The sequence below is a fragment of the Neolamprologus multifasciatus genome, chromosome 10, assembly GCF_963576455.1.
Source record: "Neolamprologus multifasciatus chromosome 10, fNeoMul1.2, whole genome shotgun sequence".
NCBI lineage: Eukaryota > Metazoa > Chordata > Actinopteri > Cichliformes > Cichlidae > Neolamprologus > Neolamprologus multifasciatus.
In genome coordinates this window covers 17,801,050-17,868,361 of record NC_140448.1, presented here as the reverse complement: position 1 = coordinate 17,868,361, position 67,312 = coordinate 17,801,050, and the positions used below count along the sequence as shown (strand labels likewise).

The window sequence follows — 67,312 nt, the reverse complement described above, 5'->3', positions numbered from 1 at the left end:
GAAAGGAGCCAAAAGATTCACTCTACTTATTAAATTCAAATATACTGGTCAACAGAAAATCAGTGTTGCAAACAGAAACAGATGTCTGCAAAATCTATTTTTCGATGGCTTTCCTTATTTATTTATTTTTTTGTTATAAAATGATGTCACATAGCAGCCAATCTGAAAGATGTTATCATACAACAGAAGTCTAGACTTCCTGGCCTTAATGAGTGAATGAAATATTAAACCACATCTATACAGTGCCCTTATGTGAACCAAAATTTCAGGAGCGGGACCACGTCTCCAAACATGCTCCTTCCGGTTCTTATCTATATATGTTCCCCCAGTTCTACAAGGTCTTCATTCTGGTTTACGTACCCCACCCACCTTCCCCTTTCCAATTCTTTAACTTCTTCACTTCAATTTAGTACATGGGAATCTGCTAGGCCTGGGAGCCGCCACCAGTCCCTTTGGAGGCCTTCCCCAAACCGCAGCTTAATTCATGTCATTCATTATCTACTAAAATGCTGTCAAACCTAAAATGAGGACGTGGGCCCAGCTAGCATGAACTAAAATCTAATTGAGATGCTTTGGCATGACCTTAAATCTGCAAAAAAAGACTTTTGACATTACTGTGTGGGTGTTATGCCAGTCACATCTATACATCTATCCACATCTATACTAAACAGTCAAAAACATTTGGTGATGTATGTTCTATAAGAAGAAACCTTTTGACAAAATAATCATGAGAGTTTTCAGATCTTTAGTCGTGCTAAATTTCAGTGTTTAGCCAATCAAGCGGCAATTATTTTAATCGCTTGTTTTTAAATGAAATTAATTTAGTATTCTCACTCTTTGGTCAAATGTCTTGAAAAACATGTCTCTTTGTATGTTTTGTCCTCTTATAAGCTAATGTAAACTGAGATATTGTTAAAAGGCAAATATGCAAGTGATTGTAGCTTTAACACAGCTTATAGGCTTGAGAAAAGAAGCTGATGGAGTGCATAATAGGAGATTTACACTAATGCAGCTTGAAATCCCCTACATCAGAGATAACAGAGTTTTCATAATAATCCTACATATAATTCAGCTATGCATCTTGAATAGTAAAATCTAGAGATAGTCTTCTTTGTTACCCAAAGAAAGACGTATCAAAAGAGCCAAATTTGTCTTATTTGTAACTAATCATCAAATACCTCAGGTCCCCATTGTTGCATCTGTGTTTACATTTCCAAATGGGAAATTCTTTGAATTTGTTTGCTTCTTCTTCTGCATTTGTAAGATAAGTTGTGTGTACATCACTCTCAATAGGAGCTGAGAGAGACATGCAAGCCCATGTCCAAAACGAATCACACGAGCTAGGTAAATATTTTTGAGGTAGGGGGTGAAAAGGAGCACAAGAAAGACAAACACAATCAGCATGAAAAGGTCTGCAGATGTCTGCCGGCTGTTGCAGTATCAGATAGCGGATTTCTTCTTTTCACTGTGCAGTGCCATTTGAGCCCATTTCCACAGGCTGCGATCTTATCAGATGTTTTCCTACATAATGCAATCAAAAATGGACAGACCACAAACAAAAAGCTGTGGCGTGCAAATTCGATGATATCTCTAACAGTCTGACAGAGCCACTACCAGCTGAGACGCCTGACTCATCTCTCCAAATTACAACCATGCAGCTTTACAGTTGTAGGCAGAGGTTTACATACACTCACATGTAGATCAACCACTCTTCTTGGAAGAATAAAGTGGTTGGTTTCCTGGCATGGACCTGGCTATTAAGCATAATCCACAAATTTTCAATACAGTTGATGTCAAGGCTTTGGGAAAACCATTCCATAAGTTTAATGCTAGACTGATTTATTCATTCCAAAACTAGTTTTGATTAACATGTTTGTGATCATTTCCTGTTTGAACACTCAACTCTGTACCTGTTTTAACTGTCTAGCTATTCATTTGAGATTAATTTGAAGAGATTGTAATCCTCCTCCTTCATTGTTCCATCTACTTTGAGCAATGTAGTAGTACCACTGACAGCAAAACAGACCCATGATGCTACCACCACCACCGTGCTTGACAGCTGGTACTGTGTTTTTAGGTTTGAAATCGTCACCTTTACGCTTCTAAACATACATCTTGGCATTAGGGCAGATAGCTTAATCTTTGTCCTGCTGGACCATAAAACTTGTCTCCGGAAGGAATTGGCTTTTCCACGTTCACCGCTGCAAATGTCTGTGAGCTTGAAGGTGTTGATTTTGGAGCAAAAGCTATTTTTTTCATCTGTACCCTCTCAGGCCATGGCGATGTAAAACTCTCTTCACTGTGGACAGTGACGCTGGTGTTCCAGCAGTTTCCAGTTTATGACAGACTTGAACCCTGGTAGTTCCTGGGTTGTTTTTTAACATCTGTATAAATTTCCTCTTATCTGAGGGTTGCTGTTTGATCTAATGATCTTGGAATCTGCAGTTGTTAAGAAATGCCTCTAAGAGACTTTTTAAGAGATCTGTCTCTTTCTCCTGTCAGGTTTACTGTTTTCCCCCTCATAAAATCCAGCAATTGGTATGATCACAAGCCAGACAGCAGGCTAATGCAACTGCCCAAGCATACAAAGAGCACAATAGACTGGGACAATGCTCAAAATCATAGTAGCAGGAGTATTTCAACTGTTTTATATATTCCATAAATTATCATAAAAAGAGTATGTAATAGTCCAAAACCATTGGAGCACTGTGGTGATTTGAATTACAGTGTGGGAAAGCAGAAGCACCAAAAACAAAAATCACATGCAGGCCCACGAGTGAACTTGACGCTTCATTCTCAGCTTCAGTCTCTGGGGTTATTTTTTTCAGACATTACGTAGCCTCCCCTGAACCGTAGCAAATGCTCTAATTTGAGTTTGCAGTGTTTACCCTTCCAAAAGCAGGGCCGATGCCCAAAAAAATCCCATTAATCCAGCTAATGTCAGCCTATCCCAACAGACACCAGATGAGAGGCGGGGCACTTTCTGGACAGATAGGCATTCCATTACAGAGTCAGTACTGAAATATTTTTGAGTTGGTTTGAAGTTTGTGATCATTATGGATGTGAATAATCCAATCAACCCCGCCTACCCACTTATTCATCAGCCTTCAGTTTTAACCTGCTGATGCTGGCCCCTTTGGAGAGCCTGATGTTCAAACTGTCACATCCTGACACGAGCCCTCACTCTGAAACGCCGAACCTCTCCAGTGTCTCTGTCTGCCTTTAAGCTGGTTTGTTCCTTCAGTCTTCAATGCTCCATCTATCATTCTCTCTCTCTACAGCAGAGGAAATTTGATACATGATGCAGATGATGGTAATTTGGCTGGGCTCATGTAAAAATAAAATTTCCATCACTCTCTCAAGGTTATTATCAACTAATATGAAAATCGCTGACAGTAAATCATAGTCTCGATCAAGACTGAATGTTAAGTACGATGATGATGCATTGGAACCAGTTCTGTTGGGCCAAAAATAGAAACATTCATTAGTTATTGCTTGTTTTGCAGGCTACCATCTCAGCATCCAAATCATTGTTAGATGTAGAGAGAGAGCGAGCGCTTGTGGGCTGAATAAGAATCACGAGCTGTGGATAGAGGAGAGGCTAAATTTGGCACATGTGCATTAGAGGTGTTCACACTACAGGACAAGGTGAAGGTGAGCTTAGCCAGCAGACCCACCGGCATATCGCTCTCCAAACAGCCTGTTCACCTTGCCGAACCTCACACACTTATGAGTAAGCAGCTCGACACATACAAGTTAGGTTTTGATTGACACTTCAATCTGCAGGCTGTATGACTCTGGGGATGTCAGTGTTGGTCTGTAAATGAACTGCTTTGGGTCCTGCTTAAGATCACCATTATTAAAACTGTTATCATAATATCATTGCTCCAAGCACAGCCTCACAGAGCTGCACACATGGATGAAGACTCTTGTCACTGCTTCTTATTTTCAACATTTCTGGAAGTAAAATGTACCTTCTGGCTGCTTCTGAGTTCCCAAACAGGTGATAATCTAATATTTACACCTGTAAAGTATTATTTAGTACAATTTGGGTTTCGCTGCCATCGCATTATCCTAATAAGAGGAGCTGCTGTTGACGAACTTCATGATTGAAGGCTTTTTTCCCGTCCCCCGACTGCTGTCTGCTCTCTTGTTATGATGTTCCCAGATATGAAAGCTGAATATTGCTGACATTATTCATCCACCTCCAGGGAACAATAAGGCGTGCGACATACTTCGAACCTCAAAAAGCAAATAAAAAATATTGAGGAGAAAGTCGCCCTTGGGGAAATTTATTTATTTACTTAGTTTATATTCTGTGGTGTCAGCATATTCCTCTGCCACCTGGGGCTCTAAATATGTTAAGTGAAAAATATAGGGCCATCAACTCTTTTTTTTTTTCCTCCCCCTGATTTTTTTTTTTATAACTGCCATAAAAGTATATTCATCTGACAAGCCAAGAAGGTTTATTTCTCTTTTGCGTGTGTTTGATGAAACTGAAGTTTGGCAGAGTCAGCTTGATGTTCTGAAACTTTCTCACATAAAACTGTAATCTATCTTGTCATAGGGGTAAAAAGCTAAGAATAGGTCCCCTCTCTCTTCTCGCCAGATAAAAGTAATGACCTCTCCTTTTCAATTTGCCTCACTATAATAAATGTAAAATAATCTCCCCCTCCCCCTTGTCAGCCTCCTTTTTTTTCTTTCTTGTGAATGTCCCGCTCTGTTCCCGGCTGTAATGGCATGAGTATTTTCAGCACTGTGGAGGAGCATGAATGGATGATGAAGCCATTTACCTCAGTGACTGCTCATGCTCCTCATTCATCAGTCTACCCTTCTTGTAATGTAAAGCGATCTGTTATTGCACATGATAGGGAAATTTCCTTTCCATTTTTCTCCCTTCACAAGATGAGAATGGGGTCAGAGAAGGTAGAAATTTGGTGTCATGTTCAAGGGCACCCAACTTCAGAGGGAAAAATATAACTGGTCACTAAGCTGTAATTATTCCTAAATTATCCCCCCCCCCCCCCCCTAAAAACAAAAAAACAAAAACAAAACAGATTTCATTGCTTGACTGATTAAATACCAAGGAAACAGTGTTGTCCAGTAAAATGCTTTGATTCAGAGAGAAAGCACAAAGTGTACTCAAAATATCAAGAAACTTTAAGCAGCTGGACACAGTGGTTATTGCAACTTAATCAACATTGGGCAAGTCGACTTCTGAGGGGACACAAGCCCTTAAATCAGTGTCTTGATGATAGGGTGGAAAGAGTATGCCACGATATATAGCAATGTGGAAAACCTTTGAGTCACCCACTGAAGGCAAAACAAATTTTTTTGCAATTCTAAGCCAAGCCTGAAACTTAATATTTGATATGACAACCTTTATTCTTCAACATAGCCTGAACTTTCTTAGGCATTGTTTCTTGTACTTTTTTAAGTAGTCTTTAGGAATAGTTTTTCAGGCTTCCTTGACAGAGCCTCCACTGTGAGCCTTCACAGATGTAGATGCTCACTGTTGTACCGCTCTCATGACCTCCTCTATACATATTGAGAACAATTTGAACCAAAACATCAAATCTAGATTCATCACTCTTTTTATGGTTGAATGCTTCATGGGTAAGTGTGGCTTAAAAATGAGAGATGACTCAAGAGTTTTTACTGTTCATCTTTCTTTAAAATGAAACTTGAGTGAAAAGTCCTCTGCAGAATATTAGGTGGCATAAAATATAAATAAATAATGTCTCCCTGAATGTACAGTATTTGAATAAATGTCCTTTTGTGTATATTAACTTTTGCTGAACACCACACCCTCATCATCCAGGAGACCTCACGTCTCACTACCTATACGAACATTAATTATTGAATAAATGAGAGGCCAGAGCGCTGGCGGTGATCCTGCTGTCCAGAGTGCACAGCAGCACAGCAGCTATTTGCCCCTGGAAAGTTCGTGGACAGAAGTGATGAGCAGCACTGCTGATGGATTGAGGGTACTGTGAGTGTGACTGAACAGTCCTGCCAAGCATAAATATTGTCTCTGACTTTGCCCCTTGAGGACAGCCCAATGACAGGAATTGTTTTATCGAGAGATGTTGAAAGAGCGATGCCAACCCACACTCACTACATAAACCTGCACTCTAAATGACAGCTCTAGTAGCTCTTTATTAGCACATTTTACCACATTTGGAAAACCCAGTGTAAGTATGTAAAGATGAAGTAATGAACACATGTCGCTCGATTGACCAATAACCTTTGAGAAGTCTAGACACTTGAACGCTTAACTTTAACCAAACCCTAACCTTGTTAATCCTGACCTCAAGGATTAAAGATAAACTCGTTTAACATTTAATACTTATCACAGTGTTGGATAATCTCAGAGGAACAGCCACATGGCTACAAGTTGCACTATTGTATCTGAAATAGGAGGAGAAAAAAATGAATAAACGTAGAACACAGAAGAATAAAAACACAAAGCTCAGCATTGTTCTGAAACAGGATCAACAAGCACTTTGACTGATTAACCCCATCTAACAAGACTGGCAGCACCCTGGTGTCATGCCCTGACTGGGGCAGCTCATTCACTTTCCAAGGTGTCCTGATACACTTCGCCCCTCAGGAGGAGTGTCTGAATTGCTTCGAGGGCCTCAGTATCATCGTTCAACAGCCAGAAGGACAAACAGCGGTCACCTGAACATCAGATATCAAGCGTTTTGTAATTCAATCTAAACAGAGGCAATGCAAGCAAAGTATCCATATCATTTGTTTGTTATGTGATCTTGGGAAACTCACTGTTCATTATGGACCAGGAAGATGTGTAAACTAATCCTAAACCCAACCAGGTGCTGACGAAGTTATTATTCTGTAATAATTTTTGAATGATTTTGGGTTGAACATATAAAAGAGCATTATGAAAGTTACAGATGATTTATTACTTCATATAACACCAGATAACCTGCTGCTATTTTTGTTTTTTTGCATTCAGGGCCACAGACATTGTGTAATGCCATAATAACCCCAGAGGGCTCTTGGGTGTCTCTAATGCACTTTGCAATTTAATCTTAATATGTTCTTGAGAGGTCAAGTATCTGCATCAGTTGTTACTTGATCGTTGAGAAATCAGTGTTCGTGAGCTTGAAAGAGTCTGATCGTAGGCACTCCCTGTTTAATTTCCAGATCATATTGCCTTCACACTACAAATATTGAAGTGCAGAGTTAATGTGATACCTCACATGAAAGTAAATACTTTCAGAGAGCACAGTGATGTGAATAATGTGGATCCCTGAGCTTTATTAAGATTCTTTACATGCAAACTTGAAATGGAATAATTCACCTTTCACTCTAAATATCTGCTGAGATAGTAATTTTGTAAATTAAATATAATGTCTTCTGAAAAAAATAGTGCCCTATGGCAGCTGGGATAGGCTCTAACCACCTCGTGACCCTGAATTGGATTAGCAGAAGAGAATGGATTCAAATATTGCATGATGTAATTCAAGTAAAAAACAAATAAATAAAACAAATTACAAGTGTCATTACCTTCACATTTATCTAACTTTTAATATTAACCTTACATTGTTTTTCATTTTTTCTCACTATTAGTGTGTTTACCTTCCCAAGATGAATGTTTTTATGCTCCTTTCATGAACCCCTTTCATTTCTGCTGCTTTTATGTTGCCCTGTATTATTCTAAGCGTAAAGTAATACTGTTCTCATATAAATGACCCTACATACTTTATTTAATGTATTTGTAAAGTCCCATAAATCAACAAGGAGACCCTGTCTGTATGTATTATACATATCTAATATGAACTTAGTGTTCATTGGACACGCAGTGTTATCACCACCCACAGCTCACTCCTCAGCCCAAGTGACTAACTTTGTTTGGCCGATTGTGCCTGTCTGGCTACAGCTCGCTCCATTACAAGTCTAAATGACTAATTAATGGTCCTGGGACAGGTGACACCAGCTCCTCAAGATCCATTTACACCCCATCGCCTCAGGGTTCTACTGGATGCCGCTGCACTTCTTTGCTTCTCCCTTCCATCCATCTTCTCCTCCTCCCCCCTAAGCCCTCTGCCATCTCTTATTCATCCAGAGGTGGAGTACTGTTTAAGGAGCAGGTCTGCGGAGAGACTGATGGACAGATTAAGAAGCAGGTGGAACACAGAAAGAGAGGTGCAGACTCCATGTGAGATGGGAGGGAGAGCGAGATAGAAAGAAAAAAAGCGAGGTGGGTGATATGTGACTATCTTCACAGGAGGGGAGATAGATTAACCCTGAACTCCACCTGCCTCCGGGCGCAGCAGAGTTTTGTGTTGGGTCAGACAGATAGTATAAAACCCTGTGTGTGGGTTTAAATTGCATTATTCACAGTTGCTACAAAGTCCTTCAACTTCTTGCCCCAGCTGCTTTTTAAAGTGATGGACAATATCAAGCGTCCACGCTACAGGGCAAGGACAAAGATTAAATAAGATTTTAAATGGAACTGCCATCACCCAGGAGCATTGTAGTTGTACCACAGTACATAATCTGGCACCCGCATCTGTGGGCCGCAGCAGTGCAAAGCAGTAAATGCTCATAGTCAGTAATGATCTGTACAGCAGTGTGCAAACCTCCCTGTGCTCCTCACTTTCATAGCTAACAGAGTTAGGCCTATAAGATAAAGGCTGTATATACTGGTTTGTCATTTTCATGCTAACTTACTAATGAACATCCATCAAAGAGAGAAGGAATAAGAAGAGAAGCTGCACACTGTGAAAGAGAAAAGAGAAAAGCCATTTAGTGAATAAACACATGTCTTATTAAAGGTTATAATTTAATAAGATCCTAAAAATGCAACATTTAAGTGGGAGAAGTTGGAAAAAGGGATATTTTGGATAAAATTATTTTTGATGCAACAAAAAGAAATCTAAGAGAGAGCAATATGATTGTTGTTTTATTAACAAACACATACTAGACAAGACAATGCCTAGACTTTTGTAAGAAATCAGTCAACACAGACAAGGTGACGATTTGGTTTGGACACTCTATGTGGGCTGATTGTATTTACTCTCACAAAGGCCAGTTTTGAACCAGGAGATTTTAAGCAACATAATAGTTTTATAGTTGCATCTTCTCACAGTATCCTCTCTCTGTGTGTTGCCAGAGAGATGATCAAGGTGCAGGTAATGTCTTTGATGTGATGAGACGCTGTGTTGAGTCATGATAGGAAATCTAAGCACCAAAAAACCAACTGACACCCTCAGACTTAGTGGACTGTTTTTACAGTGCTCACCTGCTTTAGATACAGACACTTGTGTCCTTTACTTGGCTTGTTTGGATAATATGTAATTATGAGTAAGTGCGGCATGTGTCAGTCATGTGCCAGCTGGAGGATGAAGGAAAGATCAGGTTGGCTCTTAACTCAAGGTTAATGAATGACGGATGATGCAGGTGGGATGAAGGAGAAATCCAAAATGAGAAAGTAAATGCAGAAACCGTTTGAAGCGAATAAACAGAGCAATTCAAGATCATAAAAAGTATCCAGCCACCAATGCATGTGATCAAATGTAATTGCAGCATGTGCAATGGTTTGCATAATGCATACACAGGACAGCAGTAAGCTTCTGCTAATTTAGCATGTGTGCCGGGCCTGTCAGAAATAATGACACACCTGAGGATTAGACCAAACCTGGTCACTCACTCTCAAGTTTACAGATACACACACACACACTCTCTCTCTTACTGTAGTCAGGAGATAGGGATGGGCAGCCTTGAGAAAATCAATTACGAGGTTCAGTGTCAAATTAAAGAGCATGGTGAGGGCACCGTATCCCAGCAGCAGCCTGTGAACAGCAGCCACCACTAAATCAGCTCTCAGCTCTGGCAGATAGAGTGGACACCCAGGTGGTGGAGGAAGCAAAGAGGTCTTGAGAGGATAAGAGGAGGATTGAACAGATGTCCTTGTGTGTTTGGAGGAAATACTGTCTGCTATGTTTTAAAAAAACAACCTGACATTAATTTCTGCTTATCAGCAGCAACAGCAGTAAGACCATTTTCCAACATTTGGTATCTCGTTGTGCCCTGTTGTTTCTGTGTCTCGGTTTCTTGTTCTCCCTCTCCCTCTGTCTATATTTACATCCCCACCATAACCAGTTGTGTCCATTTGTTGCTGATGGAGTGCTCTTGAGAATGACAGCGCACTGCAATCAGCTCCAGACTCCTCCCGGTGCTGTGGTCTCTGTGATAAGCACCAGTCTTCCAACTGTCCTTAAATGAATAATTTGTAATTTAGTGAAATCACAAATTGAGAATCTAATTTTCTTGCCAGGTTTGAGGAAAGATCAATACCAATATTATACTGAATTTTATTTACTTAGGGGAAAAAAATCAATCATAATCAATAGATTGTATTTACACTAACACAATTTCTATGCAGATGCTTTTGCTCAGATAATCTAATTTACTTTTAAACTGGAGTTTGTTTGTTTTTTTCTACACTTATTTCCATTTTAGGTAAAATTATATATCAAAGTGCATAGTGTTGTTTTGGGCAAGAGTGTGGTTTCAACTATGCGTCAGTTTGGAGAAAGAGTCAAACCAAGTCCACGAAGAACTGGCTTTCTAAGACTGGTGTGAAAGATTCTAGTCATGTATAGCCCTGCTGTCAGTCTCATCCAGTGGCTTGAGATGAACTGATGAGCAGTGAACACACATCACCGCAGCCACAGTCCAAATGTTAGGATAAGACTACAATCAAAATGAGATTACAGATACATGTTTTGCTGTATAAGAACAGAAACACACACAAAGAAGAAAAAGAAAGCCAAAGTTTGATTTAAACTTTTATGTTGTTGATAGGCCGTCGTTGTAAATTTGTGACGGATGTAATGAACATTAGAAACAGCAGCAGGTGGGAGAGTGAATGCTACTAGAGTTTCTTTCTTTCTCTGCCCTAGTTTGTCATTTTTCTGTTTCTTTTGCTCTCCAGTTCTTTCTTCTTCTTCTTTTTTTCCTGCCCTCACTTTCCTTCTTTGTTTGTGCCCACAGAACTTACTGCAGTGCTCTGCTGTATGGAGGCATCCATGCTACTGACCCCTGGGCAGTCTCTGACTTTCCCCTTTTCCTCATCTTTAGTTAACTAAAGATCTTTAGATCTTTAGTTTCTTAACATTTAAAATTGAATAAACCTCTTTCCTCCTCTGTTCTCTCCTTCCTTTGATGATTTCAACGTAGGCTACTTCCTTTTGAACACAGAACAACACAATATCCCTTAGAGTCAAGTATTGCTCTGTGGAGCTGTCCAGGGTGCTGAAGCTGTAGTTTGTTTATTAACTCTAGAAACACAGAGACTAACCTTTTGACCAACACATAATTATGACTGAAGAATAAATACTCCTGGCACAGTTGCACAGTTTCTGCTTAATATAGAAGCTACATTGAACAATGTACTCTGCCATGGTACCCTAGGACTAATGTTTCCAGATTCCTTACTGCGTAATTAGAGTATAATTCACTTCATCCTCATTAGTCCCAGAAATAAATGTAAACAGCAGTTGTTTCATCCTCTGGTTTCTGGGTAAGTAATGAGACAAAATGACCGATGAGTCCCGCATGTCACTCCAGCATCACAGGCCAATGCCAAACTCTGATTTAGGAGCTGCTTATTTATTCAAGCTTATTGATTTGTTTGCCAACTCTGTACTGTAGACGTGGGGAGCGTGACCAACTCTCCAAAAGTGAGTTTTCTTTTGTGGAAAATTGATTAATTGGAAGGAACTGACCAAGGCCCCATTAAACATTCTGCACTACCCAGGCATAATTACAGCAACTCATTTGCAATGAACGCAAAATGTAATTCAAGCCTATAATGATGTAATAATGGAAACAGCATGAATGGGGAGGGGAAAATAACCAATAGCCTTGGAGATAAATGACTGTACAGCTATCCAGTAATGGTAAACAGTGCCCCATTTAAAATTTGTAGAATGAGCTTCATGGATTCAATGAACAGTTCTGATTATTACTGTTATGAACATTAATATTTTGTTTTTGGTATTGAGGATTTTTCACTGGTGAGCATTTAAGAGAGTATTTCTCCAGGAAGAAAAGCTAACATTAACATTAAAGTCCATCCTTCCAATGATGCCAACCATTTTCAGGGACTCGTGATCTATTCTTCTTCATATTCCCTTTTTAGCAATACAATAAATTCTGAAGGAAGAGGGCTCAGAAGAACATTAAGCTTGCCGTGCATCTCTCTCTCTCTCTTCCCCTCTACCCCCCCCCCCCCCCCCCCCCCCCCCCCCGTGACAGACGTCAAAAATACCACCAAGGGAGCGCGGATCAGAAGCTTTCCACGCAGCCACACTTCACACTTGGCCGTCTTCAGCCGTTCTCATGCGTGCAAATCTCAAACAAAACTCATCTTTACTGCAGAAAAACACGACTCCAAGGTGACAATGAAGAGAGCCGTTTATTTCTATCCCGTCTGCTCCAAATAAAGGCAATACGTCGGACTGACACGACTTTACACGCCTGTGAGAGGATCGGTCACCTTCTTTGCAACACCCATCGGCATATTCCTGCTTTGAGAGGAGGGGTGGAAAGAGGGAGAAGATGTGGATCTTTTACAGTTCGGACGATTCAAAGTGTATCTTTTCTATTTGGAACCAGTGGTGTTTGTATTACGCAGCAGTGTTGTGTTTGTTGTTTTCGCCCGTAAGGATGGACGACGCGTGCCCGTCGTCCTGCATCTGTACCAGGGGCTTGAGGACGGTGACCTGCCGTGACGGGGACTACACCGAGGTACCCAGAGACATGCCAAAGTGGACGTCCACCTTGACACTTACGGGGAGTAACATCTCAACTTTACAGCGTGATGCGTTCATGACCAACGGCACGGAGTTGGAAATGACAACACTCTCTCTGTCCTATAACGGGATACAGGCTATTGAACCTTACGCCTTCCTGGGGCTTTCCCGGTTACATTCGTTGGATCTTAGCCACAATCAGTTGGAGTTTATCTCATCCAGGGCTTTCCATGGATTACCCGAGCTGCGCTCTCTTAACCTGAATTACTCCGTTTCTCCTGCGGCCACCGCGCAGCTCTCAGATGCGCTCAACACACAAAGTTTGCGCAACCTGCACAGACTGGAGTTGGCGGGAAACAAGCTGACGTCTATCCCCCTCGAGAGATTAGATGTCTTTAACCTCCACGAGTTGGTGCTGATTAATAACTCAATAGAGATCATCGGGGAGGAAAATGTAACCAGTTTGTACCAGCAAAGGCGCATACGCGTCTACTTGTCTTTAAATCCGTTTCGGTGCAGCTGTGAACTGGAGGCGTTTTACTACTGGCTGAAGAACTCGTCCCAGTGCCTGGATGCAGGGCGTCTCCTGTGCAGCGAGCCAGAGGCTAAGAGGGGGATTCCCGTGGAAAATCTCCGGGGAGAGGAGGTTGATTGTATGAACGAGAACCTGGAGGCGGTGTCATATGTTTTCCTTGGTATAGTGTTGGCTCTCATCGGGGTGGTGTTCCTGATGGTGCTCTATCTCAACCGGGGAGGCATCAAACGGTGGCTCAACAACATCAGAGAGGCCTGCCGTGACCAGATGGAGGTATATCATTACCGCTATGAGCAGGACTCTGACCCCAGACTGGCCAACGTGGCTGTTTAACCAGTCAAAACATCAATCCAGTGCTACATAGTGTGAGGACAGACGATATTACCAGGAGAACTTATTTATCAAAGACTGTGGCCTTGACCTGTCACAACTACAACTGATGGTTTTTTAAAACTAGTTTCATCACGTTCAGCCCATGAATTCACTCTGGGATATGCACAGAGCCAAAGGCAGTTAAATCTAAGTAACTGTTCGTCCAGCACAACTAAATACTTCAATCTTCTCAGCAGTGTTGTACATATTGTATATAAGTATCTCCTCATAGCAGAAATGCTTTCCATCCGTCGTGTTATCTTACACAGCCCCACTTGTTTAGTATTTACCCTCAGTAACCAAGTCCAAAGCGCACAGTAAAGGTCCATCAAATTTCCAATTTGAAAAGCTGAGTCAGCGTTATTACCCAAAGCTGCGGCCCCTGCTTAATATTTTACATTCAGGAAAACCTGCACAGAGAACAAGACTGCTTAATCTACCAGGGAGTGCATATTGTCAGAAAATTGTCAGAGAAGGAAACTCATTTGGCATTTTTTTAATGGAGTGCCATGTTTGTGGAATATGTTACACACCATCACGAAGACCCTTTTATCTCAGAGAAGAACGTCTGTCATTTGACACCAGATCAGCTTATCAGTAAAACTGTGGAAAAAGTGAAAGAGAGATTGATTTTAACCGTGCATGTGATTCCTGTAGGCATAGAAAACCAACCAAAACATTAATAAAAAGCCAAACAAAAAAAGAAAAATCATGAGTTTGCAGTGTGTCTGTACATTTTATCATCACTGTCAGGGAATGTAGACTTCATGCAGCACTATGTCAGACATTAAATGTATTTTTTTCCTGCTGTGTTTCTGAATGAGTGTGGAAGCTCCTGGTGAAATTTACAGAACGTGTGACTTCACAAACTAAAGTGAGGTGTCACATTGTCATCGGGGTTCAAGGACTAGAGGGAAAGACTGGAGAGATATAGCATAAAAGCGCAGTCGTGTTAATCACATCAGGACTGTGACTAATAACCTGTAAAGACTGATCATGGTAGTCGGTATCTTTACGGCTCACGGCTGATCGACCTTCTTAGCTAAAGGTCTCCATTACAGTCAAGGTCAATTACTAAAGAAAAACAAACTAGAGGGAGGGCCCAGGTGGATCACTGTGTGTATATGAAATGAAAACAAACTATAGCTATGGATTTCTAAACAAGCAGTAGGTTATTTTCCATTGTCAGATCATTAGTGGAAGGTAAGAGAGTGAGTAAATCAATGTACTGGGCATACCAACTAACCAAGGAATCAGTGTAGCAGCTGTTCCTCCCTCATAAATCATAACAAATGTGATTAATACACCTGATTAAAGACAATGAGGCGAGAAAATTAGAATCATCCACACTGCACTGGATGAACAGTTCTAACAAAAGGAGCGAGGTGATGATTAGCACTTTCCGGTGGAGAGAGGGATCAAGCAGTGACAGATCACTGTGATACAGATGGCCCCCTCTCTAGACAAGCTACAGTTATTTATGTCTTCATCTACAGATTAAAATATTACAATATCTGCATGTTTAATTTAAACTTCCAGTTAAGGGATTAGATAATGAATACATGGACAGATTTTTTTAAAGCCATTTTATTATGTCAGCAGGAGGACGCACCTTTACGTAACAAAAGACTGTGACACCGTGCCACTTCGTGACATGCCACTGTACCATACGCTGTCATGTTGCATATGAAGTCTGAGGTGATAAAGCTAATCACCAGGACAGCAGTGTTCAAGGATAAAAGCTTTTGTGTGCTGTATATGCATGTTCCACGTCTGCAGCCATGCCAGCAGCTCTGCGAGGCTGCACTGAAACACATTGGCGCTTTGAGCTCAAAGCTACCAACAGTTCACATGTTCACTGTTATGATGCTGATGTCAAGCGCGTATAATTTACAATATTTACAAACCTTAGTTTAGTGCGTTAGCATTTATCAGAGTTCACAAAAATGAAGATGGTAACCATGTAGATTTGATTGCTTACATATATATCGAGTCATGAAAGGACAAACTGGACTTATGAACATTTTAAGATCTTTGGCATTAGATAAAAAGTTGGAGGATGGTGACCAAGAATGTTTTATTGCTCTCCAGCATTTCAGTCTGTGGGAAAGTGGTGGGGCAGGCCATCCCCGGAGTAACATTACCACTGTGCCTGAAAATGAAGAATCCAGGCTTAATTCAAAGTGAGCACTGTTGACAAGAAACAACCTATAAAAGTCCATAATTTGAAATGTGTGTTGTTATTCTGTCAAAACCAATTTTTTTAGTTGTTCTTAGAGATTCGGGTTAATCTCATAACAATGCGCTAAATAATGAAATGCAAGATTGCTGAAAGCACACTGTTTGAATTTTTCAGGCCTTTGTGGTGTTACTACGAGGTCCAGAATATGAATAATGGATGTGTGGATTTTAAGCCATTGTTTACAAATGCAAATAAATGTGAAAAAGCTAATGAAATGCTAAATCATCCCCAGACTAATGGTTCGGGGGGTTGCCTTTGGGCAAACTAATTCTGTTCTTAGACATTAAAGAACACAAAGCATTTGATAACAACAACAACAATAATGAAGGATGACTGATGAATATAGGGGATAATGTTATAATGAGACAAAACTGAGTTTCTTAACTTATAGTATGTGCTTCTGGTTTCAGTTTAAATGCTGGGCTTGTGTGCCTTTAAAATCCAGAAGTACAAACCCACACAAACTTGACTAGAGCCAGTTGGGATCATATATTTCTGTGATATTCACAGTTATATCCCCCATGATCAGTCCTGCTACTTCATTTAGTCAAAATGTAATCTCCTTTGCAATTAATTTTATTCCAAACTGAAATCAACATAAATCAATGATCTTCCTAATTTCTGTTTAATCCCGACTTTGACTATGTCTCCTTTATCTTTCTTCTGTGTGTTCTCTGCCTCTTTGACCATCACCTTTTTCTATTTTCTGGAGTCCTGGGCCATAAATAAACAGGTGGGAACAACAAACATCTTATTTTGTCTTATTAAAGTATCCAGACTTGCTTCACAGCTCAGCACTCTCAGTTTTCTTTACCTGTCATTTCTCCTCTTTTTGGTTTCTTAATTTTTCTACATTCTGCTTACAATATCAGACCTCCTCTGTACCTTGTACCCCCACCCTTCCCCGCTCTCTGCCTATTCGCTCCCTCCGCTCCTCTTCATTCAGGTAAATGACTTTATCCAGTTGAGTGACTTTGTAAGGATGCAGAGACAGGGTTTAAGCTGAGCCCAGCAAAAGGGAGGGACAGAAGAAGAAAGATAAAGAAAAGGGGAACAGAGAAAGGATTCATTAGAGTTCTACTGTCCAGGCTACAAATGCCCTTGCCTTATGCAAAACGATGACTCATCGCCTTGCTCTATATATGAATGTCTGGGAAAGCCAAACACAACTGCTGTCTAAGAGAGACCAAACAGCTAAAATGTTATCTTTGAATATTATTTAACTCAATCATGAGCACCTAAACCTTTTTAAATGACCTCTGTCTTTCTTTCATAGGAGCATTTGGATGTCTCACTTTGCATATGCATCACTAGATGTGACAAAATCAAGATGCAATGAGTCACAATCAAATAAGATGTTTGCACCCTGTCTCTGTAAAACTGGTTTCCTGGTCTGCTGAGTGTGTATGGAGATGAGTCTGCCAGTTTGTATTCTGTTGATTACTGGTTATTGATTGCTTTTGTTTGAATATAAGAGAAACAGTTTGGCTTTGTAGGATTGTAGAATATGGGAAGGAGCAATGTTGCTGCAGACTGGGGTAGACTGTAAACACAAGTGAGTTGAACTTATTATAATGTCCAGCAGCTAAAGGGGGTTTTCGGTGGTAATGTGTTTAATGAGTGCTGAATGGCAGTTGTCCTCATGTGGAATAATGACTGAACAGAAAAAACTGACATGCTGTTACCTGTTTCTGAGTTTTATACATGCTATCTACTCAAACCCATAGGTAGCGTTTTTTAGTACACCCAGGCTTTGTTCACTTTGTCTTTAGAATGACCGTAATTCCCGGTGGCAGAAATTCCTGCATCCATGATGTGAATCTCCTTTTCAACAACATCCCAAAGGTGCGATATCTGTTGACTGTGGAAGACATTTGAGGATAATGAACGTACTTTCACCCTGAAGACATCATTTTATTTGAGCTTTGTGACATGGCATTGAAATGTGCTCAGTTGAAACTAAGGGACCCAAAGTGTGCAAAGAAAATTTCCCCACACCATTGTTACACCATTGCCACCGACATGAACCACTGACAGATCCATCATGGCGGGATGGAGCCATGCTTTAATGTTGTTCATGTCAAATCTGACCCTGCCATCCAAACGTTTCGACAGAAATTGAGTCTCTTCAGACAAGACAACATTTTTCCAATCTATTGTTAAATTTTTGTGACTCCGTGTGAATTGTAGCTTCCACATTTTATGGCCACAAATGATTAACCTCAAATTGTTTCTTCAATTTGAGAGTCATAACTTTGATTTAGTAGGATTTCAGAAATTTTTATTTTAGTCCCTCTGTTTTGTATTGAACAGCAAGACTTACTGCTTCACTTTTTCAACCATGTCCATACTGCATGAATCAGAGGACAGGATGAGGCAGAAAGGATTTTCCTCCAAACTATGGAAAGGGAGTGAATTTTACTGCTGTCTAGGGGTGAGGTGGAGGAAGGTCAAACATCAGAACAGGAAAGTGAAAACTCTGAGCAGGGACAGTGTGACACACATAATGGTCACACACAAACACACACGCACACACCAGCTAAAACTTTGATTTCTTCTTTTATCCTTTCAATTTATTTAATTGATAATATATATGCTAAAAATGCATTAAACTGTATAACTCTCTCTTTTTCAGGCCATTATCTGTAAACTCTAGAGATGCTTGTGAGAAAAAAAAATCCCAGTAGTAGTAGTTTCTGCTATTCCAGATCAGGCCATCTGCCACCAACCGATCAAAGCCACTTCAACTTTCATCGCACACTACACATTTCTCCCTCGTTCTGATGCTCAGTTTGAGCTTCATGCTTATGCCCACGTTTACATGGCTAAATGTACTGGGTTACTGCCATGTTATTGGGTGATAACATTAAAAGTTTGCAAGAACAAGCAGGTGAATAGTTTTATCTAAAGAAGTGGTTGGTAAGTGTATATCTTAATTCATGTGATGCAATTAAGTTGTATGGAAATACCTGACTGACTGATAGCATGTCACTTCAGTCACTACTTTGGGGGTCAATATCTGCTGCATTTATTTCAGCATTAATGATAATGACATGCACAAGGTTTAGGATTAGAACAACAGCAAAGCACAGATGTGCTGTGACAACAGGTATAATTCAAATGAGGAGATTACTCTATATTCTCGTGCCATACTGGTGCTTGATGAATCTGTTACATTTCATTGTTAGCAGAATTGGTTAAAGATTAGTCATCAGCTTCTAATCAACCTAGTTTGGGATACCTGAACTGTTATTTTATGCTGTTAATTCCACTGTAAGATACATAAACCATATGTGCTTTTTTAGCAAGAAGGTAAAATTCATTAAATTTTGCTCAAAAAATAGAACGAGATTAAAATGTTGCACATTTTATTCTGTTTTTTAAATAAATACAAATCAAACACATTAATTTAGGATGCTTTCTTTCTTTTAGACAAACATCTGCTTAATGCCTTTTAACAGGACTGAGACTGCCATATCTTCTTGATCCTAGTGTGGAAAGCTTTTATTTCACTTGGTATTCAGCGGTAGAAAAGATGCAGCGAAAGGTTTCATTATTCACTCAGAGCAAGTGTGCACTTCTATCTGTCATCTCTTTTAGTTTTTCAAGGTCCACATGAAATGTGACTCCAGATTTTAGAGTAAAATACACTTTTAATATGTATAATTAGCCTTTTAAAAATGGCTATGTTTACTTTAAATGACCACTTTTTAATGGCACATCATTAGTGGCCTTCCCAAATATTTCCTCCCAGTTTTAATTGTTAGAGAGCAGGTTTGGGAATCCTAACAGGTTCTTATGAGATTAATTATGGCAAAGTTTAGACAGCAAAAGGTTTGTTTGTTACAGGCAAGGTCATTAGGCAGCATCATGTAGTAATGTCATCACAAATGGAGCTCATTAGGGAAAATCCCAGGAGTCAGAGAAGCAGAAGCGATTTTTTTGGTCCAGGGTCACTGTGTCCTGTTTGATTTTTTTATGCACTCACAGGGAATTCAGTGCATCTCGTATCCCATTGAATTACTTACTTTGTATATATAAACCTAATGTACAGTAAAATGTGATTAGTATGAGACACAATTAATATGCATACAGTATATCTCAGATAATTATTAAACAATCCAATAATCCCACCTTAAACACACCACAGCTATCTTTTTTAAATTTCCTGAACACACTGCATTATATTTACAAACCATTGGAAACACTTAGGTGAGATAAAAGTCGACTGGTGTTTGATCAAGAGAACAAATTCTTTCTTAACAAGCTGTACAGCTGTCAGATCTTTACACCAGTTAAGACCATACATATTTGATACTTACTTAATATTTAACAATAAATAGTCAGCAATGTGGGCACCACAATGGTTAGCACAGTTGATTTGCAGCAAGAAATCCTTGATTTCTCCTTTTATCCTTCCAAATTTCAGTCCTGGCTTTAAAAAAAAAAAGCAAGCACAGGGAATTTCTGTGTGCTTTTTGAACGTGTCCCCCAGCTTCTCTCTGTGAGCTCTAGCTTCCTACCACAGTCCAAAGACATGCGTGGGTTAAGGTTTATTGGTGATTCTAAATTTGCTGTTGATGGGAACAGTTGTTTGTCTCATAAGCTCTGTGACACACTGGCAACCTGTCCAGGGTCTACCTTGCCTTTTCCCAATGACATCCAGCCCCCCTGCAACCCTGAATTGGATAAGTGAAAAAATGGATTGGATGTATTGAGTGAGCTCAGGAGGAAAGGTTTTGACCTTACTGTAGGGCAAACCTTAATTCCTCAGATTTCACGCTTTAATTTCAATCAACTTCTTTCCAGCGGGGGCACAGGTGGTCACTTCAGAGTCAATAATTTGGTTAACAAGGACCACCAACATCTTTCACATCTCAAAAATCGTGGAAAATGCTCTAGTCACCACTAGAGCTTAAAAATGGGTGGTTCGCATAAAAATTGGGCTTAAAAAATAAAACTCCCAATTCAGATTATATAGAAAATTGATTATATAGAAATCACATAGTTTTCAGTTATGCCATTGATTGCTTAGTAGAATTTTTTTTGTGGATTCGAACTCAAACTGTTTTGAGTTCGAATCCACCAGCTGACTTTTTGTGTGGAGTTTGCACGTTCTCCTTGTCCCTGCATGGGTCCACTCTCCCACAGTCCAGTGACATAATTGTGAGTTAATTAGTGTTTCTAAACTGGCTGTAGGTGTGAATAGTGTGTCACTGCGTGTTGTAGCAGTGATAGACTGCCTTTCACCTTCACATGACCCTCAATAGGACAAATAGTTAAAGGCCTTCTTAGTGAAATTCACTAGTTACGTAAGCTTCACCGTGATGTAAAAAAAATAAAAAATAACAATTTTGTGTAAAGTCCTGACTTCATCAGACAAACAACTTGATGTATTTTTTTAATTCTCCTGCTTAATGTGGTAGAATTCACCATTGTTGCTTTGGTTTAATTTCAGCAAGTCACAATAATATTTATGTTTTTCATCAGTGAGGCACTGAAAAGAACTTCTACTATATAAAAAATTATTCATCCTAATTACTTGGAAGTGAGTGCTGATCGCTCATTAAATTGCATTTCAATTCACACAAGCATCTACAGTAGCTCTGCTAATTAGCTGTCAGTGTACGTGTGTGTGCGCATATGTGTGTGTGTTTCTTATTCAAATGCTTGCGTAAAAGAAAAAAAAAAGCAGTCTCAGCAGTGTGAATATTTCATGCTGTCCTTCACTCAGGAGAAGCTGCTGATCCTCTGACCAGTCATAACGGTGCGTGGTGCGTTAGCGGACAGACTGAGACTGCATCGGCTCTGACAGCCTGTCAATCAAGGTTTTTGATGTATTAAAGCTCTTTGATTTCAGTAGAGGCTCAACCCAACTATCACAACATGAATTTCAGCTACAACCACTGTACATGCATTTACAGTATAATGGATTTGTATGCATTTACATATATATTAAAAAAAAAATTTAAAAATGAAAGTTGTGCAAGTTAAGAGCCAGTTTCATTCAAGTAGCCTTGAGCAAACACTGAATGTTAAATATGGTGTGTTTCAACAATAACAACATACTGGTCATTCAGAATCTTATAATACAGACACAAAAAGCATTTAGGACTGCAACGATCTGTCTCGATCCTTCAGACTCAGCAGTCCCTTTCTTCAGACATTAAACTGTTAATTAGCATCCTCATGTGGCCAGCTGGACAAAATGCACCTGCACAAAGTCAAATGTAATGCTTAAAATATCGTAAAGTTCAAACATTTAAAGATGCGAAGGAGAGATTTAAGGAAGAAATATGTTTTGCTATAAACTTCTTCAGTCGAGATAAGAAGCTGTAGCTTAATTTAACTAGCTATGTGTTAACCACTAACAGCTACATCCCACCAATGCTCTACAGAAGAAACTGGACTAAAATTAAGATTTACTTTCTTAACATCAAAGAAAATATAAAGAATGATTCTCATAACTTAATTGTATTTGGTTAATTGTGAATAGCCTACCGTTGTTTTTCTTTTCTTTGCGCTTGACTCTTGGTTACATGTGGAAAATGTCTATATGTGTGTTACTCATCAGTGATATAGTCCAAGTTTCTACCCTTCATTTCCCAAACAATGCATTGAAGTAAACTTTTGTTGTAAGTGTTGATTTCAGCAGAGTTAGAAGGAATGTGTGGGCCTAATACGGGTGAGTTACACCTGGGCTGACTGTTATCCCCCAAGTGAAAGTTAATTAATTTTGAGCTTCATGCTTCAGTTTCATTTAATCTTTGTGCTCATTTTATACCAGGTCTCCTGGAGTGAAAAGAATCATAAATCAACGTCAGGATTAGAGAAATTAGAGAAGTGTCTGCCATAAATCATAGATGATGCTAGTTAGAACCACAAAAAATGAAAAATACTCACTTTATAATACTTAAGCTATTGATAGCGTTTTAAACTTTTTTGACATTAGTATGTCTTTCATTTTGACAACACATGGCCCACGGCCATCTGGCCCGTGTTATTGATTGTTCTAAAGCAGGGGTAGGCAATCTCAGTCCACGAGGGCCGGTGTCCCTGCAGGTTTTGGATGTGTCCTCGAACCAACACAGTGGATTTAAATGGCTAAATTAGCTCCTCAACATGTCTTGAATGCTGTGTCCCAATTCAGGGTATGCACGCTTGAAGTACACATTTTAAGTGCGATTACGTCACCGCCACGCGACGATGGCTGTCCCAATTCAAAGTGTACTTCAAATGCGTACTCCAAATGCGCCGTCGATTTCCCCAAATATCAAGCGTGGTCCGGTGCACGCTTCGTGGTCCCATATATCCCACAATTCATAGCGCGGTGGTGGGTGTGGATAATTTTGCCGCAAAATACGGCAGAAGGGAGCGGCCAAGAGTGAACTGTCAAAAGTAAGTACTGAACATGACGTCACTTATTCATGTGCGAATGTTTAATAACGAAGAACATTAAAACATTGCTGTTGGCCACATGTCAGCAAAGTTATGTGACATTAGTAATGTTTGTACTTTCTGCCTCTCTCTCTCTCTCTCTCTCTCTCTCTCTCTGATATATATATATATATATATATATATATATATATATATATATATATATATATATATATATATACAGTGTTGGGGAGTAACGGAATACATGTACCGCCGTTACGTATTTAAAATACAAAATATGAGTAACCGTATTCCGTTACAGTTACCGTTTAAAAAGGTGGTATTTAGAATACAGTTACTTTGTTGAAATAAACGGATTACATGGTGGTACTTCCCTGTTTCATATTGTCGCGGGTCAGGACTGTTTGGGTTTTGTTTGACAGCTACGGTCTGTTGTTCCAGGCGGCAGCGTTACGGTTGCCATGGTTACAGGGTGACGCTCTCTCTCTGCGTGTTTCCTGGGTGAGAGAGGCCTTTTTGTTGTTGTTGTGCTAAGCTAATAGGCAGAATGCTACAGGTATAGCTCTAAAGAATGTAGCATCATAGGCAGTGTAGTCCGTGCTGCAGGGAGAATGGACTGCCATACTCGTTATGTGTCTGTGAGCGAGGGAGGGAGAAAAAGGAAATCTACGAGCTGTCATCGAGCAAAAACGGGAGCTGGAAGCATGTAAATATAATAATAACCACTGCAGCCAAGAAGAGTGCCTGACGAGCCCAGTTGTAAGTAAGCTATTAAGACTTGACTGTACACCGTGTTCGTGTTTTCCTCCAAAAACAATAAGTTCAGTTGGAGCAGCCTTTCAACGCCTCTCTTTGTCTCTCGCAAGCAAAGTTGACTCAGACAACAAAGTAAAGCTAGTTTTCGGCTACGAGCCCGACACAGAACCCACCTTATTAGCCAGAGGTCCCTTTACTACGGTTCGGAGCCGCACCTTCAGTAACAGTAATAAATCACAGCAATAGTACATTCATGTAGTTGTAAACAGCATGATAATATATTAAGTAATCCAAAGTATTCAGAATACGTTACTCTCATTGAGTAACGTAACGGAATACGTTACAGAATACATTTCGGGGCATGTATTCTGTATTCTGTAATGGAATACATTTTAAAAGTAACCTTCCCAACACTGTATATATATATATATATATATATATATATATATATATATATATATATATATATATATATATATATATATATCATAATAATCTGACAATACTATAATATTGTCCATATTATATTTACATTACCACAGTGAGATGATTTTAGTCTCATGAACAACAAGAGCTAATTGTTATTTGCTCACTGCTCTTGTAATAACTGTTCAGTACAGAAATGAAGCCCAACAATCATGTTTTACAGTCCTGTGGTCTCAGCCTCAGATACTCAACTAATCAAAGTGATGTCATGACAAAAATGAATGACCAACAAAACATTTTTCTCCTCGATTTATGTCACACAATCTCGCGTTTCTCGCGGTTAGTATAATGGTTGCTAGGCAACCTGAACAGCGCGACGAAGGCTAGACCGTCCCATTTCACAACCCTCTCACTTCCTCACTTCTCGTACTTATAGTACGCACCGTACGTAGTACGCGTAGTGCGCGTACTTCAAGCGTGCAGACCCTGAATTGAGACAAAGCCGAAGTTCTCCAGAGGCCTGGTAACGAACTAATCATGTGATTCAGGTGTGTTGACCCAAGGTGAGATCTAAAACCTGCAGGGACACCGGCCCTCGTGGACTGAGATTGTCCACCCCTGTTCTAAAGTGTTCCCATACATGGGTTGGACCTCTCCTCTGTGGCAGTGTTAATTGGGGAGCAATGTCTCTGATCAGGAGATGTACTCATCTGTTTTTTACCAATTAACCTACTTAAATCAAAGCCCAACATCATACGATTGCTTGAATTAGGATTATCCACAGTTTTATTGCATAAATTAGCTAAGGTCAGTTCACTAGTCAAAGACTGAGCTGCCCTGCCTCTGATCCACCTGTGTTTACTTGAGTCTGACACTTTCATAAGATGATCATTTACAACAGAATCATTTCATCATCAGTGATTAAATGAGGAAAAATGAAAAAGGACTGTGTCTCTTTAACTCCTAAGAGTCTTTCTAATGAGTCCCCCTTCTTTTAACATCACTGGGGAATGAAGCTTAAAGGCCAGACTGGAAACAAACACTGTAGTCTAATTAATCTCTCTGTAGTTCATTAGAAGTGGCAGGGGATATGGGAATGCAAGTATTTCAAAGAGACAGACTTGCAAACATCAACACTGTTTAATAAACCCTCGACATTTGAAGGTAATAATTACAGCATCCCGTAATAACAGAGTACGAATGATAAACAATACAAAATATAAACAATAGAAATTGTAGTTCGGCACCAATCCTTTACTTATTGTGAGTTTCACATTAGATTTTAGGAAAATTTTAGCATTTTTTTTATTTTTCCTGTTGTCAAATGCACCTTAATCCTCACCAAACATTTGTGAATTGTCAGTATAAATGATCATCATTATCATTTTTGTGATTATAGAATTTATTTTACTGTCACAATGGGGTTCTCAAATCCCATTAGTCACACCTTATATTTGTATTTATGTAATTGAAAACTAACTGTTGGTTCACAGCAAGAATGTCATGAGTTCGACTCTACTTCTGGCCTTTCTGTGTAGAGTTAGTTTTTTTCTCTCTTGGTTGTGCGAGTTTTCTCCAGGTCCTCTAGCTTCCTCCCACAGTTCAAACACATGATTAGGTTAATTGATCATTTTAAATTGCCCATAGGTGTGAATGTTTGTCTCTCTGTGTTAGCCCTCCATCAGACTGATGATCTGTCCAGGTTGCACCCTACCTCTCACCCTATAGTACCTGGGATAGGCTCCAGTTTCCCCACAACCCTGATAAGGATAAAAGGACGAGAATGGATGGATGGAAAACTAAGTACATATTTATTTCATTGGAATTAAGATGATAAGTAGCAGCAAGGAGCTGCTAATCATAGAAGGGTAGGCATTCGGAATCCTCTTTTTTCAAAAAGGCACAAACCATAACACTTCTGGAATGTCCTTTGGACAGATGAGGCCAAACAGATGTTTGGCTACAGCACAACATTTGAAAAACCTCAAATACAACATATCAGCACAAACATCTGTTACGACCCTCCCACACTCATTAAAGCCATGGTCTGCTGTTTGGCCAGCATGGCAGCTTTGCTGGCACTGGGTCATGATCTCAGCACAGCAGCAAGTCTGCAACAGGATGGCTGAAAAAGAAAAGAATAAAACTGTTGCAATGGTCTGGTCAAAGTCCAGACCTCAGCCTGAAATACTTGACCTTAAGAGCTCAGGATAATTGGATGCTCCCAAACTCCAATGAACTGAAAGAACTGTGCAGCAAAATTCTTCCACAACAAGAGACTGACAAAGTCAAACAGAAAACAACCACTTCAGCTTATTGCTTCCAAAGGTGGCTCTACAAGCTCTTGAATCATGGGGTGTACTTTGTTTTTCTGCTGCTTTCACTGCTTCTGCATTTTGGCTTCATTTTTGTAACCCATCATTAATGTAAGTTGCTGTTAGTATTTGCCTAATTTTAAGAACTGCTAAGGATCAGGTGATATTTTTAATCTAGTGACAGGTAAAACCTAGAATTGAAAGATAGTTTGCTTTCTTTTTCACATGACTGTAATTAATCTCAGTTATATGTATAATTCTCAAACTTGTAGGGAAATTGGTTTAAAATTGAGGCCCGAGCACACTGAGAAATATAATATTATGTCATTTTTATTTTTGCATAACTAATACAAACACATAATTTTGCCCAAACATAAACGCCTGTATGAAATGACAAAATGGCTAAACCTGATAAAACTAACAATGAATGCAGATCCATTAGGACTAGGATTTCTGCATCCACGAGAAACTCTGTCTCAAGACAAAAATGATCCTCTCCAGCTTCCTCCACTCCTGGGAGCCCCACTAATGAGTCCTTATTTGTGATGTCATTTCCAGAGGATGCTGGCTAATGACCTTGCCTGTAACAAACAAAGCTTTTACTGTTCAAGCTTAGGCCTAATTAATCTCATCTGCATCCATTAGAAGGTTTTGCTCTCATGTAATTAAAGCTGCAGTGTAATGGGAAAGGATGTAGAGTGATATTAATGACTCATTAGTGTTCTTGAAAAGCTCAAGTAAACCTCTAATTGTCTAATACTCATCTCGTCTTTTAAGAGCTGTAGAAGATAAGCCTGTAATCTCAGTTACTGCACACAATGACCCGCTTTCTCAAGTCACACTTTTTATAATGTCTTTATAATGTCTGTGAAAAATAATAGGTGCAAAAGATTACATTGTGCTCACACTTACCTGCTGTGGTGGCAATTGGCATAAATCATGTGCTGCAGACAGAATTTACAAGAAAGTGATAACTTTGCTAGAAATTTGAGTTTTGTTTTTGTTTTTCATAATTTGAGGGCAGATCAGAAAATTCACAATTTTATAATCACTCATAAAATGTTATATGCTATCAGGAAATGTACCACCCAATCCTGGAGTACAGTAACGTACAGAACTCTGTCCAGTTCTGTAACAAACTAAGTACACCTGATGAGTCAGTAACTTCAATATAACCACATTTAGAAGCAATAACTTAAAGTAATCATTTTTTGCATGATTTTATCAGTTCATGGTCAACTCCACTGTGTACCCAGAGACATCAGGTTGCCTGTGGCTGCAAAACAAGACCAAATCATTACCCCTTCACCACCGTGCTGATAGTTAGTATGAGGTTGTTTGTGCTAATATGCTGTGGTTTTTTTTGGTTTTTTTTGTTTTGTTTTTTTTGCTGAGATGTTCACTCCTTGGAAGTTTGTGGGTTGTGTTAATACACAGACCAGGCCGATGTCTGCTTTTATAGAGGTGCTCGCACTTCCTGACGACCAGTTTTTCAAGTCTATTTTAGCAGCTCCTGACTGCTATACCTGCTCTCTTGATTACTTATATGTGATTGATTACTTGTTTCCCCCTTCCCTGCACATGCACAGTCATGTGAATACTTTTATAAGTAATTTTGAAATGTCCTTGAGACCACCCCCAAATATTAATAATTATTAATAATATAAAAATATATGATTACATTTTTTTCTAATTATACTGTCATCAGCTTTAAGATTGACATGTTACCTGAGGCCTGTAGAGTCTGCAGTATTGCTCTTTTTTTTTTTTTTTTCTTTGAACTCAAGTTGCTGGAACATCCACTCCTGGGAGGACTGGTAGCTGTGTTGGATGTTTTCTACTTGAATAATGTCTGTCATTTCAAATGACTCTAAATTGTTTGGAAATGTCCTTATAACCCTTTTCACTTACTTATCTAGGATCATTGTTGGTTACTGCTCCTCCTTGGTATGATGAACATACCTGAACATTCTTACAAGAATGCTTTTACAAGCATGTCAACCAACAGGCTATAAACTGTTAGGCTTAAAACTTTCCATTTTGACAACACATATAGTTAGGGCTGGCTCAAGTGACCCTGAACACTCCCTTAGTTATGCTGCAATAGGTCAAGGCTTCTGAGGGCTTCCCATGAGTGTTTCTTATTCACTTGCCATTTTCCCTTGGGGTCTTCCGTGTCTTTGAGACGTATCTCAACAATATACATTATCTCTCCAACATTTGTCTTTTTTGTTACACTAATTGGCAACATCATAGCAAACAGGATAACCCCTTTTGTGTTCTCTATCTCCTCCTAGACAAGGGCACTGATCTTGACTTTGCATAAACATTGGCAACAATTGTACATATCTGTACAGCTGACATTTCAACTAAACGCTGAATGGAATTTCACTTAGAAATTAATTAATGTATCAGTAACATTAATCAATGCATCATTAATTATGCATTTTAATTTGAATTAGAATGGTGTGTCATAATATAATATATTAGCATTTCTACGCTGACCCTGAAAACAGACCCCCTTTTTTTGCATTATCACTAATTATTAGTATTAATATTTATTAGTGATAGAAACCAATGACGTGCACGTTCTCGCTGCTCAGCGGAACCAAAGTCACCAGCGACGGAAGTACTTTACGGATACACTTTCGTCCGTCACTGAAATGTTACCCCTGCAGCGTCCGTGCAGGTTGGTTGTAAAAAGCCTGAAGTTATGAAGATTAGGACAAAAGTGCCTCGATAGAGACATTCGCCGAGAGACAATTAATAGGTAGGAACAAGGGGTAGTTTCTTTATCCTCACAGGTGTTTAACAGGTGTCGTCCAGGAACACGAAACGACGGCACGGCTGTGTTGTAACATCAGTGTAGCTAAACGTCCAGGGTAGCCTGACACTGACGAGTGTCAACGTTGCTTAACTAATTTAAAGTTGGAAGAGTTCAGTGTTATTTCACTCAGGTACACATTACCCAAAAGAGTTATAATCAAAGTTTTGTGTTTTGTATTTACTCGTGTTATCTTTCTTTCAAAGTTTGTTTGATGATCTGAAACTTGTGACAAGATGCAAAAATACTTTTTCTCAGCACTGTAAATATTGAATTGATATTTCACAACTCGGGTCGAAACACTGAATTCTGAAACAAAAAAGCATTTGTATAGGTTACAAAGGACCTTTAGAAAGAGCGGATGTATAAAAGTAACCACAATAGTTCATAAAAATGACAAAAACTAACAATAAAACTATATTATTAGATAAAACTCCTAAGATACAGATCTCTGTTTACTGTCTTCAGCAGATCTCTCACAGTACAGATTTTAAGATGCCTACAGGCCTGAGCAGCAGCTCTTTTGTGTTCTCATTATTAATAACAGTCTGTGTTCTTGTCAGCCGTGTGACTGAGTCAGGACGTTGTATTCACACAGGATGGCGTCACCTCATGACCGCAGCCGGAAAGATGACGAGGATGACCCTGTTGAACAGATGATATCGCGCACTGGCTGCGCTGAGCTTCACCACGCCATCCAGGAATGCATGGCTGAACATCAGGACTGGCGAGCATGTCAAAACCAAGTTCAGACGTTCAAAGACTGCATGATGAATTTCCAAAAGGCCCGAAAAGAACAGCTGAGGCAGCAGCAGCTGCCCTCCACCAAGTCTGCGGCCAGCTGAATACAGAACATCTTGCAAACACATACAGTGCTGTGTTTGGGACTTGACTGACAACCTTAAATTGCAAAGACTGTACCTAATTTAATCATTAGAATTGAAAATAAAGCTCTAGCAGTATCATAAAATCCCTACTTACAGTCTCAAGTGTGTGATTAAGAGCCTGACTGATAATTGGGATTTAACAGGCAATATGAAATATCACTTAACTTCAGTTAGCTTGTGTTTAAGTGTGTATGTATGTAAAGAAATGCCATACTATGTGATTTGTGAATCAAAGTGCATTTGAAAGTTATATTTTCAGGTAAAACACTTTATTTTTGGTCAGTAATGTATTTTCTTTAAATAAAAATGAAAAGATTGTTTTTTTTAGGGGAAAATCTGAAACTTTGGGATTTTTCTTGACTTCGAGCCAAAGCAATAAAACACCCCTGGAATCTTTGGTGTTTAGCTTTAGGTAGATACAATACTGTGCAAGCCACAGATACGAATAATGGTCTGTAAACTCTTTAAAATGAAAATATTTCCTCTATGAAATCACTGTCTAAGCATAACAAGCAAAATATTAATTCAAGCCATGGGTGTAAACCAGGCAGAGAAATTTGCCTGTTACAAATGTGTACAGCATGATCCACAAGCATAAACTAAGATTTACAAATATGTGCAGTAATTTGTGTGTAACTTTTGAGGATTCACAAATGCGTGCTGCAATTCATCACACAAATACAAAGCAATTTGAACACATAAAACTATTTTACAAATGTGTGCATCAAAGCCTGTAAGAAAAAAGGATCATTTTTCACAATTTATTGATTTCGGCTTCACGAGTCTGTCAAAAACACTTCTGTGCATGTCCTACATGCAATGTGAGTTTTGAGACAAATTTCACACAAATCGTAAATATGTGATCAACTGTGTACAGATCTGTGCACGAATCCAAAAATGTAAGCTGTATTCGTACAGTCCCTATCAAAAGTTTAAAACCACTTAAAAAATACAGCTGATCAAAAGTTTAGGAACGCGTGCCTTTAAAATGCCAAGTCTGTGCAAAAATGTGGATTCATTGTCATTTTCTGTCAGGTAGTCACACTGTCATGATGTTCTGATGGCAAAGGCAAAAAAAATGTTCCCTTTTTGAACTTGGTCGGGTTGTTGAAATGCATAAGTAGGGTCTCTTGCAGCGTGCCATCACTATTGAGGGGGGATGCAGTAAGACAGTCATTTGGAACTTCTTAAATGATCGTAAGGGGTATGGAACAAAAAAGTCAAGTGGAAGAACCAAAAATTTCACCAGTACTGAGCCAGAGGATCGAATTGGCTGTTCGTCAAGACACTGGACGATCCTTGACCCAAATTAAGGCCGTTACCTGTGCCAACTGCACCCCAATAACTATCAGATGGCATCTGAGACTGAAGGGCTTCAAAAACAAAAAAACATCTTGCAAAGGCCTCGTCTCTTTGAACGCCACAGAACTGACTGTTTGGACTTTGTAAGAGAGCACCAAACATGGGACATTGAAAAGTGGAAGAAAGTTTTATTTCACCTTGATGGTCCTGATGGTTTCCAGCGTTACTGCCATGACAAGCAGATCCCACCTGAGATGTTTTCTACGCATCACAGTGGAGGGGGGGCCATAATGGTCTGGGGTGCTTTTTCCTTCAGTCGAAAAGTAAAGCTTCAGGAAGTGCAGGGGCGTCAAACGGCTGCTGGCTATGTCCAGATGTTGCAGAGAGGATCTCTCATGACTGAGGGCCCTCATCTGTGTGGTAACGACTGGACTTTTCAACAGGACATTGTACAATACACAATGCCCGCAGAACAAGGGACTTCTTCCAGGAGAATAACATCACTCATTTGGACCATCCTGCTTGTTCCCCTATTCTAAATTCAATTCAGAACCTTTGAGGATGGATGGCAAGGGAAGTTTACTAAAATGAACAGCAGTTCCAGACAGCACATGCCCTTCGTGTCGTCTTCACCACTTGGAGAAATGTTCCCACTCACCTGCTCACCTCATGGAAACGCTTGCAACAAGCACACCACAACTCATTTTTCAAGTGATCAGCTACTGTGGAGCTACTTATTGCTGAGTTCATGTTTGGAACTTTGATTTCTGTTTTTTGTTTTGTTATGTTCTGTTTTTTTTTTCTTGTTGTTTTTTTGTTTTGTTTTGGGGTTTTTTTGGGGGGTGGGGGGGGGTCCCTTTGGACGTGTGGTCGTAAAATTTTGATCAGCTTTAAATCAGCCTGTTTCGATTTAAGCGTTGTTTTCAATAAATTGCATGCTCAAATAAATGTTTCGTCTCACTCACATTTCTTCTTGTTGTATGTTGAAGCTCTACTTGGAACCTTGTTAAGATCCAACCATGCAAAATATGATATATATTTTTTTTCAATTTTTCAAGTAGTCTTAAAGTTTTGATAGCGACTATATCTGGGCTTCCTCTGTATTCTCTTCATGGAGTTCTCTCTGTAGCTTCCAGCAAAATCCAGCTGCATCAGAAAAGAAGAGGTTGAACTACAAATGTGCTAAAAGCTTTAATGGGCCAGTAGAACTGTTGTTGGAAAAAAAAAAGTGTAGGAAAAGCCACAGTCGGACACAGCTTTTTAAATGAGTCCTGTGAGATGCTTCAACTTAGAAAACATTAAAACATTAATTGGAATTAGTTTATTTTAAGGACAGGAAAAGTCTGATGATCAAAGTAAGCAACAATTCTGCTCTCTATGGATCCAATTACTGCAAATAATTGGATATTGTTTAATGTTTTTCTCATTATATTGTAAGCATCACCTCATGAGATCAGTATAGGTAAACTGTATATATTTTGCTGTAAAGAGGTCAAACATGCAGCCACATGCTTGCAGCCTGTGCTGTCCAATCCTTTCAGAAAACATCAGGTGAGCTGCATTCACTCCTTTAACACATGCATGACTTCAAATGTACTCATTAAACTGCCATGTGAATTGTACCTGTATTGTAATGCCTCTGTAACAATATGATTTACTGTTCCTTAGACTAATAAGGTAGTCCTCAAACACAGGTGGTGGAGCTCAACTATGATTTTTCAAAGGACTGTTTTAAACAGCTCTGCTATTATTCATCCTCCAGGTTTCTATATCATCGGATTTGAGACATTTCCTTTCATCAGTGTCTACTTTATCTTCCTGGCGTTTCTTTATGGTGTTACAGTGCTGTTTAACATTTTGGTGATTTATGTCATTGCTTCTACTCATCGTTTGCACACTCCAAAATTTTTTGCTGTTGTCAACCTTGCAGTTATTGATCTGTTTCTTAACACTTGTACCATTCCCAGCATGATAAAAATATTTCTCATCAAAAACAACTTCATTCCATTTAATTTGTGTTTGCTACAGATGTATGTTTATTATGTGTTTGTATCTTTGGAGTCATTTGCTCTTGCTATACTTGCCTATGACCGGTTAATTGCAATATGTTTCCCTCTGCGTCATAACTCCATCAACACTGTCAGAAGCATGTGTTGTATTGTCAGTATAACATGGTTTCTTGTTATGGGAGTAATTGCATTTACAACAGGTATAATGACTCGACTCTCTTTTTGCAGGTCTGTCAAAGTGTTCAGCTATTTCTGTGACTATGCACCTGTGTTTCGGCTTGCCTGTAATGATAACACAATGCAGTGGTTTGCAGCTTCCTTTCTAAGTGTTTTGTTACTTTTTGTCCCTTTTACTTTCATTTTTCTGTCTTATGTCAGCATCCTGGTGACAGTGTTCAGGATGAAATCTGTGGACAGTCGGGTGAAAGCTTTGGCCACATGTGCTGAGCATCTCATTCTTGTTGCTATATTTTACATTCCTCTTACTGTCATTTTCACAATTGGTTTTTTTCTGGGTGTTGTTAATCCAGATCAGCGAGTTCTGAGTCTGTCGCTGGCCTCATGCATCCCACCTTGTATCAATCCTATTGTATATTCTTTGAAAACCAAAGCAATCAAATCCAGAGCACTGAAACTGTTCAGAAAAACTAAAGTTAATGCATAACATAATAAATAGACTGAAATAGTTTGAAATGTCAAACTGATTTCACGTCATGGGGCACATACAGCCCACTTTGTTCTTAAATGGGCTAGATGAATGAAACTGTCCTTTATTTCAGTGTATAAAGTTTTAAATACAAGAAAACAAGGTGGTATTTTAGCTGTATGTCTTGGTTTTCTACATGTGTAGAGTTAAAGAAAAAGTTCTGGTACCTTATTGTCCAGACTGTCCTGTATTTATAAAACAAAGGTTATCTATAGGTGGTGAAAAACAGGAACTTTTCTGTCATTTAATCATTTATCTATTACTTCTTCTGGTTTACCATGATTGGTAATAGGGGAGGGGTTTTTTTTAATAGGAAAAGCTGTTAATCATATGAAAATAATGTTTTCCCTTCCTTCACATGTTCTAGCCTGGCTGGATTATGCTGTTTTGTGCCCCCATGCTTTATATTTGAAACCTTTAGTTTAGAGAATCAGTGTCAAGAAGGCTGACAACAGGGTAATGTGCTGTAAACCTGAGTCTATAATGTTTACATCATTCAAGAAGAGGAGCGACAAAGTTTGTGATGTTTTTACTCTTAAACTACTTAAAGTACTACTTAAGAAATTCATCTATCTCACTATTCTGTTAATTATGTTTTCATATTATTAATTTGGTGGCTTGTGTGAATTTTTTTCATAATACTTACACCATTTTTATGAGGTAATAAGTAGCATTGTGATAAATTATGGAACTTTTAATGTGAATATTGAAGTTTTAAAATTTGGATTAATTGGAAAGTTTTTTTTATGAACCAATCAGGATTTCACATCTGTTATTTCAATAAGGAGAGCTTGTTAGAAGGAAATTTACACATAAGCTTCATTTAATTTAACTAGACTAATTTTGTGACTAAACTAAACTAACTGTCACATCATAAGTAACACTCCATATGTATACAATGGTTAAAATAAGTATTTAACATGTCACCATTTTCTAAATATATTTCTAAATATATTTATTTATTTATTGACATAACATTCTCAGCAGATGTCGGTAAAAACCCATCCAGTCCACACATGCAAATTAATTAAACCACAGATGTCCATAAAATATGTGTAATTAGTTAGAAATGACACAGTACTGACAAAAGGGAGGTGCAAAAAAAACCTGACACCAGCTGTAATCTATCAGTGATTAGTAAGCAATCCTGCCACTTTGTGCAAATTAATGTCAGCTGGTTCAGTCCCAACTGATGCTACACAAGAAACATCTCATCATGGGTAAAACCAATGAGTCCTTGACCCTTGCAATTTCTCCATAAACCAGCCACGACCAAGTGCTCACCGCAAGATTTCACACAGAGGAGTGAAAAAAATCAGCAGGTACAATTGTGTCAAAGAAAACAATGGCCTATATGCACACTCATGACACAAGATTCCATTACTAAAGAAAAAGCATGTTGCAGGTGCTTTTTCAGTTTGCTAAACAACATTTGGACAAGCCTGTAAAAGAATGGGAGGATATAGTCTGGTCAGATTAAAAAAAAATTGAACTCTTTGGATGCCATAATAAACACTGTGTTTGGTGGAGAAAAAGCACCACATATCACCCCAAAAACATCATACTAATTGTGAAGTTTGAAGGTGAAATTTGGAGGTGGGAAAATCATGGTGTTGGGCTGTGGCACTGGAACACCACACATTACTGGAGGAAGGATGAATGGAAAAATGTAACAAGACATTCTTAATAAAAATCTGCTGCCTTCTATCATGATGATTAAGATGAAACATAAGTGGAAGCTTCAGCAAGACAATGAACCTAAGCGGACAGCCAGGGGACCTCTCTGTTTGTTTTAGAGACAGAAAACAAATCTGCTAGAATGGCCAAGCCAATCACCTGACCTGAATTCAACTGAAAATCTATGGAGAGAACTAAAGGTCAGAGTTCTTAGGAGGCAACCTTCAGGATTTGAAGACTGTTTGTGTAGAAGAATGGGCCAAAATCACAGCCGAGCAATGCATGGGACTAGTTTCTCCATACAGAAGGCGTCTAAAAGCTGTCATTGTCCACAAAGGCTTCTGTATGACGTATTAAAGAAATTTCAGTTAGCGTGTTCAGTACATTTTCCCTTTGTCATTATTCATTATTACATATAATTTAAGGAAATCTATGGTTTTTGTTGCTTTGCATGTGTGGATTGGATGAGTTGTTACTGACATCTGCTGAGAATTCCATGTCAACAGCACCTTTAGCAATATATTTACTTGGAAAATTGTTGATGTATATATATTTCGCCAATCTCCAAGCTTCTCTGGGTTCTGGAATATTTATATATTCAGAGAGCACTTAACCGTTTTTATTTGCCAAACAATCTGCGCAATTAAAGTTTGGTTTAATTTTTAATAAAATTGGGACCTGCATTTTAATTGCGTGCCTTGTTTTTAAATATGAGTAGTAAGCAAATTTGAGTTATATTTACTTCATGTCCTATTTAAGTGAAGTATTATTCAGTTTTGACATTAAATGAACAACAGCTCTGAGTTAGGTGAAGGTGGAGGAGGTGGTTGAAGAGTACAGGTCGAAGAAGAGCTTGTTGATGAAAAAAGATTAAATTTCGTGAGTAAATCAGTGTGTTCGGTCAGAAGGCTGAGTGTACGGTGCTTTAGTGCTAAAGTCACTGGAAATACTGGCTGAAATACAGAGACCCCATGAGTTCTTTTAACTTTGGCCAGGCCTGGCAGTTGAACAGGCCACAGGGAGTGTAGCTTTACATAGTTCTTCTTTTCACATGTTTTTTTTTTAAAAGACTAATAAACTGAATTTCTTTCAGCATCCCATTTGGACATATATTTTTTACACTTCACTCAGTAATTCATACAAACTAAGTTGCTCTCCACTGGTTTGTATCCTGCTCCACTGCAGTATGAATGTGTGTGAATGTTAGATAGAAAACACTTACATAGGAAAAGAACAGAAAAAAAATGCTTGTATGAATTGGTGAATGAGACAACTTGTATAAAATCGCTCTTAGTGCTCAGTTAGAGTAGAAAGAACCAGCATAAGAACCAGTCTATTTATCAAGTTTATAAAAAGGAAATTCAGATTTCATTCCACATATTCCTTATTTAGCAATCCTAAAGATTCAATACATACAGACTTCTATGATTTTATCATCTCTAGTACCGTACTGAACCCTGTTACTAGTATTAGCATTTTCCATAGAATTATGTCTTAATTACTTAGAAAAACTGCTTCCCTGTAGACTTATTCATAGTGCTATTTCTCATAGAGCGACATCACATATATAATATTATACTATAGTATATAGTAAAATATTACATACATATATAAACACAGGATAGTGCAAGAGCCTCCTTAACATCAGTTTTCATTCAATATACTTTCATTCTATATATATGTATATTATATTCCTCGTCAAACAAGAGGAGAAAAGCAACAAATAGTTTGTCCATTTTGTAAAACTCTGACATTTGTTACATAAACAAGGTTGTTTGGACTAATGTTAAGAAACTTTCCTTGGCTTTTTTGTCAAAGAAACATTATTCCCATGTTTACAACCTCAATAATATTTCAGCAACTCCCCAACTTGGTCAGACACATTTTAAAATGAGTCCTGTGAGACGCTTCAACTTAGAAAACATTAAAACATTAATTGGAATGAGTTTGTTTTGAGAAAAAGAAAAGTTGGTGATCAAAGTAAGCCACAGTTCTCTCTCTATGGATCAAATTAGTGCAAATAATTGGGTACAGTTGCATCACCTCATGAGATCTGTGTAGAAATACTGTATATATTTCGCTGTAAAGAGGTCAAACATGCAGCCACATGCTTGCAGCCTGTGCTGTCCAATCCTTTCAGAAAACATCAGGTGAGCTGCATTCACTCCTTTTGCCACATGCATGACTTCAAATGTGCTCATTAAACTGCCATGTGAATTGTACCTGTAATTTAACGTAACAATATGATTTTCTGTTCCTTAGACTAATAAGGTAGTCCTCAAACACAGGCGGTGGAGTTCAACTATGATTTTTCAAAGGACTGTTTTAAACAGCTCTGCTATCATTCATCCTCCAGGTTTCTATATCATTGGATTTGAGACATTTCCTTTCATCAGTGTCTACTTTATCTTCCTGGCGTTTGTTTATGGTGTTACAGTGCTGTTTAACATTTTGGTGATTTATGTGATTACTTCTACTCGTCATTTGCACACTCCAAAATTTTTGGCTGTTGTCAACCTTGCAGTTATTGATCTGTTTCTTAACACTTGTACCATTCCCAGCATGATAAAAATATTTCTCATCCAGGATAACTTCATTCCATTTAACTTGTGTTTGCTACAGATGTATGTTTATTATGTGTTTGTATCTTTGGAGTCATTTGCTCTTGCTATACTTGCCTATGACCGGTTAATTGCAATATGTTTCCCTCTGCATCATAACTCCATCAACACTGTGAGAAGCATGTGTTGTATTGTCAGCGTATCGTGGATTATTAATATGGGAATAACGGCTTTTTCAACAGGTATAATGACTCGACTCTCTTTTTGCAGGTCTGTCAGAGTGTTCAGCTATTTCTGTGACTATGCACCTGTGTTTCGGCTTGCCTGTAATGATAACACAATGCAGTGGTTTGCAGCTTCCATTTTCAGTATTTTGTTACTTTTTGTCCCCTTTACGTTTGTTTTTCTGTCTTATGTCAGCATCCTGGTGACAGTGTTCAGGATGAAATCTATGGACAGTCGGGTGAAAGCTTTGGCCACATGTGCTGAGCATCTCATTCTTGTTGCTATATTTTACATTCCTCTTATTGTTATTTTCACAGTTGGTTTTTTTCTGGGTGTTGTTAATCCAGATCAGCGAGTTCTGAGTCTGTCGCTGGCCTCATGCATCCCACCTTGTATCAATCCTATTATATATTCTTTGAAAACCAAAGATATTAAAACCAGAGCACTGACACTGTTCAGAACTAAAGTTAAAACTAAACTAACTAAAGTTAATGCATAAAATAACAATCAATTTTAAATCAGTCTTTGTAGAGCTAGGAAAATAGAGAAGCAAATAATGAATGATGACCAAAAGTCAAGGTGCCAAGCATCTGGGCACAGGTCTGCTGTTGCTGGATATTAGCTCTGCCTTCACTTTAGTAGATTATAGGATTCTGCAATGATGGTCTGCTTTCAAGTCCTTTTTCCCGTGAGTCTTCAAAATCCGCCATAACAACAATATGTCTCAAACATGTGCTTTGTTTTCTTCTGCAGGAGACATGTTACAGATGTATATGATATAAAATTAAAACATTTTAAATACTACAGTAGTTATAATAGTTGAAATAGTTGAAAATAAATATCCTACAATTGTAAATGTGCACAAATTATAGTATGTAAACTTACTCCGCATTAAAAAAATAAATAAAATGTACACTTCTCCCAAATTCATCTAACTAAGCATCATTGTCCAAATTAATCAGTCATTAACACATGATCTGTTTCAGTGTTTCATTCAAACTCAAGTGTCGTACTTACAAATGTAACAAAATTTACGTTTTTTTTTTAGATAAAGTAAGTTTGATCAATTAGTTAGCTGAGTATTAATTTCAGCTAACATATTTAAGTGTACTACAGAGCATTAAAACACATTACTTCAAAAGTTGCTTTAAATTGTAAATTGAGTATCATTCTACAGATGTCTTTGGCTAGAGTTTAGGGTGGCCTTGTATACATTACACAGCACAGTGGTGGACTGTATCTTTGCTTTGTGTTAATTATCATTTTTCGTCCCCTTTCTTTTATTATGCTAGGTTCGTGGTGAAATATTTGGACAGACAAGTGAAGCGTCTTGATGCATTCTCAATCATCCAGGAAAGTAAATCTCCAAAAGTTGATTCTGTTCATCTGGACATAGCGTTTTGTGGGAGAAACATTTCTTCACTCATCCAAGTGACTTCTTCAGTATCAGCTGACTGCAGGTTTCCCCAAATCTTATAAACAGTACATTTGCATAATGACTGAAACCAGCCCACTGAAGGAACAATGGGCTGGGAGGTCAGTTCCTTAATCATAATTATGCAAATTCTCATGACCATTGATCAACAACCACTGACCAAAACCCACTGATCAAAGCCCACTGATCAATGACCACTGATTAATGGCCATGAGTACCATTCGCAGAGAGTTGGGGAAAGGCTGCTATCACAGCATTGTAAGATGGCGAAAGATGTACCCTTAGGCCCCCTCCTCGATTCAGAGATGGTCTTTCCCTTTTCATGTAAATTGCCTCCTTGACTCCGCGCTCAAACCAGCGTTCCTCCCTGTCCAAGATGTGTACATCCTCATCATTGAAAGAGTGTCCACTGGCCTGTAGGTGTAAATAGACTGTGGAGTCCTGGCCTGATGAGGTAGCTCTTCTGTGTTGTGCCATCCGCTTCGCCAGAGGTTGTTTGGTTTCCCCGATGTATAAATCCTGGCAATCCTCCTAGCACTTAACAGTGTACACTATGTTACTCTGTTTGTGTCGGGGAACCCGATCCTTTGGGTGGACAAATTTTTGGCGCAGCGCGTTTTGGGGTTTAAAAGCCACAGAGACCCGGTGTTTAGAAAAAATGCGTCTCAACTGCTTCGATACTCCTGACACATATGGGATCACTACAGGTTTTCGCTTGGGCAGTGGTTGTCCTTCTCTCCTGGATCGGCTGGAGCTTTGTTTAGATGCCTTTCCAGCTTTGACAAAAGTCCAGCTGGGATAACCACATTTACTCAGGGCCTTCTTGATGTGCTGTTCTTCTGCCTCCCTGGCTGCTGTGTCAGTGGGGATGGTGTTCACTCTGTGTTGTAGCGTCCTAATGACACCCAGTTTGTGCTCCAGTGGATGATGAGAGTCAAACCTTAAATACTGATCCGTATGTGTAGGTTTACGGTACACGTCAGCTTTTAGATGTCCCCCATTACTGATGGAAATCTCACAGTCTAAGAAGGCTAACCTGCCACTTTTCATATCCTCCCTGGTGAATTTGATGTGTCAGTCCACCGAGTTAATGTGATCTGTGAAATGTAGTACGTCCTGAGATTTGATTTTCACCCAGGAGAATGAAGAAGTCACTTGGATGAGTGACAAACATTTCTCCCACAAAACGCTACGTCCAGATGAACAGAATCAACTTTTGGAGAGAGACAAGTGAAACCTTTGGATACATTTATTCTCACATTTTGAGAGTCTTTAACAAGTTTAACAGCTGGGACTAAAAGCTGGGACTGTGACAGGTTGAGAAATATTCCCAAAAGGGACATGTGCGCAACCCCTGTGAATATGGGATGAGTCAAAAGTAGCATAGATGGTAAGAGGATTAAGTTTTACTTTCAATAAACCATAAGTAATCATGTCTTAGGTAAAACAGGGCAGGATAATTTGTGAGGATAGGTCTTTTTCCTCTTAAAATGTGTCATGTAAAATCTAGTGTACAATCTTCCTACCCTCTTATACATGATTTAAAAATTCATTTATGAACTCTAAAAAGAGCCGTTTGATATCATTTGGCATAAACACTCATTATGAGAGAATTCTAGTCCTGGATTAAACTGTCCCGTGCCACACTGTGAACTCATGGTATTACAAATTGGACCCATCACACAATTTTTATTTGCTAATATATATATATATAAATCTACACTCATTATGTAATATTAGCATATCATTCTGGAATGTCTGTCACCATTTTTTTCAGGTCATCAGGAATAACTTAAACATGGGTATCAAAACATACACTTCAAACAGTGTGCCATTTGTTCTGTATACAATTATATCAGCACATTATGCTGTAGTTCACAATTCACATGATGCAGTAAAAGACAGTGATACTGGTATTATGATGAGAGCGTGCCCTCTACTGGATTTATGTGTACAGTGCAGGGTTTCATGAGTTACGCTGGTAAATTTGACAACAATCCCTGAAACGTAAGTTATGTATCAATATTTTATGTATCAATAAACTTCTTTTAAAATTTAGATTCATTAGCAGATTGCTGACCGATCTACAATAGAGTCTACAAAGTAGAGTCTTTATTTAGAATTTTACAGAGTATGCACTTCACATATTGCATTTAGTTTCCTGTGAAAAAACAGCACCACAGTGTTGATGTGATGGACAAAAAATGTGACAGAATATGCCAATCAGTAGAGGTTTACCATAGAAGAACACTAAATGCACAGACCAAGAACTAAAGGCAAGCTTCCTACAAATTTATTTTAAGTAGAGAGAAAAAATTCAATATTAAAAATGTGTTTGAGTTTTTTTTTTAATTTTTAATACAGTTAAGTACAGTTTCAAACCACTAGATGGTGGCAGAAACATTGTGAAACAGTGAACAGCTGATTGTAAGTAGAACAGTCAAAGTTTATTATTGCACCCACACTGCTACTTCTCAGTCCGCACCTTAACCTTGTCAGATCTCCTGCTGAAGCCCGAATAGTGGTTGGTTTGCTGCTATGCTCTAGATTTACCTCTTTATTTGCTCTGATTAGTTTTCCACACCACTCGTGGTGAGCAACTTGTCTGGTCTGCCTTGTCTGTCCCCACACACACCAAACTTCAATATTTTGTGAAGGAACCCATTTTAGAAACATTTATGAAATATGAAACAATGAGATACTTAGAGTCACTGCAAGGTTTTCCAACAACAATAATGCATTCAGGAGTCAGCAGAGAAGAAGCCATTCCCCCAAACAGTCACAATACAGAGACAACACAGGAAGACATAATTATATATATATATATATATATATATATATATATATATATATATATATATATATATATATATGTGTGTGTGTGTGTGTGTGTGTGTGTGTGTATGTATATATGTGTGGGTGGGTGTGGGTTGGTGTGTGTGTGTGTAGAGAGAGAGAGAGAGAGAGAGAGAGGAAATATGTACAATACGTATAATAATAATAATACTCAAGTTTTCAAGACATTTTATTTCTATCCCGTACTCTCCACTGATGTAACATAACTACTCCTCCTGCATAATCCTGATTAAAATCTGTTGTAGCCTTTCCTCTTGCTGCAGTGCCCCAATTTTTAGATCAAAATATTTTCAGTTCCCCACTACAACTTTCCTCCTCCCCATACACCTACATAATGACACTTAAACACTTCTTCTTCTTTAAATGTTTTATTTTAAAAACTTTAATCAATGCTAAAATACAACCTCACGTCAAGAATGTTACAAAAATATTTTCTGTATTTTAAAACAACTTTTGTGTTCTAAAGTATTTTCAGTATACATGTTCATGTAGTCACATAAAAAATAAGCAGGTAATCTGTTGGAGACAGTCAAATAAGTTTTTATTGATTTTTTTTCCTATTCTTTAATACAAAGGCCATAGAATGAGAGCTGCAAAGGTTTCTCATAGTTTTCCATATTTAAATTGTATTTACAATGGATTACGCAATAACTGGAATAATGTATGACTATTCCATTGTGTTTTTTTATGAGTACTTTAACTGTAATATGTTTTGAACACAATACTTTATTCTACTGTAACAATCTTTTATGATTTAATACGGCACTGATTACAAGGTCTTGTTTTTGCTTTCATGCAATTGAGATAAGTTCTTTTGCAAAGCTTCTTGACTGCATTCATCACTTCTTCTGTCTTCAGAGCATATATAATAGGATCAAGCAAAGCTGGTATGGTGTGTGTCAATGTGGAATTTATCACTCTGGCATTAGGATGGATGTAGGAGGCCCTTGTTGCTATGTTAGTGATTCCAATTGGCAAGAAGAACATGACCACAAGGATCAGGTGAGAAGTACAAGTTTTTAATGCTCTGATTCGTTCCTTTCTTGACGTAGTCCTGCTCAGTGCTATGAAAATACAGACATATGTGGCTATAATGAATATAAGAGGAATGATGATGAGTATAGTGATAAGTGCAGATGCCATGTTGTAATTTAAAGATGTATCATTACAAGCCAGACGATAAACTGGTCCATGATCACAGAAAAAGCTGTTAACCACCAAAGATCTACAGAATGAGAGACGATTAACAAGCCCAACCATGGTTGCTATTACACTCACTAAAAAAATCCATACAAACAGCAGAATTGCAGCAACTGATGTTTCTGTCACAATACTATGATACCTTAAAGGGAAACAAATGGCTATAAGTCTGTCATATGCCATAGTGACAAGTGTCCATGACTGCACACTTGCAAAGAACATAACAAAGAACATATAACTTAAACAGGCGTCATAGAGGATGTATCTCCTGTCAAACAGAAAAGTATCTAAGAGTTTGGGGATGAGAGCTGTGCTCCCACACAAATCTGTCAAAGCCATATTGAACACAATCATGTATTTAGGAGTATGAAGAGTCTTCACCAGCTAAATAAGTGAGAGAAGAAAACCATTACCCAAAACAGTCATGATGTAGACCAAACACAAGAAGGCATAGAAATATCTAATATGAGGGATGTTGGAAAATCCACTGAGATAAAACTTTTCAGGCCGAACAAATGTGTTATTAAACATCCTAGTGGCTTTATCTTCTGTTCCCATTGCAAATACTTCTTTCGGTGGGAGGCAGACCCTTCAGTTTTCAAGTCCCTTTTCTATAGAACCAGTTTGGATTTGGGAAACAGACACTATCTCTACTTTTAAGATTAGATATAAAAATGTTCCTTTTTGCTAAAGTATATAGTTAGAGCTTGATCAGGTAACCTTGAATCCTTCCTTAGTTATGCTGCAATAGGTGTATATTGTTGGGGGATTCCCATGATGAGTATTTCTTCTTCAGTCACCTTTCTCACCCATAGAACTCTCATAGAAATCTCTGGCTCTTTTCCACAGCATGTCTTTTATCATGTCTTCCTTCTCTCACCCCAACCGGTCTTGGCAGATGGCCGCCCCTCCTAGGGCCTGGTTCTGCCGGAGGCTTTTTCCTGTTAAAACTGAGTTTTTCCTTCACATTGTCGCCAAAGGGCTTGCTCATAGGGGGTCACATGACTGTTGAGTTCTTCTCTGTATGTATTATTGTAGAATCTACTGTACAATGTAAAGCACCTTGAGGCGCCTGTTGTTGTGATTTGGCACTGTATAGATAAAATTTAATTGAAATCTTAAAACAGAAGTATGTATTTACATTTGTGTGTATTAAACTGAACAATGCAAAGAGAAGTGGTAAATGTAGTAAATATAAAAAGAAAACAAACACACAAGCAGTGTTAAGAAAATTGGAAAGACACAATTAGTTGCTGCAATTGTCTATTACCATAACACCAGTTAATAAGTCTTACAAATAAGGTAATAAATATAAAAGAGATTAACAAGTAAATAAACATATTAGTACTCACAGTTGCTTCATAAATATTCAGATTAAAACATGTGACGCACGTTAAACATCCTTAATTGCTTGTTGAAATCTTGTTAAGCTTTCTGTTGTGCTGGTACAGTAGAATAAGGCAGCCTGTCAGGATTTTAAGTAATTTCTTTTCCACAAGGAGTCACTGCTAGGCTTCACAATGACAATCATGTATTTAGGAGTATGAAGAGTCTTCACCAGACAAATAATTGAGAGAAGAAAGCCATTACCAAAAACAGTTATGATATAGGCAAAACAGAGGCAGACAAAATAATGCCTAAATCTCAAATCATTTTGATTTTAACCCTGATATTATTATACACTTATTACTTCCTTTCAGTGTTGAGATGGTTGACTTGTATCTTCTTTCCACTACATAAAGATCTTTCATCTCTATCCCTTGACTCAGCCCTTTAAAAGGTAAATTAATACAGTGATGCAATATAAGTGCCCCCCTCACATAATCATGATTAAAAACTGTTGCACCTTTGCCGATAGAACAATTTTTCCAAACATTTTTATTTAGATGAAAACATTTTCAATTTAATTATTATAATTATGGTTGCAAACTTACTTAACATTTTTATTTCACAGACACTGGAATCAATATTCACTTCAAGTAAATATAGAAAATATTTTTTTCTTTCATTTGCTTTGCATTTCAATTTACAATAATAATAAATAATAAAAACATAAGCCGATAATCTGATGGAGAAATTCAGAGAAAATTTCTCCATCAGAAATTTTTGAGAAAAAGCAAAATTTGATGCTTTTTCTCAAACCAAAAGACAGTTGAGTCAGAACTGCAATTTGTGTCATGCATAATTTCATATTTAAATTCTACTTCTCAACACTCTTAACAACAGTCCACAACATATTATGAAACACTTGGCTTTACTGGTATAATTTATGGCTATTGCACTGTATTACAAATGAGTAAGCTAATTTCAATATGTTATTCTATAACACTCCTCTACGATTTAATACAGCAGTGATTACAAGGTCTTGTTTTTGCTTTCATGCGATTGAGATAAGTTCTTTTGCAAAGCTTCTTAACTGCATTCATCACTTCTTCCGTCTTCAAAGCATATACAATAGGATCGAGCAAAGCTGGTATTGTGTGTGTCAATACAGAATTTATCATTCTGGCATTAGGATCAATGTAGGAGGCCATTGCAGCTATGTTAGTGATTCCAATTGGCAAGAAGAACATGACCACAAGGATCAGGTGAGAAGTACAAGTTTTTAATGCTCTGAGTCGCTCCTCTCTTGACGTAGTCCTGCTCAATGCTATGAAAATACAGACATATGTGGCTATTATGAATATTAGAGGAATAATGATGAGTATAGTAACAAGTGCAGATGCAATGTTGTAATTTAAAGTTGTATCATTACAAGCCAGACGATAAACTGGTCCATGATCACAGAAAAAGCTGTTAACCACCAAAGATCTACAGAATGAGAGACGATTAACAAGCCCAACCATGGTTGCTATTACACTCACCAAAAAAATCCATACAAACAGCAAAATTGCAGTAATTGATTGTTCAGTCACAATGCTATGATACCTTAAAGGGAAACAAATGGCTATAAGTCTGTCATATGCCATAGTGACAAGTGTCCATGACTGCACACTTGCAAAGAAAATAACAAAGAACATATAACTTAAACAGGCGTCATAGAGGATGTATCTCCTGTCAAACAGAAACGTATCTAAGAGTTTGGGGATGAGAGCTGTGCTCCCACACAAATCTGTCAAAGCCATGTTGAACACAATCATGTATTTAGGAGTATGAAGAGTCTTCACCAGCGAAATAAGTGAGAGAAGAAAGCCATTACCCAAAACAGTCATGATGTAGACAACACACAGGAAGGCATAGAAATATCTAATATGAGGGATGTTGGAAAATCCACTGAGATAAAATTTTGCAGGGCGAACAAATGTAGTATTAAAGATGGTAGTGGTTTTAGCTTCTGCTCCCATTGCAAATATTTGTTTCCCTAAACATAATAACAGTAGAATAGAATAAAGCAGAATTAGTTACTTGATTGTTGCTGTGTAAAAAAACGAAATTCACCCGCGACGACAGAGCATTGCACAAGTGGGTTATACTGTGAAAGATGTGCCGCTTATATATTACCTCTATCACTGTGTGACAGTTGGAAATTCAGGTAGGTGTGCCTCTTTTTATCAAAGTTTATATCATCAATATGATGGTGTAACTGTTTAATTTTGTAAGAGCATTGAATTATTAATGAAAAATGCTTAAAACAGCACTTGTTTCTGAGTTTGTTTAAATAAGCAAAATTTGAATTGAAGCCACTAAGAGCTTTTAACGCTCTTTGTTTGTGTGTGGAAGGCTGATGGGTTTGTAAACTCAAGTTTGTAAATGCAATAATTCGTACCATAGGTGCATCTACTAAAATCTCAGATGAGTTTGAATCTCAGTGACCTTGACCTCAAAGTCAAGGTCATGTAATGACCCCATGATGTTTCAATGTCTGAGACAGGCCACAATGAGTGATTTGGTCTTTCAGATTGTGTTGATCTACTTGGATGATCTATTCGTGTTTTCAACAATATTCCAGGATCACCTGGTGAGAGTCTCTTCTCAAGGTTAAGGTTGAAAAATGCCATTTCCTCCAGCTCAAGTTCAAGTTTCTCAGTCATGAAGTGTCGGCTCAGGGGATAAGCACTGATCCTGACAAGATAAGCGCTGTGGCAAAATGGCCCATCCCCAGTACTGTGATAGAGCTAAGTTCCTTTTTGGAATTTTGCAGTTAGTATAAGACATTTATTGAGGGTTTTTTCCAAACTGCAGGGCCACTCCATGATGTGAATGTCTGCATTAAGAAGACCAGTCATGGCAGAGCTAAACAGCTTTTTGCTTCAGCCTGGATGTCACAGTGCTTACAAGCTTTTGAAAAAAGGAAAGGTTGACTAGTGCCCCTGTTCTAGGCTATGCTTTGTTCTCCAGAGGCCTGGTAATGAACTAATCATTTGATTCAGGTGTGTTGACCCAGGGTGATATCTAAAACCTGCAGGACACTGGCCCTTGAGGCCTGGAGTTGCCCAAACCTGGTGTACACAGTAGTGCCTCTAGAAGGAGGGCCAGTGAAAAGAGTGCACAGATCTAACTTGAGGCCATGTGTCGGGTCTAGCCAAGGCTACATGACTAAGAAGTCAGTTCTGCAAATGAGCACCAAGAGTCTGACACTGAGTTTGAGCACCCAGTGTTTGCCTTGATGGAGGAGATCCGGTACCAAGTGGAGCGGTCAGCGGCTCCAGGAACCTGAAAATTTGGTTCCAATGGTCGACAATTCTGGAAATCATTTGGAAAATGGAACTGAAAATATGGTGGAGGGTGAGGATCTACTAAGGCAAGAGAGCAGCAACAACTCTGATAACCTTGCCAGGAAGCCAGGAAGCATTGGATTCTCCAGTGAGGAATCAGTGACAAAACCTGTTATCTTCTGTTCCCATACACATAATGAGTTACTTGATTATTGCTGTGTAAAAAAACCTAAACTCACCTGACACCCTGTCAAGTGACTTGTATAAAAAACTAAACTCACCCTTGACCACAGAGAGTTGTAAGTAGGTTGTACTGTGAGAGATGTACCATTTATATATTACCTCTACGGCTGTGTGACAGTGAAAAGTCAGGTAGGTGTGCCACTTACTATCAGGATTTATGTCACCATGAGATGATGTAACTGTTTAATTTTCTAAAAGCTTTTCAGTATTATAAAATAATATTTAAATTTAAACTGTGAAAGCACATTTTCACAAAGAATGAATAACTAATCCTCTCATACATATGCATACACACACAGGTACTATAGTTACATCACTCCTTGTTCTTTGTGTCTGGAAAGCTGATTGGGTATTGTCGTCACATGAACACTCGGCAGGCACATGAACACTATGCATGCTCAAGTTTGTGAATGCAAAAACTCATAATATAGGTGCAACTACTAAAACATTTGGATGAGTGTAAAACTCAGTGGCCAAGTTTCCTAAAAATCTTGTGAATTTGATAATTTGATCTTTAAAGAGGTTTATCCTTCAATTTGAACCTCAGTCCTTGCTATTTTAAATAGCAGTATTACTTCCAGTGTGGTTCCTGATGGTTTTAAACATGCAATTGTAAATCCTTTATTTAAAAAACTGGCCTTGATCTCTCAGTTTGCTCAAATTTTAGACCGATCTCAAAACATCCCTTTCAAAGTTATTGGAAAAAATATTTTTTATCCAACTGAATACGTTTTTGGATGATAATGGTATTATGGAGGTTTTTCAGTCTGGTTTTAAGCATCTACATTCCACTGAAACAGCACTTTTACAGGTTTTTAATGACATCCTTTTAGCAAATGATTCTGCATTCTTGTAATTCTTGTGCTTTTAGATTTTACTGCGGCGTTTAACACTGTGGTCAACAGTATTCTTATCTCCTGTTTGGGTTGAGATTAAAGGTGCAGCACTGGATTGGCTTTGTTCCTATTTGAGTGGCAGAACGTTTAGTGTTAGTTTTTGTGGTGTGCCTCAGGGCTCAATCCTTGGTTCTCTTCTTTTTTTCATTGTACTTGGTCCCTTTGGGCTCCATTCTTTGAAAACATGATCATGAAATCCCTTCACTGTTACGCACACGACTGCCAAATTTACTTGCCTTTAGCACCTATAGTCCAGGCTCCATCCAACAATTTATTAATTATGGTTGGCTTGGTTCATATCTCAAACAGCATGTCACAAATCTGGGAATCATTATCAGAATGAGAATCAGCATACTTTACTAATCTCTAAGGAAACTATTTGGGTTACAGTTGATCCAGTATAAATAACTAGCAGAAACAGACTAGACTATTTAACAATACAGTATGTTACAGATTTAAGAAATTTGAGAAATAGCACAATATATACAAATCACTCAATAATAAATATCAAGGAGAGGTGGTTATAAATAAATATCAAGAATGTTGACAGGAATATTCCAGAGTAGAAAAGAGCATGTGCAAAAAGGATGTAACTATTGCAGTGTTTACAGTGTATTAGATGGAGGAGTTGTACAGAGAAATTGCCACAGGCAGGAATAATTTCCTGTGTGGTTCAGTGGTGCCTTTTGGTAATCTCAGTCTCTCACTGAACATGATCCTGTGGCTAGCCAGCACATCATGAAGTGGGAGGGAGGTATTATCCAACATTGTCTTTATCTTAGACAACATTCGCTTCTCCGACACCAGCTTAAGAGAATCCAGCTCCACCCCCACAACAGTACTGGCCTTACGGATCTGCTACCCCCAATCTGCTGCCCCAGCATGCAACAGCATGGAGGATAGCACTGCCCACAATAGACTCATAGAAAATACTGAGTCTGACAGATATTGAAGGACCTCAGCCGCCTCAGAAATAGAGACGACTCTGGCCTTTCCCGTAAAGTGCAGTGGTGTTTTTAAACCAGTCCTGTTTATTGTCTATGTATACTCCAAGGTATTTATAGTCCTCTACAATGTCCACGTTGACCCCCTGGATTGAAGCAGGGGTCAAGGGTTTGCTGGTCTACTGGAAACTTAAGTCAGTTTTGTCAAAGCATGACTTGGATAAAATAATACATGCCTTTATCTCTACTCGGCTTGACTATTGTAATGCACTTTATGCTGGAGTCAGCCTAGCATCCCTCTAACATCTTCAGCTTGTTCAAAATGCTGCTGCCTGTCTCTTAACTGGTACACAGGCATGAACATATCTCACCTATCCTGCCCTCTCTTCATTGGCTTCCTATTTATCACAGAATTAATTTAAAGTCCTAATGTTGGCTTATAAATGCCTAAATGGTCTTGCTCCTCCATACTTTTCTGAGGTACTTCAGCCTTATATTCCCTCACGGGCCCTTAGATCAGCCGACCAGCTGCTTTTGGTTGTCCCAAAAACTAGACTAAAACTTAGAGGAGAATGAGCTTTCTCAATTGTGGCTCCCAAACTTTGGAATACGTTGCCTTTCAATATTAGACAGGCATCTTCGCTTCCTGTTTTTAAGTCTCTTTTGAAAACACATCTATTTTCAATAATGTTTAGACTGATTTCAGATGATTTGCTTTTCATGCTTTTATGTGAGTATTTTCATGTGAATGGTTTTATCTTTTGTTTTATCTCTTGTTTTGGTCTTGTACAGCACTTTGGACAAACTTTCCATTTTTTAAATGTGCTATATAAATAAATTGGATTTGGATTTATGATAAGTAAAATGATAAGTGCAGTGCTAATTGGTAACTAAAAAATGTTTCATTACATGCAAGAAGATAAACTGGTCAATGATCACAAAAAAAGCTGTTTATCACCATCGATCTGTAGAATGACAGACAATTAAGAAGCCCAACCATGGTTGCTACTGCACTTAAAAAAAATACAAACAGCAGGATTGCAGTAATGATGTTTCAGTCACCTTACTGTGTTACCTCAAAGGCGGAAAAACTGCTATAAGTCTGTCATGTGCCATAATGACAAGTGTCCATGCCTGCATACTTGCCAAGAACAAAACAAAGAACATATAACTTAAACAAGCCTCGTAGAGGATGTATCTCCTGTCAACCCCCCCCCCCCCCCCCCCCCCCCCCCACACACACACACACACAAAACATATTAAGGGTTGTACATTAACATAAAGCTGTTGTACACTGTCGGATTATAATATTATTTTATGCCATGTTAGACCCCTAATTAAAGATTGTGAATTATTATGTTAGTTTTAGTTAGCATTATGCTCCTGAATTAGAAGAAGGTGATAACGATTACATTTGGTAAACTGATTTGCATTAGACTGTTGATTTATTGTGAATGAATGATATTGTTTTATGATGCATTATACTGCTGAGTTATAAGAAATACTGTTCACAGAAAGTCATCGCCTTATTTGTCTGGTTAGAAGAGAACAGAGCATACTGCCCCATCTCACCAGGAGCAGATAAACAGGGAGCCAAGGTCGTAGCTTAGGCGCTGTGTGAGAAAGAATGTGAATGTTTAGGCTTTTATGATTAGGTGGGGGCCACTAGAGGCTATAAGAGTTTGATCAAGGCTCCACCATTTTGAGATCTGATGCTGTCTGCTGTATGGTGTCCATCTCCCACGCGTGTGTTCATTAAATCATCGTTTGACTTGACCCGGCCGGACCAGTGTGGTTATTTTTGGTTTTCCTCTTGTATCTGTTAGGTTTTGTATTGTTGATTGTCATTTATGCTTAGAAATGTATAATCAATTGTGTAGTGATAGGATGTGTGATCTTTAGCAGGCTGCAAAGGCTTGGTGTGCATTCAGAGTGTTCTGGAATCCACACCTACATCCTGGGAGCATGGGAAGAGGTCGTACCTTGTTTTATTGTTTTATGGTAGGATAAACGTGGCTATATCTGTTTTAGTCTGAGTGCCTTTTGTTTAGATAGACTGCTGGACTTTCCAGACCAGTAGGTTTAGGGAAGTCATTTATGGGGTCATACTCTGACCCCACACACACACACCACACACACACACACACACACACACACACACACACACACACACACACAGTATTCTTTGTTCACATGTATACCTATGTAAGATGTTATATGTTAATGACCCTATGCATATTCATGTAACCACAATAAAAGGAGTGCTATGGGGAACCTGGCTGAGAGTCTGACGGAGGTCAAGTGGTGGAACGACACTTGGCTCCAGGCAGGTCTCCCTCATGCATGAGTAACATGAAGAACTTTGCCTACTTTGTGTCTTGCTTTGCTGTGTAATTATATTGTCTTCAACGTTCCAGCGAATAGGTTCAAGCTACAAACCTATCATTAATTGGTCCTTCGATGCCGGATCCCTGGAGTCGACATTCACCGAGGGGAGAAGAGACACACTGAAAGACTGACCTCAGCCAGGAAGTTCCTGTGGATGAACTGTCTGTCTTTCCTCCTCGATGAATGACGATCGGCGGGATCCGAGGCTGATATTACACGCTAAGCAACACAGAGTAAGTTTAGAGTCCAACTCTATAACTGTACGTCTTCGCCGGTCAGTGGGGCGTTGTCCGTGGCCGCTTTGTGGGGCATTGAGAAGTTCCGCGGGGTCCAGATTGTGCTGGACAATAAGCCTATTCTTTGTTGTTGTTCGGTGTGTTTGTGTGAGTGAGTGTGGAGTAGAACACGTGGTCTGAGACGCCAGCTGTTGTTGTTATCATGGGTTCCTAAGCAACCAAGAGTGCGTCAGAGGGTGACGGACGTTTATGTTGGACTTCGCTCCTGGCAGCGCAAAGTATTTAGTATTAGTAGTATTCTTTTTTAAAAGAGAGCGACGGCTCCTTAGCTGCACGCGTACACGCGAGCACGGTCGCGCGGGTTTCACGCGGACCTGAGCCGTGCGGTTAATCGCAGGCTTATAAATGGAAGAGATTCAAATGTTAGAAGTTTTCAGAAAACACACCAGCCTTGAAGAGCGTGTGGAGAAGGCCAGCCCACAGCAGCAGCACTTAAGATATGCTCTGGTGAATGGCTTTCCCCCACCCCTTGCTGACACAAAATGTTTATTCTTTAGCTTGCCCTGATCGAGATGCTTCCTGCTTGATTGATGCAGCACAAATAATTTACTGTATGAGGGAAATTCTATTTTTGTGATTACATTTTGAATATGCATTTCTGTTGTCCTGTCATCTTAGTGGGTCAATAGCTGATATGCAAATTAGTTGATCGTTCTTAGATTAAGGAAAGGTGACTGAATTCTAGCACGAGTGAATGAGATGTGTTGGAGTTTGTTGTGTGTTGAGTGGAGGCTCTAAAACACTGAGTTTCCTATTTTGATGTGCGAGTGAATCCTGTACCTAGATACACAACTCTGAATACGTCAGAACAAACTTCTTTTGTGAAGTGCATGACAACATGTCATATGTTTTATGATGAAGGGAAAAAGGAAAACTGAATAAAATGGGTGTGTGGCCTAAATGAGTGAAGAGCACAGACCTGTGGATTAAACTCATAGCTAATAAGACATTAGGCTTATTCAATTCAATTCAATTCAATTTTATTTATATAGCGCCAAATCACAACAAATGTCGCCTCAAGGCGCTTCATAGATACAGAGAAAAGCCCAACAATCATATGACCCCCTATGAGCAAGCACTTTGGCAACAGTGGGAAGGAAAAACTCCCTTTTAACAGGAAGAAACCTCCGGCAGAACCAGGCTCAGGGAGGGGCGGCCATCTGCTGCGACCGGTTGGGGTGAGAGAAGGAAGACAGGATAAAGACATGCTGTGGAAGAGAGACAGAGATTAATAACAGATACGATTCAATACAGAGAGGTCTGTTAATACATAGTGAGTGAGAAAGGTGACTGGAAAGGAAAAACTCAACTTATGTTGTGTGTTGTGCAGCTGATGGTTGGTTCGGAGTTAATCTAGCTGATGATTTTTCTTTTGTTGTGAAGTTGAGCCTGCCAATTAGTATGATGGTATGATAAACCATGCTAATGGTATGATTTACCCTCCTGAGATGAGGAGCTTGTGTCATGACTTAACAAGGCCTTTTTATTTTGTTACTTTCACCGTGCACTGAAAGTTTTGTTCGATAATCTCTGTTTGAGCAGATCTGCACGATTAGAACAGAAAGCGCTGTACGACACGTCGTCGAGAAAATTGTTACAAGTGAGCTTCTCCACATTAAAATGGGCTCAGGAGAAAGTCACTTATCTGGGGACAAAGTAAGTTCCTGTCCAAAAAGGATTCAGCGAGGTAATCCGATCTAAAGTTCTCCTTTTTCTTTTTGAAATGACGTCATTTTGCTGAGAGTGGAAACTAAATGCGACGATAGGTTCCACTATCAGCAAAGAAAGAATGAATGCATGAATGAATGAGTGAAAGAGAAAAAAAAAACCTGACTGATTGGTAAAAGCTGACAAAAGCTGACAAGACTTGACCACGACTCAAGGTTAACCTCCACCTAGACAGGACAAAGGGGTGGATGAATCTATGTGTGTTTCTTTTTACAGGAGCAGAAAGATGACAGCAACATTCGAGGTTACGTGATGATTTAACCTTTTAGGTGCCACTTTCTGTGTCTGTGCATCTACCAGGGGTGTTATTCACTACCTTGTGTTGCTCACAGAGGAAACTGTGAGAAAGAGTGTATACATCTGCGCAGCGCTAACATTTGCATTTTCTTTTCTACAGCATTACAGTTCTTCATGTGACTTGATCATGTGATTTATACCAGGACAGCTGGTTGATGTTTTTTCCTACTACAGGATTTCTGGGTTTATGTGTGAAGAAAACTGTGTTTATAGGTTATGAGTGGTGATGCTGTTACACTGTGTTTTTGGGAAAATGTGAAGGTTACTTTGACAATGTGAATAACATGTGAGAAATTTCCTGTGTTGAAAACTAGTGTCACTTCTTTCCACAGCTATGGATGGTTAACTTTATGGTCTTTTTATAGCACCTCTGGAACCTGTCGACCTGCGCCTGGTCACCATCTATGTGTGTTGCTAATGTTTGTTTTTCTAAGAGTACATGTAGAGGATTCAGCAGAAGCGGACAAGTGACATGAGAAAAACAAATAAGAGATGCAGTGTTTATGGAATAGTTGAATACGGAGCTCATTAACTGGCCACTTTTGAGCTCCTAGTGATTGATGAGTGGAGTGACTTTGCTTAAGGGAAGCCACCGATTACATTAATGTTAACTGAGTACATGGGATGATCCATGTCTGAGGCAAATTATGGTAATAATTGTAGTTTACTGATTTGAGAAAACCTGCACACGATACTTGTCCTGCTGATGTTGAATGCTTTATTACTCTTATGATACAATTGTTTATAGGTGTGAAGTTTGATTTCACTTCCAGATCTGTTTTCCAGGCCATGATGGTGTGTATGCAGGCTCCGGGCGGAGCCAGGTGTTAAGCAAACTTAATATGCAAAACACGCTAACATCTTTTATTGCAGGGTTACGGAGCTACTCTGGAGGAGATGCCCTGATGTTGCCTGGGACATGATCTAGCTAACCTTTTTCTTTAAGACAGGAATCTAGGTTTGATGAGTTGACTCATGGGAGTGTCCATGCGTCAAGAGGAGGGGTCCAGGATTAACATGAAACAATGTTTTCTATTATTGTTGCAGTGATTTGTGTGATTAACAGTTCATTTATGGGTATCAAACCTATGCAAGTGGTGCATCCATGTTCAGATGAGGCTTTGATGGCCTATAAGTGAAGTTCACTGAACTAAAGAATGTGGTTTGATGATTGTTGACATGCTCTCCAAATAGAAGTTTTTCCTCCTAGCAAGGAAATACAGGTGCAGCAGTCAAATTATTGCTGGAAGGAATCTCCTGAGAAATCTTCAGAGGCCCAGTGAGAAGCAAGAACCATTCCAGGCATAGCTGACAGCCCAGGCAGTGGTTGAGGTCAAAGGTCGAGCTGTTTGGGCCCATCATGAGATCAGACTTTGGAGCCACAGCAAGGAACTGAAGCTGCGTTGGAATGAGAGCTGTGCCAAGGGGGCTTTCCAGAGGCCAACAGAGGAGATTGTGGACAACAGACAGGCACCTGAAGGATGAGGGGAGCGTGCCAAGCTCCATCGACAGCGCAGAGGGAGTCCAAGGATGGCATCATGATTCTGTGAAAAGCACAGGAACCAGAAGCTATGGTGGTGATGACAGCAGTTTCCTATGAACATCACCTAATGCTGTGCCACTGTACTGTGCATATGATGACACTCTGAAGGCTGCTGGGATCATAACAGCAGTAAGATAACTGGACCCAGCACCCTTTCCACAGAGGGGTTTTTCTGCAGAACATGGACAATGGAGGAGTCATAAGTATCCCCCTCGCAGGACGAAGGCCTGAAGTGAGCTGATGGGGGTTGGTAGAGGCCATAAAACTAGAGTGCTGAAGAGGTCTGCAGCTTTGGAGATAGCTGAGACCCATGTTGACAAACGACCAGTGTTGGGTAAGTTACTTTAAAATAGTAACTTAGTTACATTACTAGTTACTTCTATCAAAAGTAACTCAGTTACTTCAAGTTACTCGTTACTTTCAAAGTAACTAGTTACCAGGGAAAGTAACTTTGGTTTTACTCAGAATTCTCTTGTTAATGTGTTGCTTCCATAACTTTGCCAGTCTTCTAGCTTGCTTACTTGCCACAAGTGCACTGTGCCACCTACCAATAGAAAGGAAAAGATAATGTGCATATTTCCACGAGAGAAATCCCACGCCTGGACCGTCGTTGACTGCCGCCATGATTCTAGCCTACGTCACAGCGTCATGTGCACCTTTTACATCCAACACAAAAACTGCAGTCGTGGTGCTTTGATTGTACTCAGAACTCGGAAATTCTGCCTTCTGAATAGGAAGATGTAGGTAACACCAGACTGCAGATGAGCTGCATACAGGGCTGGACTGGGACAGAAAATCGGCCCGGGCGTTTTGACTAGAGACCGGCCGCCATTATAGGAGAAATCATAAAGCCTTTGAATGAAAACAAACGCTGTTGTGACAGTGATGTACACTGTTCTGATGGTATATATGTATCAATCTATCAATCGTTTGTTGTAAAATTCAGATAATTATTTTTTAAAAGCCAGACATTTTAAATGAGAATAAGAAAGAAAAGTATGTCTTTGTGCCCACCTCTCCCTGTTAATGCCCAACCTGGCCCCCCTGGCAAAACTTTGCTAGATCCGCACCTGCACAGTTACCAGCTGTCAGCTACCTAAAAAAGGATCCTGGTGTTATTTGTCTCTCAGAAACAGTTCATAACTTCCATTCAACTCATTTATGTCACCTAAAAGGTAAACCTGTTTCTCCATCACCTGTTCAGCTCTGATGATTCAGTAAGGACGTCTCCTGGTTTCATCTTCATGTTTCCCTCTCACCAGATAATCAAACCGATATCATGACCAGCAGCTTTACAGGTGTGGCTCCAGCAAACATCAGCTGATACTAGAAATTAATATTAAATAAATTCTAACAACAGCTGATCAAGCTTAAACGTGCTGCTGTTGTTTAACGCGACATCCGCTGGTTTCTTTCTGGCGCAAAGTGGGCGATAAACAAACAAGAAAGCCGATCAGCTGATCATTGATCAGTTTTCATGATTGAAGTAGAAACGGGAGAGGGAGGGGGGAGAATGAAAGAAGAAGAGGCAGCTGTGCAGCAAAGACACAGAATAAATCCAGCTTTGTGCCTTTTTCATTGTAGCTGAATTACGGGACAAACTGTTCCTTTTCACCTCAATAAGAAACGCGTAATATTTTCTCTGAATACCAGACGGGACGGTTGGCAACCCTAATAACTTAACAAAATAAAGTTCAACATCAGTAACATCATAGCACCCACCCAGCTGTATAGAAACTCCGTCATGCTAGCTGGTACGCAGTATGGAAAAAGTCAGAATAACAAAAACAAACTCCACCTAAACTTGGTTTTTATCTGACCCAGATAGACTGCAGGTCATAACTTCTTACCTGAAGTTCACACTTGGACCAGCGGCCGCCTCAGGTCTCTTTTCCTTCTGCGTCCACTTTCCCTCCTCCACCTGCTGGCCTCCACCACTTGCTAATGTTACAGAATCTGTGGAAGCTCCGCGATAGCCACCACACAAAGTAACGAGTAACGACCCTATCTAAATCCCAGTAACGACTAACGCGTTCCTGATTTTGGCATAATAACTAGTTACCGTGCTCGTTACCACAATAATAACGTAGTTACTGTAACGCGTTACTTAATAACGCGTTAGTCCCAACACTGCAAACGACAAACCCAATTGGTATGTTTGAATGTCTATTCTACATACATTTGGACTCTGGTCCTATGGACAGTGATGGAAACAACTGGAAGAGACATTTATGACGCCCTGCAGAACTTAAACCACTCTGCAGAGAGACATGTGATTTGCACGCCCAGAGGAGCACCACCAAGCTGAGATGTTTTTGAAAATGTTACTTTCTTATTTTAACTATTAACTTAACAATTCATTTGTTTGCTCGTAGGATGCAGTTTGCCATTGGATGAGATCAATGAGGAATGGGATAACTGCTAATACATTTGTTAAACTGTGTACTTTTACAGTAATTTAGGGTGATTGACATATGCAGAGTATAAAAATGTTTGCATTGAAACTTTCAGACATGAGGTGATCATAACTGGGAACTTTTCTAGCATAAAGGTCAAAAAGGGGGGAATGTTAGGTTTTGTATTGTTGATTGTCATTTATGCTTAGAAATATCTACTTATATATGCTTAGAAGTGTATAATCAATTGTGTAGTGATAGGATGTGTGATCTTTAGCAGGCTGCAAAGGCTTGGTGTGCATTCAGAGTGTTCTGGAATCCACACCTACATCCTGGGAGCATGGGAAGAGGTCGTACCTTGTTTTATTGTTTTATGGTAGGATAAACGTGGCTATATCTGTTTTAGTCTGAGTGCCTTTTGTTTAGATAGACTGCTGGACTTTCCAGACCAGTAGGTTTAGGGAAGTCATTTATGGGGTCATACTCTGACCCCCCACACACACACCACACACACACACACACACACACACACACACACACACACACACACACACACAGTATTCTTTGTTCACATGTATACCTATGTAAGATGTTATATGTTAATGACCCTATGCATATTCATGTAACCACAATAAAAGGAGTGCTATGGGGAACCTGGCTGAGAGTCTGACGGAGGTCAAGTGGTGGAACGACACTTGGCTCCAGGCAGGTCTCCCTCATGCATGAGTAACATGAAGAACTTTGCCTACTTTGTGTCTTGCTTTGCTGTGTAATTATATTGTCTTCAACGTTCCAGCGAATAGGTTCAAGCTACAAACCTATCAGTATCCATCCCCAATATTTGAATCCGTAACAACACACACACATATGAAGAGAGAGAGAGTATGCATAGTATGCAAACAGCTACCAAACAGCCATCATAATTCGTCATACAATGAGAACAGGACAAATCAACAATTGACAATGACTAATTAATATTAAAATCTGTAACATAATGTATTGTTTGGAGTTTAGTCTGTTACTGTTACTATTTTTACCATTTCTTCTTGGAGCAGCTGTAATCCACATTATTTCCTTAGGGATTAATAAAGTATTCTGATTCTGATTGTTTCAGGATGACCTGCCTTTATCCAATCACACATCTGCTTACCTGTATCTTTTGCTCGTTTCTCCTCCTCTTCTTTTCTCTTTTATATAAACTGAGGACCTGATGGCTCTGAACTTTTCTTGTCCATCTTCCATTGGTTTGAATTTTGTACTCCAGTATGAACACAAATCCACCAACCCGAGGATCACCACAACATAACCTAATAGACCTACACCTTAGTTCACAGATTTGCTTTGTCTAGGGTGCATTTCTGAGATTTCACAGGATTCAAATCATGAATACATGATGGACTTGGATTTACAACATTATAAATGAAATGTGCTCTATTTGGAAGCAGCAGGCCCCCCTCCCCTTTCGACGGGTTATGTGTGAGACTTTAAATCATCAAACTGTAAATTTTAAATTGTTATTGATCCCTTTACCCCGAGTCCTAAAGTGTATATTTATTTTCTTACTCTTCTTATATTCATTGTTTGTTTACTTGCACTGCTGTAACTGGAGCCTCATCGTCTCGTCTCTCTATATACTGGACTGTATGTAGCGGAGATGACAATAAAGTTTACTTTGACTTCAGCAGCGAGCAGGTGCACCGAGGGCTCTGGCGCTCACTTTTCATGTATAGAATTTCGAAAAAACATCGGTGCAAATTATAAGTCTGTATCATGATGTCTGGTGTTTTTGTGTTTGTTTTTATTTTGTTTTATTTTGCGAGTTGGTTATTAGATGCTGCTGTCAGAGAATTCCCTGCTGCCCTGCCCTCTCCTCCCTGCGCCGCAAGCAGCAGGCGCACCTCGCAAACGGAGGGCGCCCTTACTCCCAGCAAATGGGCGATAGAGAACCGATCGGTGCCTGTACCATTCCCAATATGCGCTGGCTGACGTCGGGGCAGCATGAGTACGAGCATATATTTTTTTGGCGATGCCGGTGATGCCGCCCCCACCACGATGCCGCCACGGGCAACCGCCCGTGTCGCCCGTATCTAAAACCGCTACTGGTTTGTACCTAGAAATGGTAGGAACAAAATAGCAACAAGGATCAGATGAGAAGTACAAGTTTTCAGTGCTTTAAGTCATTCCTCTCCTGATGCAATTTTGCTCAGCGCTATGGAAATGCAAACATAAGTGCAGGCTATGAATATTAGCGGAATAAAGACTCCTGTACTTACAACAACCTTTGCCATAATAATATTTAAAGATGGATCATTACATGCCAGACGATATATTGGTCCATGATCACAGAAAAAGCTTTTCACCACAACAGAGTCACAGAAGGAAAGACGATTAATAAGCCCAACAACTAATGTTGTTAGACTCAACATAAGAAGCCATATAAACAGCAACATTGATGTAATAGATGTTTTAGTCACAATGCTATGATACCTTAAAGGGAAACAAATTGCTATGAGTCTGTCATATGCCATCGTGACAAGTGTCCATGACTGCACACCTCCAAAAAAGAAAACAAAGAACATATAACTTAAACAGGCCTCATAAACAATGTATCTCCTGTCGAACAGAAATGTGTCTAATAGTTTTGGGATGAGAGCTGTGCTCCCACACAAATCTGTCAAAGCCATGTTGAACACAATCATGTATTTAGGAGTATGAAGAGTCTTCACTAGCCAAATAACTGAGAGAAGAAAGCCATTCCCCAAAACAGTCATGATGTAGACAAAACACAGGAAAACATAGAAATATTTAACATGAGGGATGTTGGAAAATCCACTGAGATAAAATATTGCAGGGCGAACAAATGTGGAATTAGACTTAGTAGTGGCTTTTTCTTCTGAGTCCATTACAAATAGGTTTCCTTAGTCATAAAAATGACAGATAAAAGCATATAACACAAAGTGAAGCATCTGATCCAAAGTTGCTGTAATGAAATTTTGCCCAAACTACATAAGCAGTGCACTAAAGTGAGGCGTCTCATGACCAACCTGGTATTTGTATTTTACCTCTAAGACTGTGATGCAGCAGAAGCAAGTAACTTTGTCACATGGCCATTAATTGGGTAGATTAATGACCATCTTATTTTCTACTCACTGGGTGGCAAAAAAAAGTAAAGTAGAAGTACAGTAAAAGTGAGTCAGTAAAAGAAGTAAAGTAAAATTCCAGCAGCTCAGGTTTCAGTGTAATATAATAAAATTATATAAATTTAACATCACATAAAAATACTTAGCTTTTCAGGAGGTAACATTGGGAAGATTATTGTAGATCAGCATGATAAATTAAAATACAGATGCTTTAGCTTTAAATCAACGTTAAATCGTAAATTTAACAACTGTACTAACAGATTTTTCATGTTATTTTACATTAAATATGTTAATGCGCTCTCTTTCATTTTTGCATTTATACTGATATTTCATGCATCCAAGGAATAGCGCCAAGAAACTAGAATCTAAGTCATGACAAAGGAAGGCAAGGTAAGGCATACTTGAAGATGTTAAACAGGTTAAAACCTACATCTTTCATTTAGTAGTCTGTTTTCTTTACATAATAAGTTCAATTACCATTGTTCTTTGAAAAATATAGTTAATTAATATGCATATTTTATACCTGGCTCTATAGTTGCAATGAAAGCTTTGACACAGTTCTCATTGAAAAAAATAAATAAATCAATCGCAAAAAACCATCCTTAGCAACATAAGGTATGTGCCCCAGTAAAAGTAGATTAGTGCCAACAAATTCATTTAAATTATTTGTTAGGATCCCTGGGTTTTTAGACCCAGGGTTTTGTATTTACAGTTCTTTTGGGTTTTGTGATTCCTTGTTTATTGAGAATCTCTTATGCTGTTTGACTCTTCTCGTGTATAAATAATAGTATATTATTTATACACGAGAAGAGTCAAGAAGTTTCCTTTATAATTTATTTTATCCTTTGCAGTCTCTGTTCATATTCTGCTTCTTCTTTCCTGTTTTATTGTGAAAGTCTTTTGTCTTGTGTGTCTTGTGTAGAGTTTACTTCCCTTGTCTTGTTATTCCTCAATATTCCCGATTTGCTTCGGGTGTGTTTCCTATGTGTCTCCAGTTCTCCTCCTGTATATACTGTCTCAGTCTTCCTTTGTCCTGATTTAGAGTGTACTGCTCAGTTCCCCAGCGTTATTCTGTTGCCTGGTCCAATTGTGTCTCAGCTCTCTAGTGCAGGGGTAGGCAACTAGGGGTAAGCAACTAGGCGTAGGCCTTCAGTGCCGGTGTCCTGCAGGTTTTAGATCTCACCCTGGGTTAGCACACCTGAATCAAATGATTAGTTCATTACCAGACCTCTGGAGAACTTCAAGACATGTTGAGGAGGTAATGTAGCCATTTAAATCAGCTGTGGTGGATCAAGGACACATCCAAAACATGCAGGACACCGGTACTCTAGGCGTGGAGTTGCCTACCCCTGCTCTAGTGAATTTTATAGTTTGCATTTGTTTTTTCGGTTTAGTTTCATGTTTTGCATCATGTGGTTTTCATATCAGTTCATTAAATGGCTTGGCTTTAGTCAACCTCCACCTGCATCTGCATTTTGGATCCTCACACACTGCATCCTGAAGTTATTTACATCATTTATCTATTATATAAAATTTAATGTACCATGTAAGGGAGTGTGGTAATTATTTATTATTAAACGATTTGGTTATGTTTGCAACATTAAAGTCTCTCACATTAACCTCATGTCTCAGGGCAGTCATCTTTGTCTATATACCAATTAAGATAACTATCTATTATTATTATTTATGCTCCTGTTTGATTATGATTGTGAAGTGTGAAGTGTCATCCAAATAATATATTTGGATGGCAAAAGTAAACACGTAACTGGGAGATGAAATTATGCAGAGTTTGCACATTTGAAATTTTTGGGGAAAAAAGAATTATGAAGGAACACATACACAATTTAAAATCTGCCAATTCATTTTTTAATTGGGGATTTTTAATTTGAGGATTAAATCAATGTTTCATAACAGTATAACAGTTAATCTGTTAACTGTTAAATTTCATATGATGGGATGCCAAAACTGTTAAAATATAGAAAAAACACTAACATTTCAAGATCGCTTATTTAATTTGGCTGGCAAATTTACTGTATGCCAACACACACACACACACACACACACACATATATATATATATATATGATCGCAAGTACACATAACAATAACTGCACAGCTTATCAGTCTTTACTGTCATTGTCCAATTGTACAACGAAATTAAAAGTGGTCTCTGAGCGGTGCATCATCCATAAAATATGAGAATCTAAATTGAAACAATAAAATGTAATAAATCAATAAATAAGATACTTAAAGTACTAATAAGAATAGTATGAGCATGCATAAATAGTTTCAGTCCCGTGATGGACATTCTTTTAGTAGCAGTGTTCAGACATGTTATTGCGGTTGGGTAAAAGCTGTGTTTCAGTCTTGTGCTCCGTACCGTCTGCCTGAGGGCAACAGTTCAAACAGGGAGTGGCCAGGGTGTGAGGTCAGTGGCGGTCCTAGCCTGTTTGGTGCCCTGGGCGAACACTCCCTCTGGCGTGTTTTCGTGGTTGTTGGTTTGTTTTTATTTTGTTTTATTTTGCGAGTTGGTTATTATATGCTGCGCCAGCCAGAGAATACCCCGCCGCCCTGCCCCGCCCTCTCCTCCCTGTGCCGCAAGCAGCAGGCGCACCTAGCAAACGGAGGGCGCCCTTACTCTTACTGTAGATTCAGTAACAAAGCAATTTTATGTCAAGGAAAGGTGAAATAAGTTCATCATTTTTATGCTGTGTTTATAAAAGTTTTTTTTTTCCAAAGCTTCTTGACGGCATTCATCACTTCTTCTGTCTTTAAAGCATATATAATAGGATTAAGCAAAGCTGGTATGGTGTATGTCAAAGTTGAGTTTATGATCCTAGCATTAGGATGAATATAGGAGGCCACTGCAGCTATGTTTGTTCCCACCAATGGCAAAAAGAAATTAGCAACTAGAATCACATGAGAAGTACAAGTTTTCAGTGCTTTGAGTCGTTCCTCTCCTGGGAGACCCACTGCTCATGTGGGCAATGACAGTGAGACCTGGAGGGGCATGATTGGGAGGAAGAGCTTCCTGGATCAGTTTGGTCATAACGAACACCATGTTCGAACATAAGAGTGTCCGTAAGTGCATGCGGCACCAGGATGCTCTAGGCCAGCGGTCCCCAATCCCCGGGCCTCGGACCGGTACCGGTCCGTGAGTCGTTTGGTACCGGGCCGCGAGACTTGAGGCTCAGGTGTGAAATGTATGGTTTTCAGCGTTTTTATCGGTTTTCAGCGTTTTTTTGTTATTGTTTTGATCGTTAACTTGGTTTTCCTGGGTCTTTTCACGTGTGTTATAAATAAATCTTCTTTTTTTCGGTACCGGTACTAGTTTTATTTTGTTGTATTTATCCGTGACACCTTAAAGGCCGGTCCATGAAAATATTGTCGGGCATAAACCGGTCTGTGGTGCAAAAAAGGTTGGAGACCGCTGCTCTAGGCTGCAGGTTGATGATTGATTTTGTAATTGTTTCACCAGACCTGTGGCCATATGTTCTGAGCTGTCAACTGATCACCACCTGGTGGTGAGATGGATCAAGTGGCGGGGGGGGAACACTAAGCGGACCTACCGTGCCTAAACATATAGTGAGGGTGTGCTGGGAATAGGGCTGCCACAAACGATTATTTTGATAGTCGACTAGTCACCGATTATTTTTGCGATTAGTCGACTAATCAGATTATGCATCCATTGGACGTAAAACGGACAGCTTATTGCACCAGCATGCACCTGCTCTTATATAACTATCATTAGCTTACAGCTTTAAGTGTTTAAGGTATGTGCTAACTAAAAATAAAGTTTCAGTGAAGTTTAATAAGTTAGGGAGAGTTTAATAAACTCCTTGCTATCTAAAATATAACGGAGTATATTCTCGAGCATCTCACACTTCTGATAATCAGTTGTCTGCTTGAGGTTTATTCAGCTGTGTAAAAACTATAACTTCAATCTCAGCCAAACCGATTTACTCAGGAACAAATAAAATACTTAAAAAAAAGCCAAACAATAACATTTTGAAGTTATCTAAGTGACTTATATTACATGTTTAACCTGAGTAGCGAAAGACAGCAGTGGGTTTGAAAACGATTTGCCGGGAGTCCGGTGTTCTCACTGGCTCTAGTGAGCCTTGAACCCCCGCTCGCTATCGAGCTGGTGAGACGTCTGTTACCCACGTTGGAGCACAAAACGTCGGAGCGCTTTTGAAAATATGTGGTGTCTTGATAAACTGAGCAGATATTTGAAGTTTACACAGCTGACATATTTTTAACATATTTTAA

General features: G+C 39.0%; 7 protein-coding genes across 10 annotated transcripts; 4 read left to right on the top strand and 3 right to left on the bottom strand.

Annotated features, from left to right (window-relative positions):
• The first annotated feature begins 12,284 nt into the window (after positions 1 to 12,284).
• On the top strand, positions 12,285 to 19,364 carry tpbgl (trophoblast glycoprotein like). The gene has a single exon (XM_085174665.1). The coding sequence runs from the start codon at positions 12,595 to 12,597 to the stop codon at positions 13,654 to 13,656; it is 1,062 nt and encodes a 353-aa protein (XP_085030791.1). The 5' UTR covers positions 12,285 to 12,594; the 3' UTR covers positions 13,657 to 19,364.
• A 10,094-nt stretch (positions 19,365 to 29,458) lies between these two features.
• Positions 29,459 to 30,708, top strand: coa4 (cytochrome c oxidase assembly factor 4 homolog). Of its 4 annotated transcripts, XM_085173915.1 has the most exons (3): positions 29,484 to 29,521; positions 29,637 to 29,789; positions 30,220 to 30,708. In XM_085173915.1, exon 3 carries the CDS (start codon positions 30,256 to 30,258, stop codon positions 30,499 to 30,501), a length of 246 nt encoding a protein of 81 aa, XP_085030041.1. In that variant the 5' UTR covers positions 29,484 to 29,521; positions 29,637 to 29,789; positions 30,220 to 30,255; the 3' UTR covers positions 30,502 to 30,708. The 4 variants fall into 4 exon arrangements, with proteins under 4 accessions (XP_085030039.1, XP_085030040.1, XP_085030041.1 ...); XM_085173913.1 differs by lacking the exon at positions 29,637 to 29,789 and having other exon boundaries at positions 29,459 to 29,602; XM_085173914.1 differs by lacking the exon at positions 29,637 to 29,789 and having other exon boundaries at positions 29,460 to 29,602; positions 30,255 to 30,708.
• Positions 30,709 to 33,501: 2,793 nt separating this feature from the next.
• LOC146510018 (olfactory receptor 2AT4-like) lies at positions 33,502 to 34,518 on the top strand. Its single transcript, XM_085175902.1, has one exon. The coding sequence runs from the start codon at positions 33,556 to 33,558 to the stop codon at positions 34,516 to 34,518; it is 963 nt and encodes a 320-aa protein (XP_085032028.1). The 5' UTR covers positions 33,502 to 33,555.
• A 3,734-nt stretch (positions 34,519 to 38,252) lies between these two features.
• LOC146510017 (olfactory receptor 2AT4-like) lies at positions 38,253 to 39,522 on the top strand. Its single transcript, XM_085175499.1, has one exon. It carries the CDS (start codon positions 38,542 to 38,544, stop codon positions 39,520 to 39,522), a length of 981 nt encoding a protein of 326 aa, XP_085031625.1. The 5' UTR covers positions 38,253 to 38,541.
• A 4,539-nt stretch (positions 39,523 to 44,061) lies between these two features.
• Positions 44,062 to 45,082, bottom strand: LOC146510016 (olfactory receptor 51I2-like). The gene has a single exon (XM_085175498.1). The coding sequence runs from the start codon at positions 44,866 to 44,868 to the stop codon at positions 44,062 to 44,064; it is 807 nt and encodes a 268-aa protein (XP_085031624.1). The 5' UTR covers positions 44,869 to 45,082.
• Positions 45,083 to 46,592: 1,510 nt separating this feature from the next.
• Positions 46,593 to 48,147, bottom strand: LOC146510015 (olfactory receptor 8G17-like). The gene has a single exon (XM_085175303.1). The coding sequence runs from the start codon at positions 47,856 to 47,858 to the stop codon at positions 46,848 to 46,850; it is 1,011 nt and encodes a 336-aa protein (XP_085031429.1). The 5' UTR covers positions 47,859 to 48,147; the 3' UTR covers positions 46,593 to 46,847.
• A 13,861-nt stretch (positions 48,148 to 62,008) lies between these two features.
• Positions 62,009 to 63,077, bottom strand: LOC146510014 (olfactory receptor 1-like). The gene has a single exon (XM_085175304.1). The coding sequence runs from the start codon at positions 62,801 to 62,803 to the stop codon at positions 62,078 to 62,080; it is 726 nt and encodes a 241-aa protein (XP_085031430.1). The 5' UTR covers positions 62,804 to 63,077; the 3' UTR covers positions 62,009 to 62,077.
• Between the last annotated feature and the right edge of the window lie 4,235 nt (positions 63,078 to 67,312).

Excerpts from the sequence above, each read along its gene's own strand:
- LOC146510016 (XM_085175498.1), bottom strand. The coding sequence starts at position 44,868 with ATGATTGTGTTCAATATGGCTTTGACAGATTTGTGTGGGAGCACAGCT.
- tpbgl (XM_085174665.1), top strand. The coding sequence starts at position 12,595 with ATGTGGATCTTTTACAGTTCGGACGATTCAAAGTGTATCTTTTCTATT.
- LOC146510018 (XM_085175902.1), top strand. The coding sequence starts at position 33,556 with ATGATTTTTCAAAGGACTGTTTTAAACAGCTCTGCTATTATTCATCCT.
- coa4 (XM_085173913.1), top strand. The coding sequence starts at position 30,256 with ATGGCGTCACCTCATGACCGCAGCCGGAAAGATGACGAGGATGACCCT.
- LOC146510017 (XM_085175499.1), top strand. The coding sequence starts at position 38,542 with ATGATTTTTCAAAGGACTGTTTTAAACAGCTCTGCTATCATTCATCCT.
- LOC146510014 (XM_085175304.1), bottom strand. The coding sequence starts at position 62,803 with ATGGACTCAGAAGAAAAAGCCACTACTAAGTCTAATTCCACATTTGTT.
- LOC146510015 (XM_085175303.1), bottom strand. The coding sequence starts at position 47,858 with ATGGGAGCAGAAGCTAAAACCACTACCATCTTTAATACTACATTTGTT.